The 66034-nt window shown below is 43.6% G+C and overlaps 2 long non-coding RNA genes across 2 annotated transcripts; both read right to left on the bottom strand.

Annotated features, from left to right (window-relative positions):
• Positions 1 to 5528: 5528 nt before the first annotated feature.
• Positions 5529 to 25897, bottom strand: LOC131383657 (uncharacterized). The gene is made up of 3 exons (XR_009213836.1): positions 25871 to 25897; positions 9904 to 10016; positions 5529 to 5667 (listed from the first exon to the last, which is right to left on the bottom strand). It is a non-coding gene; the product is annotated as an uncharacterized LOC131383657 (long non-coding RNA).
• Positions 25898 to 47448: 21551 nt separating this feature from the next.
• On the bottom strand, positions 47449 to 49347 carry LOC131383658 (uncharacterized). The gene is made up of 3 exons (XR_009213837.1): positions 49318 to 49347; positions 48050 to 48217; positions 47449 to 47527 (listed from the first exon to the last, which is right to left on the bottom strand). It is a non-coding gene; the product is annotated as an uncharacterized LOC131383658 (long non-coding RNA).
• Positions 49348 to 66034: the final 16687 nt, after the last annotated feature.

Below are 66034 nucleotides of genomic sequence, written 5' to 3'. Positions count from 1 at the left end.
TCTGTTAATTCTTTTAGCCTGGTTTGCTGCTAATCATGCAAAATGAATGTAATGGAACAGATTCCATGGGTGCCCACTGCTGCCTCCAAGGCTGGTCTAGCAGATTTTTCTGCTCTTGGAAGCCCTGGAGACTTTGACTCCCCTCCCCCTCCTTTGGAATTCTCATCACGTTGGGTCTTGAGGTCATTCCCTCCCTAACTCCCACAGTCTTCACTTCATTCCTCTCTGTTGCCTCCCCAACACCCCACCAATTCCTAGTTCTTAACCATTTCTAATAAAAACATAAAAAGCAGATTGAACCAAGAAAAGGCTATAACCTGGGGCCTCTATGCATCTTCCCCAGCTCCCATCACTTTCTGGAAATGATCCTCTCTCATCTCTTATCTACCTTTTAAAAACTGTGCCATTCCTGGCTCAGTCATAAGCTAAACAACATTGCTGCTGGAATGCAGCTTACACAGGGATCTGCATTTTCCATCTTGGCTGAACCAACTAAACAAAGTAATTCTATGTCTTAAATATTTGGTGGGGTGTGGGTGGCTGAGAATGGACCTCCTGTCAGTGAACTTGACCACAAAGAGAAAAATATAGTCTTCACTTTTCATATTTATCTGAGTGATGTCCTATTTATCACGGGGTGGGAAGGGAGGAGGAATCTCCAATCCTAAGCACTTTTGGGTTGTTATATTAGCTAGTATGGTAGTAGTAGCACATCAGACAAAAATGTGCTGTCAACTACACTTTCACAAATTAACAAAAAATATTTTTAGAAGCAGTAGTGACAATGTGAAAATATTTAAGCCCAACTAAGCAGCAGGACTTGTATGTTCTCCATTCCAAAATGACTAGGGATGATTTGTTTGACGACCGTTAAAATTGAAATAATGGCTAGTAAAAAGTGGCACCCCCTCCCTCAAATCCACTCCCTAAAGCTGTCCTCCACCCCCGGGAAGAAACTCCTCTTGCCATTGTACATAAATGTACACTAAAATCGACTCAGAGAACTCAGAGCTTTAGGCTTGGGGATCTGACACTAGGGACTCCAGACCCTAGTTATTGAACTACCATCCTCTCAGGTAACAAGGGAAATGTACTAAATGACTATTGGAATCTTTCTGCAACGTTGGACCCACTTTGCGGTTGACATATTGACCATGACATACTACACTGTTAGCTTTCCACCCTAGTTATAAAATTAAAAAGAGAAACCAGGTCACACACAGCCTGAAGCCAGAGGGTGGGTTTGCTTTATAAAATGCACATATTGTAGGACCTAGCTTTGGGGTCTTCTGATGGTTCTGAGAATGTTTGTGATGTGGGAATGAGGTATTTCCCAAATTGCTTCCTTCCTTCTTAGCTCCCCACTGTCACGCAGGCTATATTTACACATTCAGCAGCTAAACATTGGTGTCTGTTTTATTACATAAACAAGGAAAACCTCACATGTCCTTGATGTGCTTTTCTATCAGCCTTAATGAAGGGTTGGGCATTCCCTGTTTGGAAATGTGTTCAATTTAAGGATTTGGTTCACTTGGCCAAAGTGTTTGGGGATAGAGATGTAAATAGTCAATTTGTGCCAATTGTCACAGAGACACACTTCACTGTGATTTTCACATTTCATGTTTTCTTAGGAAATAATTTTTTTTAGTCTGACCCATAGATACATAAGAGTAAGATGTTGGATTATTTTCTAATACGCCTTATTCTCCAAGACAAGTTATAGGAACGTATTATATACTAACTTGTTTTGCATGGATTAGAAAAACAAGACTGTTCAGAGCCTGGGAATATCAACTGTATTAAGAGTTTAGCAACTTCCTGTGGAAATGAATAGTAAAATCTATTGCATTCTCAAAATAGAACACCTGCATTAGGGACAGTGCTACTGACCCAGGAAATGGTACAAGTTTTAAGACTGGGCGGATTGTTTCTGCTAATACGGGACAAAATTGCAAATCCAAGATGGTTGTGCAGAGAGAGCACATGAGAGGGAAATATGTTTCTATATCCTTGGTGCTACTGAAATCTGCTGTATATTTAACTGAGGTGAAAAAGAGGTAGGTTTTTAGTTTCTTTTTTTTTTTTTTTGAGATGGAGTCTCGCTCTGTCGCCCAGCCTGGAGTGTAGTGGTGTAATCTCGGCTCACTGCAACCTCCACCTCCCAGGTTCAGGTGATTCTCCTGCCTCAGCCTCCCGAGTAGCTGGGACTACAGGCACCCGCCACCATGCCCGGCTAATTTTTGTATTTTTAGTAGAGACGGGGTTTCACCATGTTAGCCAGGATGGTCTCGATCTTCTGACCTCATGATCCACCCGCCTTGGCCTCCCAAACTGCTGGGATTACAGGTGTGAGCCACCATGCCCAGCCAAAAAGAGGTAGGTTTTACAGATTGCTTGAAAATGTATAAGAATTGCTTGAACGCAGGAGGTGGAGGTTGCAGTGAGCCAAGATCATGCCACTGCACTCCAGCCTGGGCAACACAGCAAGACAAAAGAAAGAGAGAGAAAGAAAGAAAAGGGCAGGGCAGGGCAGGGAGAGAGAAGAGAGAAGAGGGAGGGGGAGGGAGAAAGAAATGAAAGAAAGAAAGAAAAAAGGAAAGGAAGGAAGGAACAGAAAGAAGGAAAGGAAGGAGAAGGAAGGAAGGAAGGAAAGAAGGAAGGAGGGGACAGAGGGAGGGAGGGAGGGAGAGAGAGAGAGAGAAAATGTATAACTCCAAGAAACTTCACTTCAAAAAACTTCACTCTGTCGCCCAGGCTAGAGGGCAGTGGCATGATCTTGGCTCACTGCAACCTCCCCCTCCTGGGTTCAAGTGATTCTCCTGCCTCAGCCTCCTGAGTAGCTGGGACTACAGGCGAGTATCACCACGCTCGGCTAATTTTTGTATTTTTAGTCCGGGATTTGCCATGTTGCCCAGGCTGGTCTCAAACTCCTGACCTCAAGTGATCCGCCCGCCTCAGCCTCCCAAAGTGCTGGGATTACAGGTGTGAGCCACTATGTCCAGCCCATCCATTAACCATTTATTGTCTATATTAGTCAGGGTCCAGTCAGGAGACAGAAACCACACAAATCATTTGAATGGGGGGATATTTTAATGGAAAGAATTGTTAACTAGTAAAAGGGATTAACTACTAAGAAGGGTGAGGAGATCGCTAAAGAACATTGGAATAGCAGGTGTAAAGAGCAACTACTATCTTCAAAGCTGAGGAGAGTACTCAAGGAAGGAACTCACTTGAAAGAGGATACCCTGTCAAGATGAGATTCAGGCTGCATTCGAGATGTGGCCATGGCCCACTGGATGGTGAAGAATTTCACCAAGGTGGTTCATTCCCACTAGAATGCTGGTGAAACTCTCTGGAAGCAACTTGCTAGGATGCCAGTAAAACTCGCCGAAAGGTGTGCACCAGCAGGTCTCCACAGGGAGCTGCCCAGTGGCCACTGCACCATAGGAGCAAGAAGAAACACAGGAGCAATAAGAAAAGTACAAGAACCGCAAAGAAATGCCCCTTCTTCTGATAGTGTCTCCCCAGCGCCCTCTACTGACAAACGTTACTTCATATCAGCTGGTATAGAAATGTTTTCAGGGTTCCGCTTCACTATAGAAAAACGATGCAAAGAGTAGATTTGGGGCAGAAACGCAATAAACTGGTAACTGTCATAAACATGATTTAGATACTCTGCTAGATACAGAGTATTCAAAGATGAAAAAAGGTGGTCCTTTCTCTGAAAAAGCTTATTATAGTGGTGGAGAAAGTGCTAATTTTTTTGGCTTTATTTCCTTTAAAAAAAAAAATGCTATCTTTCTAAGCCTTCTGAGATTCTCAGTAGAACACTAGGTATGTTCAAGGTACTAACTTTATATATTGTTAAGTCATTCCCTAATTTAAATTAACACAAATCAACATAAGATACAGATACAGAAGAAGATAGCTTTGAAGTCAGACAGCCAGAGTTGGAATCTTGACTCCTCCACTTACTGACTTTGTAACTTTGGGCAAATTACTTAATCTGTCTGTGCCTCCATTTCCTCCTCTGTAAAATGAGGACACAAATAGTATCAACTTCACAGAGTTGTTGGGAAGATTAAATGAGAGGGAGGCATGCAAGTATTTTTAACAAAATATCTAGCATATAAGAATTAAATAAACGTGCCATTATTTTGATAATAAATATCCTATATATTATATAATAAGATAGGACTAAAAATAACCTTTTAGAGCCTCCATTTAGGTTCCGAGTGATCAATTTCGTGAATCCATATTTGAAGAGATCTTGTTCCACAGCAGTGCATATGAAAAAGATGAGAATCTTAGTTGACTCCAAGTTTAATAAGACCCAGATGATGATAATTTCCCTATTGTAGTTTCAGCTTGTCAGTCCACATGTGGACTATGGTATCTTATTCTAGATGCTACATATTAAATAAACTTTTATAAATTTTAAAACAAAATTATGTGGAGAATAACGGATGACTAGTAAAGGGCCAGAAAAACATATACAAAACAAACAAAAAACAACTAAAGAAACGAGATTTGTTAAGAGAAGTTTTTTTTTGTTTGTTTGTTTGTTTGTTTGTTTGTTTGTTTTTTAAGACGGAGACTCGCTCTGTGGCCCAGGCTGGAGTGCAGCGGCGCAATCTCAGCTCACTGCAAACTCCGCCTCCTGGGTTCACGCCATTCTCCTACCTCAGCCTCTCCGAGTAGCTGGGACTACAGGCGCCCGCCACCATGCCCAGCTAATTTTTTGTATTTTTTTTTTTTTAGTAGAGACGGGGTTTCACCGTGGTCTCGATCTCCTGACCTCATGATCTGCCCACCTCGGCCTCCCAAAGTGCTGGGATTACAAGTGTGAGCCACCACGCCCGGCCAAGAGAAGTTTTAAAAGATACCGTAGCTCTCTTCAGCTAGTTCAAAGGTCATATTGTTTTTCTTGCTCTGGTCATCAAAATGAGTATAGGCATTCTACAAAGTTCCAGCCTATCCCCTGTCTGCAATCTATATGGATGATCCTCAATAAAACCTTAACTTTCTTTCTAATCACCTGTCCTAATGTTACTTGGGAGGGGCACTGGTTAAATTACTAGGTTTTTCATTCAATCACTTGTGCATTCTTTCAACAAATATTTCTTAAGACCTAAATATGCACTAGGTCTGGTGGGTGCAAGGGTGTACAGTAAACCTCTTTCCTGGAGCTTACACTCTCATAAAGGGAGACAGATACTGATGAACACATCATTTTTCAAATTTCAATCATTTGCATACTGCTTCCAAAATTTTTGCCATATATACCTATTGTCTGATTATAGTACTTCTAATTCATATAATTTATGTAAGACAGATAGTTTTATCTACTTTAAGGCCCACTGTATGCAAAAATACTCATAAAAGTGTAAGTATTCGTTACTATTAGTACTATATAGATATTTCTTCTAATACACATTAAAATAAACATATAACTTTAACATCATAAAAGGACATCCACATATCATCTCTCCCGTCATACATATACCATACTTTAGGAAGTAATTTACCCAAGGAATCACACAGAGAAATGTGAAACTGCAACTGTCACAGCTTTTTGCAAGGAAGTATCCAGTGTCCTCCGACCATATAAGAAGGGGATTTCACGTCATTTCACTTAAGAGCTTCCCCCAGGAAGTGAGCTGATATCTGAAGGAAGAGTAAGAGTTGACTAGTTAAAGAGATATGGCAAGGCTTGTGAAGAACACTCCAGATAGAGGCAGCAGCATGTGCCAAGGCCCTGTGGCAGAAAGAATGATGCCAGTGAGGCTCAAGTATAGAAAGCAAGGGGTGGCAGGGCATGGTATGAAGGGAGGCCAGCCAGGGAGGTAGAAGCCAGTGATAGAAGAGAGAAGCTGGTGGACTCCATTCTCCACCATCTGCAGACAACCATGTAGAAGCCACATATACGCGATCATCCTCTCTCCCCACACACCTGAATTATAACACTTCCCTAGACCCTCTGCCAAAGGACACAAATAATCAGTATCAGCATGCATGTTTCTGGCCTGGATGCAAATATGAAACTCTGAAATGTATTTTCAGACACGAAACTTTGGAAGCTGAAGTTGTATTTGCTAAATACGTAGATCTTTCATGGAGGCTTTTATTCATTCCATTCAGCAGGTGGAGTAGAGGAAAATGCTTTTTATTCCCAACATATTCCCTTAAACCCAAAAGGAAAAACAAGGTTTGCCAGCATAGCTGAGGTGCAAGTTAGAACAGGGAAGCAATGATTCTGTTCTGTATCTGAGTCTCATTCATAGTGAAAACATGAAGTAATTAGCTTCTTATTGCTGTACTTCCAGAGATTCTGAATTTGATGTTTCTGTCCAAGTTTGGGTAGCTATCTACTATTCAGCCCAAAAACAAATGAAGCAGCTTAAAAAGAATCATACAACCAAAAACCACCTGTTTCACAAGCTACAAAAACAGAAAGACAACTTGGAAACTTTTCAGAGATGGTGCCAGTTTCATGATTCAGGGACAGGAGAAGGGGAATTGGCTGGCTGGAGGCAATGTCTTAATCTGGGTATGAAAATAGACAACATACATATGTTTTTATAGATCTAAGGAGGAAAACTCAACAGCTCACATTACTTTTCAGAAACTAGCTCCTGGCCAGGCGCAGTGGCTCAAGCCTGTAATCCCAGCACTTTGGGAGACCGAAGCGGGCAGATCACGAGGTCAAGAGATCGAGACCATCCTGGCTAACACGGTGAAACCCCGTCTCTCCTAAAAATACAAAAAAAATTAGCCGGGCATGGTGGCGGGCGCCTGTAGTCCCAGCTACTCGGGAGGCTGAGGCAGGAGAATGGAGTGAACCCGGGAGGCGGAACTTGCAGTGAGCTGAGATCGTTTCACTGCACTCTGGCCTGGGCAACAGAGCGAGACTCCGTCTCAAAAAAAAAAAAAAAGGAAAAGAAAAAGAAACTAGCTCCTTAGAGTCCTAAGGTCAAATAGTGATCCCACGGAAAGAACAAAGAAACCAAAGGGAAATAAAGTGAATAGAGACATAATATTTTTGGTATTCCAGGTTCTATAAGAAACATGACTGATTCTTTATAATAACCACTCTGAATTGATCTCATTCCTTTTTCTAAAAGGCATGGGACTGGGTGCCATGCCTCACCATGCGAGCCATGGTGGCTCACATCTGTAATCCCAGCACTTAGGGAGGCCGAGGCACGTGGATCATTTGAGGTCAGGAGTTCGAGACCAGCCTGGCTAACATGGAGAAACCCCATCTCTACTAAAAACACAAAAATTAGCCAGACATGGTGGCACATGCCTGTAATCCCAGCTATTCGGGAGGCTGAGGCACAAGAATCACCTGAACCTAAGAGGCAGAGGTTGCAGTGAGCTGAGATCGTGTCACTGCACTACAGCCTGGGTGACAGAGTGAGACTCTGTCTCAGAAAATCTCAGAAAAAATAAATAAATAAATAAATAAATAAATAAATAAATAAATAAATAAATAAAAAATAAATAAATAAATAAATAAATAAATAAATAAATAAATAAATAAAAGTTTAAAAGTCATGGAGATCTGCCTTCCTGACAACCAAACAATAAAGTAGTTTCTGAATTCCTGGTATGGAAGAAGAGATTGTAATAGACACCAAAGAAACCAGAGAACAAAAAACCGACACTATTGAGAGGTTCACACTCACAACTTGGCTGGAGAATGTGATATACGAACAAATCATTAGAATGTAACAGGAGAGCACTAAGAGGAATATGGACTGGATGCTACCAGAACACAGGTAGGAGGAAAAATTCTTCCCAGGGGAGTTAGGGAAGACTTTCCAGACGTGTAACATTTCAGTTCTATCAGAAGAGACAAGCAGGCACTATGGTTTGTATGTTTGTATGTCCCCAAAATTCATGTGTTGACACTGAATCACCAATGTGATAGTGGTGGGAGGTGGGACCTTTGGGAGGTGATTGGTCAATGGAATTAGTGCCCTTATAAAAGAGGCCTGATGGAACTGCCTTGTCTCTTCCACTGTGAGGACAAAGCCAAAAGGAGCCATGAACCACTTTCTACGAACCAGAAAGTGGGCCCTTGCCAGACACCAAATCTGCCAGTGCCTTGATCTTGAGCTTCCCAACTTCCAGAACTGTGAACAATAAATTTCTGTTGTTTATAAGCTATTCCGTCTGTGGTATTTTTTTTACAGCAGCCCAGACAGACTAAGACAGCAGGTGTCTACCAGGTGGGGAAGTAGGAAAAGGAAGCAGGACCATGGAGTCTCACCTCACTCGTGGATTAGATACCAGAGAGTCACGCATGAAGGGGAGCCACACGTGGTCAAAGTCACCCCCGACAAGCCTGAAGGGAAACACATGTACCATCCTTGGGCAAATCCAACACGGCCGTTCCTTTCTCCCAGATGGAAACAGATCACAGATCACTGCTTCTTCAGCTGAGCACCAGAGGAAGTCACTGACATGTGTTTAGGGGCTACATCCTATGAATACAGTGAATAATTAAGCACCATAATCACCCTTGGCCAAGAAGTGCTCCTGGTATGAGAGGCCCAGAAAACTGGGGTAACAGCAGGCTCCCACCTTACCTCTCACTGCCCTGGGAGCACAAATGCAAGGAGTAGAAGGATGAGCAGATCACCCACACTATTTACTGCAACTTTTTCTTTTCTTTCTCCTGAGTAAGTAAAGTTTCTTTCCTGTGAGTTAATTGTGTGTATGATGTCACTTTCCAGCCAAGTAGAGGGCACAAGCTCTGGAGTCCTCTGATGCCAATACTGTATTTGTGATTTCCCTAAGACATGGTCTCCCTATCTCTAATACAGAGAGAATAGCATAAGGTTCTTCACACAGTTGGCATGAGGATTCAGTGAACTAAGCCATGCAGATTACACAGAAACACTGTGAGGCACAGGGAAAGTGGTCCATGAGTATTTACTATTGCTGCTATTATTATGACTCCAGTCAGAGAAGACAGCACGGGTTTGGGCACAAGTACAAGAACACCAGGTTTAAAGGATGTTGAGCAGCACAACTTGCCAGAGGTGAAGCCTGTAAAGTAGGAAACTTACTTCACAAATCTGGGGAATTTGGGAAGGTTCTTTATTGCAGGACTAAGCTTCCACTCTGCCTTTAGGTAAGAAGGAATCAGTGGAGATTTTAAGCAGGTAAGTCATAACTTGACATTTCGATTAAACTGAGATAGCTCTAGCTGTAGTGTGGAAAAGAAGATGGGAAAGTCAGCCAGGAGGCTCCTGCAGGAGCTTGGTATTGAGATAAGGAGAAAATAAATTGGCCGGGCGCAGTGACTCACACCTGTAATCCCAGCACTTTGGGAGGCCGAGGCAGGAGGATCACTTGAGGCCAGGAATTTGAGACCAGCCTGGCCAACACGGTGAAACCCCATCTCTACTAAAAATACAAAAATTAGCTGGGCGTGGTGGCATATGCCTGTAATCCCAGCTACTCAGGAGGCTGAGGCATGAGAATCACTTGAACCCAGGAGGCAGAGGTTGCAGTGAGCTGAGATCACGCCACTGCACTCCAGCCTGGGAAAAAGAACAAGACCGTCTCAAAAAAAAAAAAAAAAAGAAAGAAAGAAAGAAAATGAATTGACAATGATGATGATGATAATGACGATGATAATAATAGTCTTGGTGTGGGTCCCCCAAAAACAGACCCTGAGACCATGACTTGGGTGCAGGTTGAGAGGAAAGTCCAAGAAGTACATGTTGAGGGAGGAGAAAGACGTGGAAGGGAGAAGGGCCAACAAAAGGCATATCCCTGAGCAGGTCACTGCTGTAGAAAACTGGCCTTAATTCCAATGGGGGCACTCTGAGGAATTATGGAGGAAACACCTAAGAATTGCCCAACAAGGGAAGCTGGGGTACTTACCCATTGACTTCCATCCTTCTCTGGTTGAGGGTTTCTACTAGAGGTGTAAATCCCAGGACTTCTGGGCTGCTCTGCCTCTGGAATGACAAGCTCCTGGAGCACCCGAGGAAGTCCTTGGGGAGAGAAAGAGAGAGAGGCAGGCTTTGAGGTGGGAAGCTTTGAGTTTGATTGGGAACTGTCCTTGAGGGCTGCATGAGAGCTCAGAAGTGGCTGACAGGATATGGGGGGTTGGAGAGGAGGAGGAGGAGGAGGAGGAAGAGGAGGAAGAGTAATTGCAGCAGGCAACCTTTACTGGGTGTTTCCCATGGGCCAGGCATGGTGCTAAGCACTTCATATAAATGCATTATCACAGTCTACCCTTACAACCCTCAGGAGGTGACGATGCTATTTATATCTTCATCTTATAGATGGGGAAACTGAAGCACCAAGAGGACATATGATATACCCAAACTCACACAGCAAGTAAGTGATGACACCCATACTTGAGCTCATGTATTCCGACTCTGGGGTCCACACCTTCCATCACTACTCTATACTGCACCAGAGAGAATGGCAACATGCTGGGAAGAAGGGATGAATCTGAGAACAATTTAGGGTAGTGCTGTCCATAGAATTTTCTATAACGATGGAAATGATATCTGTGCTGTGCAGTATGGTAGTCATTAGCCACACGTGACTCTTGAGCACTTGGAAATGTGAATTGTGTGACAAGAATTAAAATTTGAATTTTATGTAAATTTAATTAATTTAAATTGAAATAGCAATGCATGGCCAGTGGCTACTGTACTGAACAATGAAATTTTAGGAGTTAGACTATCCTGCACTGAAGAAGGTGATGGTGACTTAGAACTTCACCAACATGATGATGTTATACTACATGGTGACATGTGCCACAGTAAGTTACTAAGAGTATTTAAAAATCTGAAATTAGGGTGGGCGTGGTGGCTTGTGCCTGTAATTCCAGCACTTTGGGAGGTGGATTGCTTGAGCCCAGGAGCCCAGGAGTTTGAGACCAGCCTGGGCAATATGGCGAAATCCCCTCTCTACAAAAAAATACAAAAATTAGCCAGGTGTGGTGGCACACACCTATAGTCCCAGCTACTGGGGAAGCTAAGGTAGGAGGATCTGTTGAGCCTGGGAGGTTGAGGCTGCAGTGGGCTGGGATCGCACCACTGCACTCCAGCCTGGGCGACAGAGTGAGATCCTGTCGCAAAACAAAATCTGAAATTAATGAATTTTAAATTTTTTATTTTAAAATATTATCAAATGAATGCAGATCCATAGTTTAAAAAGTCATATGGTAGGCCAGGTGCGGTGGCTCACGCTTGTAATCCCAGCACTTTGGGAGGCCGAGGCGGGCGGATCACAAAGTCAGGAGATCGAGACCACGGTGAAACCCTGTTTCTACTAAAAATACAAAAAATTAGCCGGGTGTGGTGGCGGGTGCCTGTAGTCCCCGCTACTCGGAGAGGCTGAGGCAGGAGAATGGTGTGAGCCCGGGAGGCGGAGCTTCCAGTGAGCCAAGATCGCGCCACTGCACTCCAGCCTGGGAGACAGAGACTCTGTCTCAAAAAAAAAAAAAAAAAAAAAAGTCATATGGTACTATAGGGTTTATAACAAAAAACGGCAGCCTCCCTTCGCATGCACCCACTTCCTGCTCCCCAGAGGCAACTACTTTCATTTCCTCTAGATATTGGATGAGGCCCACCGCGTTACAGAGGAGAATCTGCTTTACTCAAAGTCTAATTAAATGTTAACCTTACATAGAAGATACCTTTACAGAAGTATCTAGAATAATACTTGACCAAATATTGGGGGACTGCAGCCTAGACACATTGACACATAAAATTAATCACTGGACAAATTAATAGTAATTCCCTAATATCATCCTTCAATAAATCCTTAATAATTTTTAAATATCATTTAATGCTAATTTCATATTCACATTTAATTAGACTTTGAGTAAAGCAGATTCTCCTCCGTAACGCGGTGGGCCTCATCCAATCAGCTGAAGGCCTGAATAGGAAAAAGACTGACCTCCCTTGAGGAGGAATGAATTATGCCAGCGGACAGCTTTCACACTCAAACTACAACATCAGCTCTTCCTTTAGGTATGTTTTTCCTTATTTATTTTGATATGAGAGTCTCACACTTTGTCTCCCAGCTGGAGTGCAGTAGCATGATCATGGCTCACTGCAACCTCAAATTCCTGGCCTCAAGGGATCCACCCACCTCAGACTCCTAAGTAGCTGGGATTACAGGTAAGTACTACCATGCTCTTACTTGAGTTTTCAGCGTGCCATCATACCCTGCAGGTACAATGGACTTGCCAGCCTCCATAATCATGCAAGCCAATTCCTTAAAGTAAGTATCTAACTATCTCATACACACAGACACACACACACACACACACACATACACACACCCCCTATTGGTTCTGGTTCTCTGGAAAACTCTAATGTAAGTTGTTAAGCAGTGGGTGTATGAGTGTTTGTTATACTATTCTTTTTACTTCTGTTTTAAAATTCCCAAAGTAGAGAGTCAAATCAAAGAGGAAAATTAAAAAATCATAGCAGTACGTGGGCAGTATTGGGGGTTCATTAGTCAAGTAGATGAGGTTTTTAAAATCCTCAGGAAGCAGGAGGAGGTAGGAAACTAGGTCTTGAGCTGAAGGTAGGCAGGAACCGCAATTGAGACATCTGCTAACCAGGAGTTTTGAAGAACTACACTCTAGTCAGAGAAGGGATGGATAAAAAAAATAGCCTATTCATTGGCCTGAGGATGTGGCTCTCTTCAGCCCTGTGCCATGAAGAAGAAAGTTCTCCAAGACTTTAAAATCATGAGCCTGTCCTCAAGACAATTTGGGCTACAAAGTTATACCTGCTTGGTCTAGGAACCCTTAGCCTTAGAAATTAACATAAGAAAGAGGTCTGTGATATTCCTGGGACACCAGGTGACAGCAAAGAAAAGCCTCTCTGTAGATCTAAAGCCCTAAATCAAGATGCTTGGTGTTTCCATGTTTACTGCACCCCGATCAATAGCTCATAATTCAAAAACTACTTACAAAAAGTTAAAAGAGAGTCAGCAGACATAACATAAGGCACTTCTGAACATGCAAGAGCTTCAGATACTGAACATTCAAGAGCTTCAGGACACTGACTAGATACAGGCCATAAAATAAGCATCTTTAAAATGATCCAATACGTTTTTCAAAAAGGACTTAAAATTGAGAAATAAAAAGGCTATCATAAACACTAGCGATTTAATTCAGAAAGTAACTAAATAAAACTTCAAATGAAAAATGGAGACATTGCAATTAAAAACCCAATAGGCAGAAACTTCCAGAAATGGCAGAGGATTGAAGTGGTTTTGAAATGTTCCCACCGATAACAATGATAAAAACAGGCTTGGGGAAAAAAAAAAAAACAACTTTTTTTTAAGAAGAACTATTTAAAGACCCTGGAGAGAATCCAAAAGCAGATAGAAGCAGGAGACTTTAATCTTAAAAACTGCCACAGGAAGGAATAGGAATTTCAAGTTTATGTCTTTCTCACCCGAGGGTGATGCCCAACCCTCACAGCTAGGGCTGTGAAAAACAGCCATGGAAAACCACAGCCTTACTAGCTAAAGGTTCCACAGATCGGAGTTCAAGGCTGAAAAGTAGCTAGAAGTCTACAGGAAAAGTACTGGCAGCAGAAAAACCACTGAAGAAGTATAAAACTCTGAGTATAAACTCTGTCCAGGTCTCTGGCCAAAAGCTAAACTACACATATGTGGTAAAAGACCCTAAGGAACCTGGTGAAAAAGGAGACAGAAACCAGAGAGAAATCTCCCCTTGAATACAGAGCTATGTGAATGTGTTGCCTTTTAAAAACAAACAAACAAACAGACTTAGTACATTTCCTAACCATGCACAGTGCAGGTGGCAGAAAATTGAATCTTGCAGCCTTGAAATGTCAGAGACAGCCTAAAGTCAGCCAAATAGCTACAAATCAGGGAGAGGGAGCACCTATAAGCAAGAAAGTGCACAAAGAAGGTGACTTCCGTCTCTGCTGAAATCCTTGGCTAACTACCAAATTACACAGAAACAGGGAAAACCTCCAAAGGGGCAGGCAGAAAAGCAGCAATAGGAAGCCATGAGAAGAGAGATAATGGCTGCTGTGTATCACAGGGGGACAAAGTTTGTGGTTGGAGACTAAATTAGTCAGCTGCCTACTAGAACAAAAACTCAATAGTCCTCAGAAGAATACAACAGAATCTAGAGTTGCCATAATGTATTATCTATAAGGCCCAACTTTCTTTCTTTTTTTTTTTTTTTTGAGACAGACGCTCTGTCACCAAGGCTGGAGTGCAGTGGCAGAATCTCAGCTCACTGCAAGCTCCATCTCCTGGGTTCACGCCATTCTCCTGCCTCAGCCTCTCCGAGTAGCTGGGACCACAGGCACCCACCGCCTCGCCCGGCTAATTTTGTTTTTGTATTTTTAGCGGAGACGGGGTTTCACCGTGTTAGCCAGGATGGTCTCGATCTCCTGACCTTGTGATCCGCCCATCTTGGCCTCCCAAAGTGCTGGGATCAAAGGCATGAACCACCGTGCCCGGCCTGAAGGCCCAACTTTCAACCAGAAATTACTATACATGCAAAGAAACATTAAAGTGCACTCTACACTCAGAGAAAAAGGCAGCCAATAGAAACTGATTCTGAGTGGCTCCAGATGTTGCATTTAGCAGACAAAAATCTTTAAACCAGTTATTATAAATATGCTCAAAGAATCAAAGCAAAATGTGGTATACATTGAATGAACAGCTTGGAACTCTCAGTGGAGAAATTAAAACTAAAACACATATAAAATTAAAAAGGGGGAAATTCTAGAGCTGAAAAGTACAAAATCTAACACTTTAAAAGTTCACTAGATGGGCTTAACTGAATATTGGGGATGGCAGAAGGAAGAATCAAGGAACATGAAGATAATGCAACAGAAATGCCACATACAAACAACAGAAAAAATGAAGATTGAAGATAAATGGAGAGAACCTTAGAGACCTGGGGGAGCAATATCCAGATGTTCAGTATACATATGATTGTAATTCCAGAGGAAGAGGAGAGAGGAGGGAGTAGAAAAAATATCTGAAGAAATAATTATTGAAAATTTCCCAAAGGGTCATAAGGAAAGTTTTAGGGTTGATAGAAATGTTCTGTATTTTGAGTGTGGTGGTGATTTCATGGGTATATACATTCATCAAAATGTATCTAATTGTACAATTTAAATAGATATGCTCCTATTAACAATAGCAAAGACATGAAATCAACCTAAATGTCCATCAATGACAAATACATGGTGTATTCCATGGTGTATATGTACCACATGTACTTTTTTATGCAGCCATAAAAAAGAATGAGACCAGTCTTTTGTGGGAACATGGATGGAGCTGGAGGCCATTATCCTCAGCAAACTAACACAGGAATAGAAAGCCAAATACCACATTCTCACTTGTAAGTGGGAGCTAAATGATGAGAACTTATAAATATAAAGGAAGAAACAACAGACACTGAGGTTTACTTGAGGATGGAAGGAAGCAGAGGAACAGAAACGATACTTATTGGATACGAGGCTTAATACCTGGGTGATGAAATAATCTGTACAACAAACCCCCATGACACGAGTTTACCTATGTAATAAACCTTCACAGGTACCCTCGAACCTAAAATAAAAGTTAAAAAAAGAAAACTTGGGAAATTAAAGGAGCAATAAATGTGATGATTTTGAACTTAAAATAAATATTAATATAAATAGGCATGCATTATTGTACATAAATTCAATCTCGATAAAGTTGTTTTAAAAAGTAAATGATGACATAAACTTCCCCCCTCCATTAAAAAAATCCTAATGTGGCCGGGCACTGCGGCTCACGCCTGTAATCCCAGCACTTTGGGAGGCCAAGGCGGGTGTATCACAAGATCAGGAGATCGAGACCATCCTGGCTAACACAGTGAAACCCTGTCTCTACTGAAAATACAAAAAAATTAGCCAGGCTGGTGGTGGGCGCCTGTAGTCCCAGCTACTCAGGAGGCTGAGGCAGGAGAATGGCATGAACCCGGGCAGCGGAGCTTGCAGTAAGCGGAGATGGAGCCACTGCACTACAGCCTGGGTGACACAGCGAGACTCCATCTCAAAAAAAAAAAAAAAAAATCCTAATGTATGGGTTAAATATATTGAACACATCCGAAGAGAATACAGAAAACAGAAAAATAGATTTGCAGAAATTAACCAGAATGCCATGTGGTGAGATAAATGAGCAGGGCAGAGGCATGAAAAATAGAATGAGAGGAGAGTTCCTGTAGGACAGAAGCGTGGAAATGTGGTGAGATGGTATGTGGAGAGATTATCACCGATGATTTTCCAGTTTTGAGGAAAGACAAGAATCCTGAGGTTCAGGAAGGACATGGAGTCCACTTCAGTACAAATAAAACCATATCCACATCTAGGAACACCTTTGTGAGCATGAAGAATGCCACAGAGAATATCTTAAAAATAGCTCGAAGAGCCAGGGGTGGTGGCTGACACCTGTAATCCCAGCACCTTGGGAGGCCAAGGCGGGCGGATCACCTGAGATCGGGAGTTCGAGACCACCCTGACCAACATGGTGACACCCCGTCTCTACTAAAAATACAAAATTAGTGGGGCATGGTGGAGCATGCCTGTAATCCCAGGGAGGCTGAGGCAGGAGAATCGCTGGAACCTAGGAGGCGGAGGTTGCGATGAGCTGAGATCATGCCTTTGCACTCCAGCCTGGGCAACAAGAGTGAAACTCTGTCTCCAAAAAAAAAATAGCTGGAGGAAAGAATGATGTCCTCCACAGTGGCATTTACAGTGGCAGCAGACTTCTCAACACAACGACAGTGGCCAGGAGAGAGCAGAATCTGGTCTTCAAAAAGCTGAGAGAAAATAACCATCAACCCGCCCGGCTGGTGCCTCATAACCAACTGCAGATCCACTTCTGAACTTCTGTTTTGAACCTTCTCATGACCTCTTCATTCTCAGCCATCAAAATAGGTTCAGTCTCTTAGGCTATTAAGGGATTTTATTTAAAGTAAACAGTGTTAATGTGTTCAGGGTGTTAATGACATACTACTGTGGCCTGCCAGTGTTGACCTAAGCCACTTTTATTATAATATTACTAAAATATGCACAAATATATAAAACTAGGTATAAACCTCATATGCTTATAGTTCTTTAAATTATAAAGTTGTTTAATAGTAAACAACTATTAAACCCAAACAAATGTGTAAATATATATGTGATTTATTTATAAATTAAAAACAAAGTTATAGTGCCAATAAAATCCAAAACATTGACATAAATGTGACAGAATGCACCATCCGTTTATCTGTTGATGGACACTTGAGCTGTTTCCACAGACAAAATACCAGATTCTTAGAATCTAGAATCCTGCAATATAGTTTTATGCTTTCTGATTCACTGTGGGAGGCCAGCATAGTGGCTTAGAATGATGGGTCTGGAGTCAGACTGCCTGGGTTTAAATCCCACTGTGTGATTTGGGTAAGTGACTGAACCTCTTAGTTTCTATCTGCTTTCCTGTAAAGTGGATATAGTAAAACACTTACTCATGGGGAAGTTGTGAAGATTCAATGCAACAATACAAGGAAAGCATTTAGCCCTGTGCCCAGGACACACAAAAGGCTTCATAAATTATTATTATCATTGTTGTAGTTACTCCTTTTTAATGATAAACCCATGTTAACCTCTGTTCCATTATTTTGAAAGGCTAATCAACTTAATGAGACCCCAAAATATAATACCAAAAGATTATTCAAGGAAAAAATCCTAATGAACTTAGGACCTACAGAGCTAGCTCTGTGTTCACCTTCACCTGCAATGAATAAGGTATCAACCACCAGGCTTTTTTGAGTTTGGAATGCCTTAGTGTGGGCCACTGATGACTTAGTTTTCACACTGTCTTCTCTTCAGTCTACCTTGCGATGGGGTAGTATTAGCCTTCCCTTGGTCCCTGTGTGAGCATCAACTTCCATGCAAACTTGGGAACTGAAAGTGTGGTCAACACTCCCTGAGTGATCATCCAGGTGATCCAGAATAGGTTTACAGTCCTTTCATCCTTTCAAAAGAAAACAGAAACACACATAGACACACTAGACACACACACACGTACACACTTACTCCCCCCCCCGCCGCCACACACACACCCCTTCTGGAACTCTCTGACACTTAACAATGTGTACGTGGACTCTGGTTCTCTCTCTCTCTCTTTCTCTGTTAGATTTAACAACTTCCTGGAAAGAAGGGTTTTAAGCCAAAAGAATCTCTTGGGGTGAGAATATTAGGCTTGGCGGAAGGCTACGGCAGGGGACTGGTAAAGGGGAGGGTTTGTTACACTCTAGGGTCAAAAGAATGCTTATGCACATAAAAAAAACCAACAAAACTCTGCTATATATCCAGTCAACAAAGAGGGCAAGCCCAGCTGTACAGAACGATAACCTTATACTTTTTAGTCTCTATGGGGTGGCAATTCATGATAAGAAAGGCTAGACTGAACTCCTATCTTTACAATGTTTATCAGGGGAAATTTAATAGGCCAACTAGCAACATTGGAAGAGAAACTGCACTACTTAAAAATACCATTGCTTTTTAATGACTTTAGCCCCTACTGTATACAAATGAAGCTACTTAAATATAAATTATAGCTATCACTTAATTAAAGAAAGTCTATTAAGTTCTTTGTCACAAAGGTGCATCCTTGAAGGTAATCATAATCTATTTCTCAAACATTTTACAGTTCAGATTGGCCCTACTACCAATCGTTCTAAATGAGTGCGGAATTAGCTGAGCTCTGAGTCTGGGTAGGTTCAGACACATCTTACAAATAAAAACAGATCCTGCAGAGTGTGAAAGCTTCTTCCCACATGGTACTTTTGGCCCCTATCTCCTTAAGTCTTCTCCTAATGGCCTGGCAAACCCTGTGGAGAAATGAAGCAAGGGCCAAAGTCGATCACATGAGATGCTATCAAAGACTACTTCCAGACCCAAGCAAACGATTACACCACGACCTGAGCCAGGGCACAAACAGAGGCTGGCTCCCCCGATGGGCCATGGGCCACTTCCACGAGTCCCCTTTTCCCATAACCAAATTCTGACTACCGTCTTCATCCTCTCAGGACACAAGAGACATTAATGGCAAAAAAAAATGGGTAGAATTCCTAAAATTCTTTAAGCTTATGAAATACAAAGAACAATTACTAGATTCATACAACGTATCAGATTCTTAGAACTAAAATCTTCCTTCCCCTGCCAATTTAAATTAAAAAGTAAGGGTGGCAAAAGAATGAAAAGCAGGTAAGCCCAGGAAGCTGAGGTTGCAGTGAGCCAAGATCACATCACTGCACTACAGCGTGGGTGACAGAGCCAGACCCTGTCTCAAAAAAAAAAAAAAAAAAGTCCAGGCACAGTGGCTCACACCTGTAATCCCAGCATTTTGGGAAGCCAAGCTGGGTGGATCACTTGAGCCCAGGAATTCAAGGCCAGCCTAGGCAATGTGGTGAAAAGCCATCTCTAAAAAAAAAATGCCAAAAAAAAAATTAGCCAGGTATGGTGGTGTGTGCCTGTGCTCTGGAGGCTAAGGTGGAAGAATCGCTTGAGCTGGGAAGGTTGAGGCTGCAGTGAACTGAGATCATGTCACTGCACTCTAGCTGGGGCGACACAGTGACATCCTATCTCAAAAAAAAAAATTAAAAGCAGAGACACAAACAAATACTTGTATGCCAATGTGAATAGCAACATTATTCACAATAACCAAACAGTATAAATAACCCAAGTTCCCCCTACATGAGTGGATAAAGAAAATGTGTTAGGCCGGGCGCGGTAGCTCACACCTGTAATCCCAGCACTTCGGGAGGCCAAGGCGGGCGGATCATGATGAGGTCAGGAGATCGAGACCATCGTGGCCAACACGGTGAAACCCAGTCTCTACTAAAAATACACAAAAAATTAGCCGGACGAGGTGGCAGGCGCCTGTAATCCCAGCTACTCGGGAGGCTGAGGCAGGAGAATGGCATGAACCTGGGAGGCAGAGGTTGCAGTGAGCCAAGATCGCAAGATCGCGCCACTGCACTCCAGCCTGGGTGACAGAGCAAGACTCCATCTCAAAAAAAAAAAGAAAAGAAAAGAAAGAAAAAGAAAATGTGTTACATACATGTAATGGAATAGTACTCAGCCATGAAAAGGAATGAAGCATTGATACGTGCTACAACATGGATGAAGCTTAAAAACGCTATGCTAAGTGAAAAAACCCAGATATGAAAGGCCGAGTATTGTATGATTCCATTTATATGAGAATATCTAGAATAGGCAAATTCACAGAGATAAAAAGTAGATCAGAATTGCCAGGAGCTGGGGGAAATGGAGAGTTATTGCTTAATGGTTACACAGTTTCTTTGTGGGGTGATGGCAACGTTTTGGAAACAGATAGTAGTGATGGTTGCACAACAGTGTGAATGTAATTAACACCAGGTACTGATTTGTACGTTTCAAGATAGCTAAAGGGGAAAATTATATATGTTTCAACACAATTTAAAAAAAAATAAAGGACTTGAATCACTGGAAACAACACAAACGTCCTTCAACAAGTGAATGAATAAACAAATGGTGGTACATCCATATGTTGAAATAAAATGGAACCAACTATTGATATACACAACAACTTGGATTGATCCCAAAGGCATTTTGGTGAGTCAAAGAAGCCCATCTCAAAAAGGTGACATGCTGTAGGATTCCATGTATATGACATTCTCAAGAAGACAAAACTACAGGGATAGAGAACTGATGAGTGGTTGGCAGGGGTTAGGGGTCAGGGAAGCGTATGCTTATAAAGAGACAGCACAAGGGAGCTTAGTCGGGGTGGGTGATGGAACTGTTCTGAACCCTGATTATGGTGGTGGTTACAAGAATCTATACAAATGTTAAAATTCATAGAATGAGTCACCAAATTTTTTAAAAATCAAGTTATTGTTTTTTTTGAGATGGAGTCTTGCTCTGTCACCGAGGCTGGAGTGCAGTGGCGCGACCTCAGCTCACCACAACCTCCACCTCCTGGGTCCGAGCAATTCTCCTGACTCGAAGTAGCTGGGATTATAGGTGCGTGCCACCACGCCAGACTAATTTTTGTATTTTTAGTAGAGATGGGGTTTCACCATGTTGGCCAGGCTGGTCATGAACTCCTGATCTCAGGTGATCTGCCCACCTCAGCCTCCCAAAGTGCTGGGATTAGAGGCGTGAGCCACTGTGCCCGGCCAAGTTATTTTTTAAAAGTGGGGTAGAAGGAGAAATGGCACCAATTGCTATCACTGCCCTTACAACTCTGATTTCCTGTTTCTTTTCTCTTTTTTCTATTTTTATTTTAGAATTAAGGGGTACATGTACAGACATATTACAAAGGTGTATCGCATGATGCTGACATTTGGAGTACAAATGAATCCATCACCCAGATATTGAGTATAGTATCTGTGGGTTTCTTAATCTCTTAAAATTGTCCAAAGATCAGTCTGGGGGGAAATACAACTTGTAAAATTACAATAAAGGGTTTATATTTCTATTCCTAGAAGAGATTCTTTCCCTGCACCTCATCCACCCACATATAGTCACACTGTCTTTTCAGCCTTGATGTCTTTCCTGGACAAAACTTCTTTCACTTGAGAAAAAGAAACGTGGCTGTGTCCCAGTGATAATGTCCACGGAGTCCTGGAAAATACTGGAACACACATCTATCACGGCACAATGAGGGCAGTGCTCAGAACCCTGCCGCTCAGGTGCAACACTGGCATGTTCTCAAAGTACAGGTCTCCTAGGTTATTTAATAAGGATAGCCCCTGAAAACCTTCTGGTTTCATGACTGTGAGTACCTGGAAGTACCCAGTTCCACAACAGCCCATACAGGCTCCATCTAACAAACACACACAAAAAACTGTGGGAGACCCTGGATCCAGCCCAGTGGTCTGCAGGAGAAAAATGCCGAGAGAAAGCTCCCAGCTATCTCATATTTCGGTGATAATTCATGCTGAACTGGCAGCTCTGGCCTTTGGAAGCCTCTGGAAGCCCCTGGAACATTATTTATGGCAGCTACAGACAGCTACAGGCCCTGGATGTGAGATGGACAAACCTGGGAGAAAGCAGAGGACTGACTGCCCTGTTTTATCTCACCATAGGCTTCCTCATCTCTCCTGTCTGGGTAGGGGTGTCACCCAGTGAAGGAGTATTTTACAAGCAAGCCATTCATCAGGACTCCTAATTAAAAAGCTGGAAAGCCTAACACTGGAGTTGGTTTTGCCATTTTCCAACACCTCATTAACCTCATCACTGATCGTCTGTTGAGGGCAGGATGCTCAGGAATTACTACATAGGATCTATCCTTAATGGTCAAGCAGAAAGAGAAACAGCAACCCTGCTTAAAAAAAAAAAATACTTCCCCCAATCCCCCAGATCATGAACAAAACAGGAAGGATGTGAAAAGGGGAGGAAGATCTGCTTAAACTTTACTAAATTTAGGAATATGCACTTTTACCCAGAGGAAAATAGAGGAGGAATATTAAGTAACCCATTTTTCATAGGCCTTTCTGGTAAAGGGGAAGATGTTTTCTCAACTTCTCTCTGAAACAGACAGCTAAGAATAAATAGCTAGGGTTTGACCCATACTGTGGACCAAAAGTTGTACATTTTGTGAATTTTGAACTTAGCCCAAGTATTCCTTTTTTTACTCAACTGCAAAACTAAACTTATGTTTTAAATACATAAATAAACCTCAGGGATGGAGTTCAAACTGCAACCATGTCCATTTATTTTCCATGACTGGTGAACTGAAACACAACAATATTCACACAAAGAAACCGATATTTCTATGTTTTTGACTCTGGTATCATGGAAATGAGAGGAAGAAACTAGGTTGTATTCAAGCAACCATGACTTTTACTCTATCTCATTCCTAGTGAAAAATTGGTAATACTTGAAGGAGATAGCCCCAAGTGGCGGGACAAGACCCAAAACTGGACCTGAATCTGTGATGCTCTCACTGACCCACCAGTATCAGCCTGTCTTCCTTTGTTGGTTCCCTACAAGAAGGAACAGAGCCCATTTTTTCCATCAAAATAAGAAATCAAGAAACCAAACAATGGATTTTTTTTTTTTTTTTTTTTTGAGACGGAATCTCACTCTGTCGCCCAGGCTGGAGTGCAGTGGCGTGATCTCGGCTCACTGAAAGCTCTGCCTCCCAGATTCACGCCATTCTCCTGCCTCAGCCTACCAAGTAGCTGGGACTACAGGCACCCCCACTGAGAGGTGACAGCGTGCTGGCAGTCCTCACAGCCCTCGCTCACTCTCGGCGCCTCCTCTGCCTGGGCTCCCACTTTGGCGGCACTTAAGGAGCCCTTCAGCCCACCGCTGCACTGTAGGAGCCCCTTTCTGGGCTGGCCAAGGTGGGAGCCGGCTCCCTCAGCTTGCAGGGAGGTGCGGAGGGAGAGGCGCCAGCGGGAACCGGGGCTGCGCTCGGCGCTTGTGGGCCAGCTGGAGTTCCAGGTGGGTGTGAGCTTGGCGGGCCCTGCCCTCGGAGCAGCCAGCCGGCCCTGCCAGCCCCAGGTAATGAGGGGCTTAGCACCCAGGCCAGCAGCTGCAGAGGGTGTACTGGGTCCCCCAGCAGTGCCAGCCCATCCTCACTGTGCTCGATTTCTCACCGGGCCTTAGCTGCCTTCCCATGGGGCAGGGCTCGGGACCTGCAGCCCACCATGCCTGAGCCTTCCACCCCCTCCATGGGCTCCTGTGCAGCCAGAGCCTCCCCAACGAGCGCCACCCCCGCTCCACGGCGCCCAGTCCCATCGACCACCCAAGGGCTGAGGAGTGCGAGCGCACGGCGCGGGACTGGCAGGCAGCTCCACCTGCAGCCCTGGTGCAGGATCCACTGGGTGAAGCCAGCTGGGCTCCTGAGCCTGGTGGAGACGTGGAGAACCTTTATGTCTAGCTCAGGGATTGTAAATACACCAATTGGCACCCTGTGTCTAGCTCAGGGTTTGTGAATGCATCAATGGACACTCTGTATCTAGGTACTCTGGTGGGACGTGGATAACCTTTATGTCTAGCTCAGGCATTGTAAATACACCAATGGGCACTCAATATCTAGCTCAGGGATTGTAAATACACCAATCAGCACCCTGTGTCTAGCTCAGGATTTGTGAGTGCACCAATCAACACTCTGTATCTAGCTGCTCTGGTGGGGCCTTGGAGAACCTTTGTGTCCATACTCTGTATCTAACTAATCTGGTGGGGAGGTGGAGAACCTTTGTCTCTAGCTCAGGGATTGTAAATGCACCAATCAGCGCCCTGTCAAAACAGACCACTGGGCTCTACCAATCAGCAGGACGTGGGTGGGGCCAGATAAGAGAATAAAAGCAGGCTGCCTGAGCCAGCAGTGGCAACCCGCTCGGATCCCCTTCCACACTGTGGAAGCTTTGTTCTTTCGCTCTTTGCAATAAATCTTGCTACTGCTCACTCTTTGGGTCCACACTGCTTTTATGAGCTGTAACACTCACCGCGAAGGTCTGCAGCTTCACTCCTGAAGCCAGCGAGACCACGAGCCCCCCAGGAGGAACGAACAACTTCAGACACGCCACCTTTAGAGCTGTAACACTCACCACAAAGGTCTGCAGCTTCACTCCTGAGCCAGCAAGACCATGAACCCACCAGAAGGAAGAAACTCCGAACACATCTGAACATCAGAAGGAATGAACAACTCCAGACGTGCCACCTTAAGAGCTGTAACACTCACCGCAAGGGTCCGCGGCTTCATTCTTGAAGTCAGTGAGACCAAGAACCCATCAATTCCGGACACACCACCACGCCCGGCTAATTTTTTGTATTTTTTAGTAGAGACGGGGTTTCACTGTGTTAGCCAGGATGGTCTCGATCTCCTGACCTTGTGATCCGCCCTCCTCGGCCCCCCAAAGTGCTGGGATTACAGGCATGAGCCACTGTGCCCGGCCAATGGATTCTAACTCTTATCTTTTTTTGGCCTACAGTAAGTTAGCAGGGCTATGACATTGCTACCCAGTCACTTGGATCTTTTCCAAAAAGTTGCAACAGATACCTCTGCAATCAGAATGGAATGGCAGACACAAGTCCAGATATTTTATCTCACCCAGTTAGAAATTAATGGTTCATGTGGACAGATCACTAGACAAGCAGGAACATGAATGTATCTGCAAATGTTGACATCCTAGACAAAAAATACTGAAAACCAGTGGTTTGTGAAACACAGAGGGCACCCATATGAGCCACAGGCTGTCTCCTCAGACCCACAGCTCCTCTCACCTTTTACAATCCTTTTTGGCTGGCTTTTCCTCCTCTTCTTTCATATAAGGGTCTATTCTTGGCTTCTTCCACTCTCCTTGGGGAGCTACAGCTGTTCTCATCCCTTCAAGGAGAGCCTGTTTCCTGTTGGCTCTCAATCTATGTCTGCAGCTTCTTTTCTTTTGGAGCTACAGGTCAGTATGTTTAACTGCCCGCTGGCCATTGACATGTGGATAATCCACAAACACCCTGAGACTCATCTGCTTTCCCTTCCTCAGTCCCAAATCTATTCTTTCTGTATTTGTTCCTGAAAATTCTGAGCTCCATAGCAAACATCATTCCAAAACATTTCCTTTGACGCTCTCTCGGTCTCAAAATGAGCGTATTTCCAGCAAGGAAGCTAGAGGTGATGATGTTGTATAAATTTGCCTGCTGGCCCCTGAGGCTGGGGAGATAGGTATAGGCAGGTGAGGCTGGAGTGATGCAGAGCCATTTCCAGAAGACAGGAACTGATTGTGTGAAAGTTGGGGAGGCTGATCAAACAATGCACTATGGGCTCTGAGAGCTTTCAATACGTACGCTTGCTATAATTGTTTATAAAGACCTACCTCATTGTTTACAACGTGAAGAAAGTTAGGAAAGTATGCAGAGTTTGCTTAGGTCTTCAGGATCTCAGGACATACGAAGCTCCCTTTAGCAAAGGCATTATGTTGTTAAATCAAACTCAAAGTCTTCTAAAGAAAGACAGCACAATCTTCTGGAAGGAATGAATGACTGGCAGTGTCAGACGCTTGTCCCCTGACTTTCTGCTCTCTGCTTTAAGGTCCTTCAGCTGTGTCTGACCCTGTCTCTAGCTGAAGCATTGACAAAATTCCCTTTCTCTGTTTCTGCTTCTAATGTCTCAGACCAGCTGGTAATTTTATACAGAACATTATAAAACAAACAAGCAAACAAAAATAAAGCACAGGTATTTCCTCACATAGTTCTAGGACTTAAAAATCTAGACATAATTTAATCACCAATCTCTTTTTTTTTTTTTCTGCAAGCCAAATTTTTTATTTGTTCATTTCTTCTCCTCCCTCCTCTCCCTTCCCCTCCTCCACCTTCTTTTTCTTTTTCTTTTTTTAGACAGGGTGGCTGGAGTGCAATGATGCAAACACAGCTCACTGCAGCCTCAACCTCCTGGACTCAAGTGGTCCTCCCACCTCAGCTTCCCAAAGTGCTGGGATTACAGGCATGAGCCACCACCCCCAGCTTGTTCGTTCATTTCTGCATTTGAAGTACTCTTCAATAACATCCTCCACCTGACATTCTTTGCCACAGTTCTTAACTATGACACAACACAACCGACCACTGTACAGGGTCTTCCCTCTCTGTCAATTTCACAGGGCCACCTACCTGTCCCCTTGGCTTCTTCTGTCATCACCCTCCCTTAACTCTGTTGACCTGGAGTTCAGCACAAAGGGCCTCCCCTGATTTGACAGAGGTGGGCTCATCATGCAGGCTCACAGAGATGGGCTTGACTCTCATCTAAGGCTCTGGCAGCTTTGTAAATCCTTATGCTGGGCCATCATGGATGAGGGCGGTCAGCACTTCTTGTAAAGCAGTGTTAACGTCCAGGACACTTCCTGCAGCAGTGGCTTCCTGGGCCTTGGCGGTGGGTCACGACTGAAGCCAAATCAAGGCCACACCTGAGCCTTCACATGACTCAGCAGCAGCAGCAGGGAACGAGCAATCACCAACCTCTATCTTTTTATAAACGGGGAGACTAAGGTCCCGAGAGAGTAAGTGATGGGCCCAAGGACACAAAACTATTTTGTGGCAGAGGCTGAACCTGAACTTGGTGACTTCACAGCCTATGTCCTTTTCATTCTCTCAAGCAGCCACTCAAACAAGGTCTTGGCTGCCTACCTCCACCCTGAGGGGTACCCCCACTTGTCTCCCTACTACACAATCTCCCACCACCGCCTTGTTTCCTTGGCTCCTCATTTATCCAAATATCTTGCTGTATTCAAGGTCAAACCCCAGCTCCTCTAACAAACCAGACCCTTTTTGTTTTTTTGAGATGGAGTTTCGCTCTTGTCTCCCAGGCTGGAGTGCAATGGCGTGACCTCGGCTCACTGCAACCTCCGCCTCCCAGGTTCAAGCGATTCTCCTGCCTCAGCCTCCCGAGTAGCTGGGATTACAGGTGCCCACCACCATACGCAGCTAATTTTTATATTTTTAGTAGAGACGGAGTTTCACAGTGTTGGCCAGGTTAGTCTCGAACTCCTGACCTCAAGTGATCCACCTGCCTCAGCCTCCCAAAGTGCTGGAATTACAAGCGTGAGCCACTGCTCCTGGCGCAGATCCTTTTTCTTTGTAAACCTTCCACTCAGTTCCAGTTTCCCATCTAAGCAACATACCTGGTTTACAGTGAGGTTATCTGGTAATGGGGACTGACATCCTCAGGTCTCTGTAAATGACCATGGCTCAAGTAACTTTTCCAGCCCCTTGGAAATCTATGGTGACTCTCCCAAACAACATAGGGAAGTGGGCTCTCCAAATGTTGAACAGTCCACTTTCAATGTACTAATGCCTTAATCATATAATAACAATAGATGTATATGTGTATACACAGACACAAGCTCACACAATACAAATTAGTGCCTATGTGTTGATGATGGTTGTTCTTGCTGTAATGTTTAGCCCAAAACACCAGCAATAAAGGCCCTTGAAGATCATGGGAGTTTACCTCGCATGATGCAGTAGACTCCGTCCCAGGCTGGAAGTCATTATAATGTGTTCTTTGTCCTGATTTTGCGAGCCAGAACTCCTAGAGCCCGATCTGCATGCCAGCTCAGGATAGCTGGGGAATCAGCCTAGATCAGCAGGAATTTTATTTGGCTGAGGCCCCCAAAACCTCATAAAATAGTGGTTTTCAAGCATCTTTGGCCATCTCTAATGGGTGGAGATGATGGACAGTCTCCCATTTGTAAAAGATAAATGGTTGAGGAGGACATTATATGATGTGTAAGATTCTTTTTCTAGAAGTTTATATATGGATCTAAAATTTCCTGGGTTTGCCTTACAGAGGGTGTTTAAGGCAAAACCCAACTTTTTTTCTTGAACTCCTGCTTCTGGGCACTTACCAGGGAACATGAAATTGTCTCCTTTCCCCATTCCACTCTCAGGCAAGGTCAGAATTTGATTTTAAAGATCTGAGCACCCTATCCCTCTCACCAACCTCTCTCCTTCCCTTCCCTCTCCCTCACCCCTTCTCTTAGAAGTAAACTACATTTTAGCGGGGCGTGGTGGCTCACACCTGTAATCCCAGCACTCTGGGAGGCAGAGGCGGGTGGATCATGAGGTCAGGAGATCGAGACCATCCTGGCTAACATGGTGAAACCCCATCTCTACTAAAAATACAAAAAATTAGCCAGGCATGGTGGCATGCACCTGTAGTCCCAGCTACTCGGGAGGCTGAGGCAGGAGAATTGCTTCAACCCGGGCAGCGGAGGTTGCAGTGAGCCGAGATCACACCACTGCACTTCAGCCTGGGTGACAGAGCAAGACTCCATCACAAAAAAAAAAAAAAAAAGTAAACTACATTTTTTAGTTTAGGGGGGTTTCATTGGATCATCCCAGAGGGAAGGATGGAGGCCACTGTCTTGTGCCAAAAAAGCAGAAGCAGCCAGATTTGAGAGGGTGGCTGCAATAGAAGGTCAGGGTTTTGGAGTTCCCGTGTACAGTGTTTGGATGTCTGCACCCTATTGGCACACCATACACCGAACAGGAACGGTGAACAGCTGCTAAGCCACAAAACATTGAGAGTAGTGCCAGGGGCTTCTACACCCTCCCTGGACCTATAAAAAAGCTCTTTGAAGGACATCTCTGGGCCTCTTGGGGCAGTAGTGCCCAACAGATGGCCAAGAAAAACCACTGGGAAATTGGGCCGGGCACGGTGGCTCACGCTTGTAATCCCAGCATTTTGGGAGGCCGAGGTGGGTGGATCACGAGGTCAGGAGATCGAGACCACGGTGAAACCCCGTCTCTACTAAAAATACAAAAAATTAGCCGGGCGTGGTGGTGGGCGCCTGTAGTCCCAGCTACTCGGAGAAGCTGAGGCAGGAGAATGGCATGAACCCGGGAGGCGGAGCTTGCAGTGAGCCGAGATTGTGCCACTGCACTCCAGCCTGGGCGACAGAGCAAGACTCTGTCTCAAAAAAAAAAAAAAAAACCACCGGGAAATAAATACCCAAAGTACTTCCCAACTCAATTTATGTGGCCAGTATTACCCTGATACCAAAACCAGACAAAGACATTAAAAGAAAACTACAAACCAATATCCTTTATGAACACAGATGCAAAAATCCCTACCAAAACATTAGCAAATTTATTCTAGAAATAAAGAAAAAGGATAGTCGTGATATATTCACATAACAGAAAACTACTCAGCAATAAAGAGGAACCAACTATTGATCCCCATAACAACATGGATGAAATTCATGGCCAGGCACGGTGGCTCACACCTGTAATCCCAGCACTTTGGGAGGTCAGGGCGGGTGGATCACTTGAGGTCAGGAGCTCAAGACCAGCCCAGTCAACTTAGTGAAGCCCTGTCTCTGCCAAAATATAAAAAGTAGCAAGGAGTGGTGGCAGACACCTGTAATCCCAGCTACTCTGGAGGCTGAGGCAGGAGAATCACTTGAACCTGGGAGGCAGAGGTTGCAGTGAGTCAAGATCACACCACTGCACTCCAGCCTGGGCAACAGAGTGAGACTCCTCTCAAAAAAAAAAAAAAAAATTACACGGAGTAAAAGAAATCAGACAAAAAACTATGTGTGTATAGACACAGACATATAGATATATATGACTCCATTTATATCAAAATGTAGAAAAGACAAATCAAATGACAGCAGTTCAGTGATTGCTGGGGGGTAACGATAGGGAGAAATGGGCAGTGAGGACTGACAGGGAGGGGGCCCAAGGAAACTTTCGGGGGTAATGGAAATGTACATCTTGATCATGGTGGTTGTCCTGGATATATAACTTTTTCTTGTTTTTTTTTTTTTTTTTTTGAGACGGAGTCTCCCTCTGTCGTCGCCCATGCTGGAGTGCAGTGATGAGATCTTGGCTCACTACAATGTCTGCCTCCCGGGTTCAAGCAATTCTCCTGCCTCAGCCTCCCGAGTAGCTGGGATTAACAGGCATGTGCCACCACACCCAGCTAATTTTTGTATTTTTAGTAGAGATGGGGTTTCATCAACTTGGTTAGGCTGGTCTCGAACTCCTGACCTCGTGATCAACCCGCCTTGGCCTCCCTAAGTGCTGGGATTACAGGCGTGAGCCACCGCACCTGGCCTGGATGTATAACTTTTTCAAATCACATCATTATGTAACTTTAAATGGGTGCATTTTATGGTGCTAGACTACAGCTCAATAAAATTGATTTTATTTATTTATTTATTTTTTTGAGACAGAGTCTCACTCTGTCACCCAGGCTGGAGTGCAGTGGCACAATATTGGCTCACTGCAACCTCCGCCTCCTGGGTTCAAGCGATTCTCCTGCCTCAGCCTCCTGAGTAGCTGGGATTACAGGCACCCACCACCACACCTGGCTAATTTTTTGTATTTTTAGTAGAGACAAGGTTTAGTAGAGACACATGTTAGCCAGAATGTTCTTGATCTCCTGACCTCGTGATCCACCCACCTCGGCCTCCCAGAGTGCTGGGATTACAGGTGTGAGCCACCGTGCCTGGCCAAAATTGATTTTTTTATAAAAAGTCTGAAACCAAGCTTGTCTAATGGGGGCCCTAATCCTTAAAAGGCCACAGTATTCAGTGGAGTTGGCCCAATGGGCTCCAATCACCCAGATGGAAACTTATTTCCTACACCAAGGATTCTTGGCAAGTTGTCAGAGAGGAGTCTTGGGAAAGGGGGTAATGGTGAGAACAGCAGAAAACAATTAACCCAAACTATGAGAATCCTGAATACCCTGTAACTAACCAGAAGAGACAATGCATCAAAAATCCATGTGCCTGATGGCCCTAGATGGCCTCCAAGGGCTCAGGCATCAAGGCTTACAAGGGTTAAGATCCTTTCTTCAGGTTCTAACAGCCTGTTGTTTTTCTTGGCAAGGCTTTCTCATGACAAGCCATGAAGAGCTAAGCACGGCTCCCAGAAGACAGCCAGCAAAGAAATGGGGGCCTCAGTCCTGCAGCCACAAGGAACTGAATTCTGCCAACAGGCTGAATGAGCTTGGAAGTGGATTCTTCCTCTGAGCCTCCAGAAAAGGAACTTGGTCCTGCCAACACCTTGATTTTGGTCTGTGAGGCCCAGAACAGACAAGCCAGCTGAAAGTCAGACTTATGACAGGCCAAGTCCTCAGTTTCTACCAAAAGAACTCCACATTTGCTAATGTGGAGGAAAAGACTGACATTGGTCATTTGATATTACTAGAGTTCTCTTCACTTTTCAAATTCACTTGACATGGACTTGTCACTTATAACGATAAAAGAGCATTTATAGGAGGTCATCTCAATAGATACTTTAAAATAAAAATAATATTGTCTTGTGATTGCATTCAGTATTTAGATTTGCAAGCCAATGGCTCCAAAGAGTTAATGTGCCTCCTTAAATATTTAGCTTCTTACCAAGCAGCACCTTGAGCACTGAGGAGAGAGGAGTGTAAAGCACTGTAAAATTTGAGCTGTGAGTTATCACTGAAGGAAAACATTCCTAGGCCTCTCAGTATAAGTTTTTTTTCTAATAAACTACAACCTGAGAAGAGACAGATCAGGCACCAGGATTTAAAAAGAAGTTGCCCATCAAAACAGTGCAAAGTAGACACGTTTTCATTTATTTTCTTTGGAACATTCTTGTTGGCAGCTGCATCCATTTGGTTAATGGAATATTCTTGACTCATGAAACAGGCTCATTACGGAAACAGACTCAGACCAAGAGTGTGGTAGGATGTGGAGCCACCCTTGCTCTCCCATGGCACATTCTCTTAAAAGTGGTGCCTTTCCATGACTCTCAGAGATAGCATGTGGTCATGATGGGTGTTAGAATCAGAAAGACCTTAAAGGAAGCAGCATGAAAACAAGACTGTGTGAGAAGTAACAGTCAGTGTTGGCCACCTCCAGGCTGACCACTTTTACACCAGGGCCTGGCATGAACTCTGCACACCTCGCCTGCCCTGAGACTGTTTATTCCAAGAGCTACCAGAGCTCATCCTTCAGGACGGTTAACTACAGGACTTCACGACAAGGCTCTAAATCTGGGTCTCTCTCCCCTGAAATGAGAACTAGACACTTCTCCATGTATTCCCAAGAATAACTTTCAATGAGAATTAGAATTTCTTAGGGATGTGCATTTTAACAAAGAACTTTTGGTTCCAGGAAAACCAAATTCCATAACCATGACTCTAACTGCAACAAAAAACAAACCCAAACTTCTACCAGGGCCCACTTATTTCTATCAATATTTAATACCATGTAACTCTAGTATAACCTAGAGTCTGATAATCCTTGAAAAATTGTTCATATTGAACTTGACCTATTAATATGTTGAGAAAAAAAAAGTCTTTAGTCAAGCATTGACTTTTTTTGTTTGTTTGTTTGTTTGACAGAGTTTCACTCTTGTCGCCCAGGCTGCCAGGCTGGAGTGCAATGGCGTGATCTCAGCTCACCACAACCTCTGCCTCCCGGGTTCAAGCGATTCTCCTGCTTCAGCCTCTCGAGTAGCTGGGATTACAGGCATGCGCCACCGCGCCCGGCTAATTTTTTGTCTTTTTAGTAGAGACGAGGTTCACCATGGTGGTCAGGCTTGTCTCAAACTCCCGACCGCGGGTGATCTGCCTGCCTCAGCATCCCAAAGTGCTGGGATTACTGGCGTGAGCCACCGTACCCAGCCAAGCATTGACTTTTTCTATAAATTTTTCACATCAATGACTGACAGTTGTGCAGCATTTCAAGAAGTTTAATACCTGCATCTTTTTAGAAAACTGTAATCATAATTTGTTATTTATAGGTCATCTCTCTTCTCCTCTGACTAGTCTTCCCAGCCCTCCTTGGCCATGCCCTCTATCGTGATCCCTACTCCACCCCAAAGTGGCAAAGAGCTTAAAAGCTCTGCTAGGATCAGTCAACCCTGCAGGCTAAATGAAGCCTTAAGGAGGAGATCAGGCACAGCCCTCTGGCCCCTCCCCTGACATTTGCACAAAGAACAGTTTTAGATTCTTTAGTTCCACCACATCCAAGATTTTCCCCCAAACTTCACATATTATGGTCAGTAAAATTAAATTTGCAACTTGAAGTAGGAGGAATAAAGTCAGTTGAAAAGTGATAAGAAATTAGGTTTTCCAAAACTAATCAGCTTCCAGATATATGAACACAAACTCTGCTCAAGAGAAAACAAAACAATCTTTTTTCCTTCCCACATGTAAGTTTCACCAATAATATCATAAACAACAACAAAAAAGACTAGGCATCCATGGGAAGAGAGGAAGAACCCTATAGGCTTTGCCCTTGCCCTGTTTTGTTTATTCTACCCCAGAAAGAGGGGCATTAAGTCCCATAAACTCCTGGACTCTAGGGGCTAAATTCTTTTTTTTAATTGTACTTTAAGTTAAATAAACAAACTTTCTGAAGTACTGCCATTTGTTGGAGAAGAATGTAAATCTGGACTTAATGGGCCTCAGATGTCCTTCGGGGCTGTCTGAACTTGACCATGAATGGACAAGTCTGAAGCCCCTGAAAGTATTAGTGTACAACGGTGGATCAGTTTAACTGAAGACTTTCTTCTTCATTTAGCGATGCATTCTCCTCCCCTCCCTGCATACACCTGGAACTCGAAGGGGTAACTGTAGGGCTATGGACCATATCCCTTGAAGGGGTAACCATAGGGCTATCCAACATGGTCCAAGGAGGGGTGTTCCTGATGAAGGTTGACCAGGAGAGCTTCTGATGTCCTGGAGTGCCCAACAGAAATGAGAAGCAAGAGTCGGCCGTCCCCAGGCTTACCACAAATACATCCAAGTTTCCCCAGGACATTCTACTTTGCCCATAAATCCCCATTCCATTGTTGGGGCTCAGAAAACAAGATCCCAAAATGAAGGCCCAAGAAACAGCCTCAGAAGCAAAAGTATTTCTCTGACCTTCCCTGCCCTACTGTCTCTCAGTCCCATTATCCCTGGGGTAAGGCATGGAAACTAGGATCCCTCTTTCCCAAGGTGGGTCATAAAAACCAGAACCCCTTTTCCCCAAAGCCAGCCATAAAACCTAAAAATATTAGGCTAACTTTTACTCTGCCTTTCTGTGTCAAAAACTGGCCATTAAAAAGAAATGTTCTGGCCTGGTGCAGTGGCTCACACCTGTAATTCCAGCACGTTGGGAGGCTGAGGCAGGTGGAGGCTTGAGGTCAGGAGTTTGAGACTAGCCTGGCCAACATGGCGAAACCCCGTCTCTACTGAAAATACAAAAATTAGCTGGGCATGGTGGCATACATCTATAATCCCAGCTACTCCGGAGGCTGAGTCAGGACAATTGTTTGAACCCAGGAGGCAGAGGTTGCAGTGAGCTGAGATTGCAGGAGGTGGACTTCATGACCGGATTGTCCACTGCACTCATCTGGCAAAGAGAGACTCACTCTTAAAAAAAAAAAAAAAAAAAGGTGCAGGCCAAAAGACCCACATTCCAGAAAAGGTCCTGCTTCACACCCAGAAGGAAGGAACACACGTTCAGAGAGGCCCAGAACAATCTAGACAGACAGGCCTGGCTGGGGTTCCCCACTTAGTCTATTAGCATTACAGCATACCTGTTTTGTCCAGTTATATTTCTACCCAACTGCCTATACTTTGTTGAATCTAACCATAAAAATAGATAATTTCCCTTGTGTGACTGTATCTTCATTCTGAAGGCTCTTGTATATATGTGTTAAGTATATTTGTATGTCTTTTCTCCAATGAACCTGCTTTTCACAAGGTGATTTTTCAGTGAGACTTTGGAAGGCCAACGAGAACTTTCCCTTGGTCCTCACATTATCCTCCTTGGACAAGTTCCATTTGTGAATGGAGTCATCTAAAAGGGTCTCCTCCAAAGGCAGAGTACACTCTCAGAGAGGAAACTACCTTCACCTCTCTCAGCTTTAGTTCTCTCATCTAAGACATGGGGATGAAATTAGTATCCGTGCCACAGAGTTGTTTAGAGGGTTTATTATTTAGAAAACACAGTTCAGGCCAGGCGTGGTGGCTCACACCTGTAATCCCAACACTTTGGGAGGCAAAGATGGGCGGATCACCTGAAATCAGGAGTTTGAGACCAGCCTGACCAACATGGAGAAACCCCGTCTCTACTAAAAAAAATACAAAATCAGCCGGGCATGGTAGTGCATGCCTGTAGTCCCAGCTACTCGGGAGGCTGAGGCAGGAGAATCGCTTGAACCCAGGAGGCGGAGGTTGCAGTGAGCCAAGGTTGCGCCATTGCACTCCAGCCTGGGCAACAAGAGCGAAGCTCCGTCTCAAAAAAAAAGACAGTTCATTTCCTTTGACTAATGCTCTCTGCTCTTTTCTGTGGGCTCATAAGTCTTTGGAACAGAAAAAATTTGGGCTGGGGGAAGTAGCGTGGATTTTTTGGCTTCTACTCAAGAGTCCAGGACTCACTTCTTAAGACTGTTAAGGTCATGAAAAACGGGAAAACTAGGCAACTCTCAGAACAGAGGAGCCTGGGGATACATGACAGCTAATTGCAATGTGGTACCCTGGATTGCATCCTAGAGTTTAGTTCATAGTAATGTACCAAGGTCTCTTGGCTTCTTAGTTTTGACAAATATACCATGGCAATGTAAAATGTTAACAATGGGGGAAACTGAGTCAGCAGTATATGAAAATTCTCTGTACCCTCTTCGTACTATTTCTTTGACTCTAAAATTATGCCAAAATATGAAGCAAAAAATGCAAATATGAGGCTGATTGTGGTGGCTCACGCTTGTAATCCCAGCACTTTGGGAGGCCAAGGTGGGTGGATCACGAGGTCAAAAGATCGAGACCATCCTGGCCAACATGGTGAAACCCGTCTCTACTAAAAATACGAAAAAATTAGCTGGGTGTGGTGGCGGGTGCCTGTAATTCCAGCTACTAGGGAGGCTGGGGCAGAAGAATTGTTTGAACCCAGGAGGCAGAGGTTTGCTGACATTGCATCACTACAGTCCACGTGGTGACAGAGTGAGACTCCGTCTCAAAAAAAAAAAAAATTGTAAATATGAAAAAATAAAGTCTATGATGATGCCACAGCATAAAAACCTAATAGCAATAGATACTTAGCAAGTGTTTATAATAGGCTAGGCTCTGAGCCACACACTGGCCTACCATTAGATATTGAGACCTCTCAACAACTCTATGGCATGGGCACTAATTACATCTCCATGTCTTACATGAGGGAACTGAAGCCTAGAGAGGCTGGGTAGGGCCCAAGGTCATAGAGCTGGTAAGGAGGCTGAGGCCGAATTCAGACCTAGAGAGAGTAACTCCAAAGATTGTTTCTCACTTGCCACCACCCTAGCTCCTACCATTCTACCATTTCTCCCTTTACAAGATGGAGGAAATACATTCTTGAAAGTTAACTCAAAGAGACAAAATAACATCGAATGAAGCAGGAGAACTCTCAGGGCACTTACTTCGAAAAAGGAAGACTGATGGGCTCTGTTTTTCCTCCCTCCTCTACCTTACAGGTTATCGCAATTTGTACTCATTGTACAAATGATACAAGTACATACAAATAATAAAAGTAATAATTGAAAAGTGAAACTGCAGAGAAGGCTCTAGAATGAAAATCAAATCCCTTCTGGTACACCCAACCTCTCGTTCTAATGTTCAGAGTATGGAGAGGTAAGTTTAAGGTCCATAAAAATCAGAGTTTGTGCCTAGACAGAATGTAGATTTGTCCATCAAATCCTGGACTATGAGAACCCCGATAGTACTGAGAACTTTATAGGAGTAATTTTAGAAGGAAACAAAAGCCACACTTAGCAGGAAGTAAACTCCTGAAACTTACTACCTGGGGAGTTGACAGGAACATAAAAAGGTAAAAGGGCTCAGGAAGGTTTAGGGTGAACCCTTGGCTGATGGTCCTTAACAGTTGAGGGAAGCTGGAGAAGTTTAACCAGTATCCCAGTGTTTTTCCTTTTCCTATTTATTTATTTATTGAGACCGGTTCTCACTTTGTCATTCAGACTGCAGTGCAGTGGCATGATCATAGCTCACTGCAGCCTCGACCTCCTGGGCTCAAGAGATCCTCCCACCTCAGCCTCCCAAGTAGCTGGGACTACAGGCATATGCCCCCACACCCAGCTAATTATTTTTTATTTTGTAGAGACAAGGTCTTGCTTGCTATGTTGCCCAGGCTGATCTCAAACTCCTGGCCTCAAGTGATCCTCCCATCTCAGCCTCCCAAAGTGCTGGGATTACAGATATGAGCCACCACACCTGGCCCTAGTGTTTTAAAATTAACACAAGACAGATCAGCCATGATCTCCCTGGAGTCAGTATAGTTCAGTGAAGAAACAGTGAAGTTGCATATTAGTTAGAAATGTGTTTCGGCTGCTATAACAGAAAACCTAATAAACAAGAACAGAGCTCCTATAAAGACTTTTATTCTTAACAAGAAGTCTGGAAATGCATGATCTGAAGATTCATTCAACAACTCAACAATTTTGTGAAGGCTGCAGGTCTTTCCATTCATTCTTCGGCTTAACCATACCTGGCATAAAGGGTTTTGTGTTTATACTTTTCAATTCATGAGTACAAGATAGCTGCCACTGCTCCAGGTGTCAGTGTCCCAAGCAGGAGAGGCAGGCAGGGAGACAAAAGCCTTCTCTTCACAAGGGCCTACTGATCTGAGAAGGAAATCCAGCCCAGTAGCACCCAGTAGATTTCTCCTTAGGTCTCAATGGCCGGACTAGATTTGGTCCCTGTTATGGTCTAAATGGTGTCCCCCATAAATTTATCGACTCCAATCTCTAGTATCTCAGAATGTGAATCCGTTTGGAGATAGAGCCATTAAAAAGGTTAAAATGGAGCCGGTAGGGTGGGCCCTAATCCAATCTCACTTGCATCCTTGTAAGAAGAGGAAATTTGGGGCCAGGCATGGCAGCACATGCGTGTAATCCCAGCATTCTGGGAGGCTGAAGCAGGTGGCTCACTTGAGGTCAGGAGTTCGAGACCAGCCTGTCCAACATGGTGAAACCCCATCTCTACTAAAAATACAAAAATTAGCCAGGCGTGGTGGCAGGCACCTATAATCCCAGCTACTTGAGAGGCTGAGGCAGGAAAATCACTTAAACTCAGGAGGCAGAGGTTATAGTCAGCTGAGATCATGCCACTGCACTCCAGCCTGGGTGACAAGAGTGAAACTCTGTCTTTAAAAAAAAAAAAAAAAAAAAGAGGAAATTTGGACACACAGAGAGACACCAGGGACATGCACGCACAGAGGAAAGATCATGTGAGCACGTAGCAAGAAAACAGCCATTTGCAAGCCAGAAAGAGAGCCTCATGAGAAACCAACCCTGCTGACACCTTGATCTTGGACTTCTAGACTCCAGAACCCAGAAAATAAATTTCTGTTGCTTAAGCCACTCAACCTAGCTGCAAAAGAGAGTCTATAAAAGGGAGATTTAGGAAGGGAATTCAGTGGCATCCTTGCCTCAGGCTGGGCACTCTCACCTCATACAAAATCAGTTTTCTTAGCCAGGAAAGGGTTGGGGGAGTAGCTACTGGGTAGGCAACTAAAAATGTCCACCACAACTCTTGAGTTGAGAAAGCTGCATGCAATTCTACCTCTGCTACTTGGTAATAATACCTGTGGGTAAGACATGGACTTTTTTTTTTTTTTGAAATGGAGTCTCGCTCTGTGCCCAGGCTGGAGTGCAGTGGCACAATCTTGGCTCACTGCAAGCTCCGCCTTCCATGTTCACGCCATTCTCCTGCCTCAGCCTCCCGAGTAGCCAGGACTACAGGAGCCCGCCACCACACCCAGCTAATTTTTTGTATTTGTAGTAGAGACGGGGTTTCACCGTGTTAGCCAGGATGGTGTCGATCTCCTGACCTCGTGATCCGCCCACCTCGGCCTCCCAAAGTGCTGGGATTACAGGCGTGAGCCACCACACCTGGCGACATGGAGTTTTCATTCAGTAAAATGGGTATGATAAGCAACATACAGGAATAACTAACAAGTTAGTTTCCTTCCTATCTCCCGACTCTGAAATTCTAAATCTGAGGGGTCTGTACCCAAAAAGGACTTTGCTTCTTTCACAAATGAAAATAAACAGGAATATTCACACAGAGTATGCATTTCTAAAATGCATGTACCTTACAATACTTTCCGATGTTCTATTCCAACTTTCAAATATTCAACAGCGTATTTCCTGAAATAATCAACTAAACAAATCTGAATCTCCTTTCTTTACATTTTCAAAGCCCTAGGAACCCACACTAAACACACATACACACACACACACACACACACACGCGCGCGCAGCCAGACCCCTCCAGAAAATAAAGGTCTGACATTTTTCTGTTTGATTATATACTTCCTGAGGGCAAAAATTAAACATGGTCATTCCTGTGATCCCATAGACCACTTTACACAGTAGCAATGAGGGCTTGCTTAACGAATGAGGGGAAAACAGCCACTAAGAATCCATCTTATGGGCCACTCATTTCACAAAGACTAGTCAAATATTAGCAATGAACCTGTTTTTTCTGGAAGATAGGTCTCAGCATCTTTAAAGATGCTAAGGATCAAATTGTTTTCTTCTCTAAAGAGCTTCACATATTGGGAAAGTTATCATTATGAAACAATAAGTGTTTTCCTTATATGAAGACATTTTATTTTTTAAAACTGCCAAGAAAAGACACATTAGTTAATGAACAGCATGAGAATACCTGATAAGAGAGGTGGGAAATAATGTCTGACCTGTATTATATGATTTATTTTCCCCTCAACATTTTAAAGATTTAAATGTGAAAAATACAAAGGAAAACATGGGTTATTTTTCAAAAATGCTTAGTTTATGGGTAGGCTTCATTTCTCTTTCTTTTCTCTTTTTCTTTCTTCCTTCCTTTCTTAAGTTGAGGTCTCAGTCTGTTGCCTAGGCTGGAGTGCGGTGGCACAATCACAGCTCACCACAGCCTCAAATTCCTGGGCTCAAGCAATCCTCCCACCTCAGCCTCCCAAGTAGCTGGGATCATAGGTGCATAACACCATGCCTGGCTAAATTTTTAAATTTTATTTTTGTGGAGATGAGGTCTCACTATGTTACCCAGGCTAGTCTTGAACTCCTGGACTCAAATAGTACTCCCACCTCAGCCTCCCAAAGTGCTGGGATTACAGGTCCATGAACTACCATACTTGGCTTATGGACGGGTTTCTAAGCATGTCCAGAAGCAAAAAACGAAAGAATTGATAAATTCACTATTAAATAATTTTTAAAATATTATTTGGGAAAAATATATCATAAGCCTAAATGACAAATGATAAAGTTGGGAACTACTGATAAAATCTATGATAGAAAAGCGTTGTTTTCCTATTTAGATGAAGAGATCTTCAAATCAATAAGATGCAGATAAATAATAGAAAAATGGTCAAATTTTCATGAGCTGAGAATCACAGAAAATAATCAGACATTATTTGGGAATAAGGTTAGAAGCCCACCCTCAAATAGTTAAATAATGATAAAATTTCTTTTAGGACTGTTGAAAGTTAAAAAGTTTGATTGTATGTGTGTTTGTGATGGTACGTGCAACCACACACTTTTACTGGAGTTTTCACTGGCACGAACTTTTTTTTTTTTTTTTTTTTTTGAGACAGAGTTTTGCTGTTGTTACCCAGGCTGGAGTGCAATGGCCCGATCTTGGCTCACTGCAACCTCCACCTCTCGGGTTCAGGCGATTCTCCTGCCTTAGCCTCCTGGTGTAACAATTTTTTTAATGAGTAAAGCTAGATTTATTGAAATGGAAAATATCCAAAATGTGCTAAATAAAAAATAGCAAGTTGTAGAACAAGATGTCCAATATGCTCCCATTTGTGTAAAACAAAGAAAAAACATATATATACTTTTATATGCTTGCATGTGTATGGAACACTTCTGGAAGGATACTCAAAATACTGTTAACTGTGGTTCCGTCTGGAAACGATCTGTTTGAAATTTTTACTGTGATTGCATATTTCTTTAGTAATAAAAAAATACACAGTTAAGATATAAAAAGCCCCATGATGCTTCCCTGGAAATTCTTCAAATGGGGAAAATTAAGCTAAAAGCGTTAGGGCTTATCACTTCCTCCTAACAGTTGGCTTTTGGAGAGACAGGGAAATGGTCCTAAGGAAAAGAGTTCCTTCAGGATGGAATATTTGGAATTGCCCCATTTGGGTGGGGAAGGGGAGTGGGCTGAGGACCCAGGCAGGGCTCCTGCTCTCCAGCCCAGGAGGGAGAGCAAAGAGCAACAGATCAGGGAGTTCTCTCTCCCTGACTTCAGGAGCCAAATCAGCTCCGGAGGGAAGGGGAAAGGGGGTGGGTGAGGGAAGGCCCCCAGGGCAAGACATCAAACAGGACGGAGGCATCTCTGACCCTCGGGTCACAGGCCCGCGCGCTCCGGGAGCCCACCCGGGGCGCCGGCGCTGGAAGCCAATTCCGAGTGATTTAGGAAATCGCCCAGCCTGGGGGCTGGGGCGGGCAGGAAAGGAGCGATTAAGGGCGAGAAGGAGAAGTGAGGCTTCCTCGGGAATGAGCACATTTGGAAGCCAGGCAGGAAGCGGGCAGGAAGCTGCTGTCATAAAACAATCTGACAATTACGTGTCAGTGTAGGAGAAGGGCCCTGGAAATTATGGGGCTGCCGCGCCGCACTCCCGAGCCCTCCCCCGGTGATTTCCTCGGGGCTGCAAAGAGCTGCGGGAGGAAATTATATTTGGGGCCAGGTGTTTGTTCCAGCACATTTGGGTTCAACTTGGGACTGAGAATTTTACGCTCACATGCTGAGGGAAACAATTCCCTGGTGCCTTTGTAAACCACGGCGGATGCACTGCTTCCAGCTGGACTGGGCTTTGGTACTGTGATTAGCATAGCTGGGATTTACCAAGCGCTTCCTCTAGCCACGTGCTTCACCTGCAACTCACAGCAAGGGGCCTGGATAGGTTCACTGACTTGCCACAGACAATCACTAGGGGTGGCAGAGCAAGAATTTGAACCCAGGCATTGTCTCCAGAGCCCCACACTCAAATCCAACTTGAAAACATATTTCACAAACTTTTCATAAGAGCAACCAGAACCATTACTTTATACGTGTATCTGGAGGAAAGGGTTCCTAAGCAGACTGCTACCCACACATAGGCTGCCTTCTCCTTGTCATTCATTGATTCATTCACTTGTTCCTTCGTATCTATTAAGTACCTATGGTGTGGCCAGCCAAGTTAGGTACTATAAAATTATAAGACACGTTCTGACTTCTAAAGAAGCCTTAGGCCTTCTTGAGGCCTTATGCCTGCAGTGGTGGCTCATGCCTGTGACCCCAGCACTTTGGAAGGATAAGGTGGACGGATTACTTGAGTCTAGGAGTTTGGGCAACATAGCAAGACCCTGTCTCTACAAAACAATAACAACAACAACAAAAATAGCTGGACATAGTGCCTGTAGTCTCAGCTACTTGGGAGACTGAAGCAGGAGGATCACTTGAACCTGGGAGGTTGAGACTTCAGTGAGCCATGACTGCCCCACCGCACTCCAGCCTGGGCGATAGAGTGAGATCTTGTCTCAAAAAAAAAACAAAGAAAACTAGAGGACACATTTTACAGGTTTTACAGGCTTGGATTCCAAACATATTTGCAGTCTTATCCTGGGCCTTGACATGATTCTTTTAAGCCCACTTGGATTTTCCTGGAGCAGACATGCTCCCTCAAACCCTCCAGACCAGGGGCATTTCCCAGTGCACACCTTTGGCAGACTCCTGGTAGACCCTGATCCTCCCTCTAACTCCCTCCCCCCATTCAGAGGGCATCCTTTGGGAAGCTGGGGCCTATAAGACAATCTGAAGTTCCCCCCAGGGGCACCTGAGAGGAGTCCAGCAGAGCAATGAAGTGTCCTGACTCCACCAACCACTAGCTGGATGACCTTGAGCAAGTTGTTTCACCTTTCTGAGCCTCCTCTGTAAGGTGAGGTTGTCGTGAGGATTAAATAGAAAAACATGCTGGGCTTTGAGCCCACTGCCTGGAACATAGTAAGTATTCAGTAAGTCTTGGCTGTGTCCCTGGAGGTCAGTGTTCTGTGCTCTGTTAGGAATAAGCCAACCCAGCTCTCAACACCTCTTCTATTAACAAACTCTTCCAAAGACACTGGAAATGCTATACTTCCCTCCTAGCTCAATTCTGTGATGTCTCAAGTCACGTTAATTTTTAGGCAATGAACTATACCTGGAAACATGATCATTTCCTTAGTCACTGAATTCCTGAACGTTCATCTATTACTTGTGAATGCTAAGCAGAACAATATTCACAGTGGACAGGAACAAAGTCTTTAGAGCTAGACTTCCAAGCTCAGGTTCCATCTCTGTAACTTGGGCAAGTTACTGAATAGCTTTGAACTTTAATTTTCTCATCTGTAAAAACTGGGATAATAAAGCTCTTATCCTATCAGGTAACTGTGAGCATCAGCTGAAAGAAGGGTAAATGATCATGTGCTTGGCTTCAGGTAAAAACTCACTAAGTGACAGCTATTACTATTATTTTTCATTATTGTTACACTGAAAATTGAACAAGCAAAACAGACACAATCTTTGACTTATGGGATCAAATGAACAATAGCCATGGTCATCAGTATGTAGCATGTAGATGGAGTTCAATGAAGTATTAGGGTAAATGTTCAGATGAAGCAGAAACCAGAACGCTAAGTAGAAAGGAGAAGGTATCGCTAAAATGTCTTCATTTTCTGCAAATGTCATTGAGAAAAACAAATGACTGGTGAAGAAAAGACAAGAGGGTAGAAGGTGGTGGTAGGAGAGTCCTAAAGGTTTTAATTTTGCAGTTTTCTGTTAAATTGTTCAATAAAAGAAACTTCCAGTATATCTCTTTCCAGAGACTTCGCGAGCTGAGGCTCTACCCTCCTCCTTTGGACAACTCCTTTCTCAGCGTCTGCCATTTCATGAAGAGGCTGCCAGGTAGCACACATCACCTCACCGCTATACGATTTCTACCATATGCGGAGTTCCTCTAGCATGTTGGGAATTGTTTAAATAGTATTTTATAAACATTTAGTCATTCATTCTTCATATTCTTTATCTATACTGACTCCAAGCTTTTATTTCATTTTATATTCCCATCCTTGCCCTGCACACGGTGAGTACTCAAATAAGTTCCTTCTCCCTAACCAGTCTTACTTAGAATCTCCAATCTGACTCATTTGGACTTGTAAATGGTCCAGTGTGGCATTCAAATAAAAAAAATAGAAGGGGCCAGGAGGGGGCAGTGATGGGGCAGAGCTGGCCAGAGAAAAGGAGATGCCTGTTATTATCCCAGATGATTTCAGGACAAATAGAGATCGTTTGCATTTAGCCCAGGAGAGGGTGCTACCTACTTCTAAGACAGCCTCTCCAAGAAAGACCAGCAGCAAGGCCTCTGCCACCTGAAGTGAGGCTGGGGCTCAGGCTCCCCCGCAGCCCTTTCGCCAGTGCAGAGGAAATGCCCGACTCCCTTACCCCTCCTTTGATACAAAGACCTCTTCTTCTAAAATAGCAGGCAGGTGTCAAGGGAGCGTGAAAATATCAGCAGAGCAGATGCAAAAAGTACACAGATGTACAGATTCAGGACAAAGATTTTCATCTTGTTTTAAGCATTTATCCAAGCAGCTTGCTGGATATTGGAGATAAAGAAAAAAAAAAAAAAAAAACTCCATCATCACCACTACTACTGCTGCATATACTCTGAGACTGCTTTTAAAAGATTCGGAGAAGAGAGGGGAAGTGTCAAGTGTCAAGTATAGGGTTGGGTGGTCTCAGAGATCATAGTACATTGATGAGCCCTAAATGTGGACCTTCTTCCAGTCTTTACATAAGCTATCTTTTTATTACCTATATTCTATTTAGAATATAATTCTATTTTCAAAGTCATTTTGTATTTGTGGTGAAATAACCTCTCTGTAGCCTGGGATCTAGAAGACCAGGTTGTATACTCCTGGTGGCATTCCCTATTCTTCCTCTCCAATGATTTTCAGCTAGTTCCATCATTTCTTGAGAGCTTAATATGCCTATATCTTTTTTTTTTTTGACAGCGTCACGCTCTGTTGCCCAGGCTGGAGTGCAGTGGTGCAATCACAGCTCACTGCAGCCTTGACCTCCTGTTTGCCTATATCTTGAATTCTTGAATAAGAATAATCACTAGCATCTTTTCAGCAATAAGACAGAACTTTTGCCCATAATGCACTTTAAACAAAAGAAAGCATTATACTGAAGCAGATCACTCACCGGCTTCTCATTTGTCTTTTGAAAAGTCAGACATCATTCTTTCTCTGAACAGAAACCCAGATAACAAAAGTAATAAGTGAATAAGAAATAAAGTTAAATCCCAGCACTTTGGGAGGCCGAGGCGGGCGGATCACGAGGTCAGGAGATCGAGACAACGGTGAAACCCCGTCTCTACTAAAAATACAAAAAAAAATTAGCCGGGCGTGGTGGCGGGCGCCTGTAGTCCCAGCTACTCAGAGAGGCTGAGGCAGGAGAATGGCGTGAACCCAGGAGGCGGAGCTTGCAGTGAGCCGAGATTGCGCCACTGCACTCCGGCCTGGGCGACAGAGCGAGACTCCGTCTCAAAAATAAATAAATAAATAAATAAATAAAGTTAATGTCCAATTGTGATTTCCATCTGAGTTTAAAAAGCAGCTTTGGCACAGTTGCTGGGAACGTAACTGCAGGGAGCACTACTTAGATACTTAACATACGATTTAACCTAGCAACTCCAATTCTATGAATCATGTCTACCAATGTATTGGTACACAGATAGATGTGCAAAGGAATCTGTTGCAGCAATCTTTGTCCAGACTTCCAGAGCAAGACTCTGGAAACAAATGTCTATTAACAGGAAATTGGTGAAATAAATTATGGTACATCTACTGTACAATGGAATTCTATGCAGTCAGATAGAAGTCGATGTATACATATGCTGTTTTGGAAAGATGTTTATAACTATGATTAAATGTAAAAGCAAAGTATATTACAGTGTGTGCAGTACAATCCCATTTATGTTTATATATATGTGTGTATGTGTGTGTTTTTTAAAAGGAAGGGCTCTACATACATGGAAAATATCTAGAAGGATATCCTGAAAGCTTTTAACATCATGACTTTTAGATAAGGGGTCATGGGATATGGGGCACGTTTTACTGTACATTTCTGTATTGTTTGAATAATTTACATGTGTTACGTCCTTGGTAAAGTCAGCCTCAAGAAATGGTAGGTACTTCTCTCATCTGCCTTTAGAAACCATGTTGGCTTTGGCCGGGCGTGGTGGCTCACGCCTGTTATCCCAGCACTTTGGGAGGCTGAGATGGGTGGATCACGAGGTTAGGAGATCGAGACCATCCTGGCTAACACGGTGAAACCCGGTCTCTCCTAAAAATACAAAAAAAATTATCTTGGTGTGGTGGCGGGTGCCTGTAGTCCCAGCTACTCGGGAGGCTGAGGCAGAAGAATTGTGTGAACCCGGGAGGCAGAGCTTGTAGTGAGCTGAGATCGCGCCACTGCCCTCCAGCCTGGGCGACAGAGCGAGACTCCATCTCAAAAAAAAAGAAAGAAAAAAGAAACCATGTTTGCTTTATTCACCTATATCTAGAGTCCAAGTGATAGAAATACAAAAGCAGAGGACAGTGGTGTGTGCCAGCACAAGTCCCTGTGGCTGAGGGGACATGTGAACTCAAGTCCCATTAGACATGAAACCATTATTTTCACTTTTTGGTATTCAGGTATTAACTGATGCTCGCTGCATTAAGCTTTTAGAATGATCTTGATGATATATTACCATCTCTTGGAGTAAAGATTCCATGACTCGGCAGGAATGAGCACATTGTTCTCAGCAGCTGAGAATGATACTGTGGAGCCTGTCGCTAAGCACTCTAACTGGAGGAATATTTAGCTAGTTGAATTGAGATTAGGTTCAGCTGTGAGGAATAGAAACCCTCCAATAAATAAATTTATTCTCTATCATATAAGAAGCCTTGACGACAGTCAGTGCATGGTGGGCTGTTCCTTCTGTCTTGTTTCATCATCCATGGATTCAACCAAGATGGCAGTATTTGCATTTCAGACAGCAGGACAAAGGCAGGCATGAAGAAGAAAGGGAAAGTGTGTATACACAATGCCTCTTAAGTGGGTTTCTAGGAGCTGCCCCTAGACACTTTAATCTACTCACATTGGCCAGAACTCAGTCTTATGGCCTACCTAGCTGCAAGGGAATTTGGGAAATGTAGTCTTAATGCCAAGTAGCTATATGCCCAGCTTAAAATTGGGGCTTTAATGTTATTACCATAGAAGAAGAGAAGGGTAGATACTGGGAGATGACTAGTGGTTTTCTGCAACACTGATATAACCCACTTTTTTCCCCTCTAATCTACTTTCCAAAGATAAATGTGTTTAGCATTCCATCATGTCAGCCAACGGCATAGCTAAGTTATCATGCTTTGTCATATACTCACCCCTATGAACTTAGGGAAATATTTGGAGAAAAGATTTGCTACAACATAGAGAGGATGATGAGACATCCTGGGATTTCGGTCACCTGTGTTTCTCCCATCTCTGCCACCAGCTCCAGAATCTTGAACATAATGGATGGGATATGCTAGCTAGCTTTTGGAGACAGGAACCATGTCATTCCTACAATGGTTCCATAATAAACGTCAATGGAATACAGTAGAACTGGCCTGTGATGTAATTTAGAGACAGCTTCCTGTGAATGAGACAATATGTACAGGAATAGAATGTTATTTGTGCTGTGGGAAAGGCCCATGGGGCTTCAGATTTAGGTTCAAGGAAAAAGGAATCCACCAGCTGATTATACTAGATCCCAGGGGACTAAGGATAGTAAACAGTCATAAAGGAATTGGGGCTTCAGAAATTCCCAAGGTTAGGAAGGACTAAATCCTGTTTTGGAGCAGACAGTGGCAGACTCCCTGGACGTTCTTGCCTGACATCAATCTTCAGAGTCTCGGGACTGGTGGTCCATTAGGCCTCTGCAAAGAAGGGACCTGAAGCCTCCCTGCCCCAGCCTTACCTGTCATTTACTGCCAGACTCTCCTAGACACAGGATGGTTATTCACTAGGAACACAAATGAGGGTTCTTTTATGTTTCCTAGCCTGCAGGCCCATTAGTTAGCAGTAAAAAGCCAAATGTTTAAATCCTAAAGTGAAACCTCCATGCTGTGGTATTCTGTCTTGTTAAAAACAAGTAACTTTATGGTTCTTTGATCAATAAATAGCATAAGGGTATAGAGATAAAGGAAAAGAACATTAGCATGAAGACAACAGACTAAATAAGGCCCCTGAATTACTCAGAGGGGTGGAATCTCAACCCTGGTAGATTTCCCTGGTAACTAGGAGAATTGTTCCAGACTTGAGGACTGTGATCATGTTGTACGTTTGGCATCTGTGTCACTTGACACTGGCCCCATGTTTGGCCCCATCCTCTTGGGCCCTTGGCTTGTCAGGGCTCAGTGGTCACTATGCCAGTGAAGGTCTCAAGCTAGGACTTCACCCTCCTACGTGCGACTGCCTACTTGGCCTCTCCCTACAGGCCCAACAAAGCTTCTCAAACCTATACCCAAAGTCAACCCTTGAGTTCTCCTCAAGCCTGCTTTTCCATCTCGCTAAATGGCCAGGAAATCGTTCTGCAAAGTACTCAGCCCGACAGCCTCAAAACTATCCCTGGCTCCCACTCTCATGTCCCACTTTCAAATCATGAGCAAATCTCACTGGCCCTGCCTTCAAAGCATATTCAAAATCTGACCATCTCTCATCACTTCCACTAGTCTGGGTTGCCATCCCTCTCACCTGGATTACTACAAAGCCTCCTACTTGGTCTCGTTCCTCCCCTCTTGCCAAGCCACCCATCCCATTCTTTTTGCCACACAGCAGCCAGAGGAAGCCTTTTAGAACCTAAGCCACGTCATAGTGCCCATTGGTTCTAGACCCTCAAGGGGCCTCCCCATGTCACACAGAGTAGGAGCCACAGTCTGACCAGGCCCCCAAGCCCTCTGTGACTTGCCGCAGCTCTCCCATGGCACCTCCTACACCCCCTCCTGTGGCTCACTCTGCTCCAGCCTCCCTGCTGCTCCACAAAGGAGGTAAGCATGTGTCCGGCTTTAAGCTGTGCACATGACGCTACCCAGGCAGCATTTCCGCCAGCTATCAGCAAGCTTAGCTTCCTAAGCTCTCATTTCTGATAAGGATGGCCCCTTATCAGAAACCTTCCCTGACCACCCCTTTAAAATCCAGCTTTACTTTTCTTCATAGTACTTATCCCCACTTGACAAAATATATATTTATGTTTTACTGACTGTCTCTCTCCACTGGAATGTAAGTTCCATGGATACAGGACTTTTCCTTCTGAGAACAGTGCTGGGTACAGAGAAGACACATATTTTTTACATGAATAATGTGGGCACATTGTCCAATTAACGTGTACCATAAGGCAAGACAAACAGTAACAACTGTAACAAAAATCCCAGTCACCTGTATGAATATGTGTAATGTCTTTTTTCATTACTAACCTTTCAAAAAAAATAAGGAAAGAGAAGGAAATTTTTGTCTGTTGGATGAAGAGGGGAGAAAATCATTTACTTAGAACCATCTTTCAGGCACTCTTCTAGGTCTGGAGGTAGAGAGTCAAGATAGATAAGCTCCCTGTTTTGTGGGGCTTATGTTAGAGAGGAAATAAAGAGGGAGAGGTGGACACTGAAGAAGCTGGGAATCACACCATCAGTAAACAAACAAATGAACAAACAAGATAATTTCAAATAGTTGTGAATAATATACATGTTCAAGAAAACTTACTGGAAATTACCAATAAAAATATACTTGTTTTATGCATGGGACTTATCAGTCTCTTTTTCCCATTCCACCCCCAAAATCCTGCACTTTCAATAAAATATATAAATATTCATAATTGATATTTATTAAAACAAGCTGCTTATGTTAGAGCAACTACTTTGTAACTTCTATTAAATGATGAGCTGTGCTTTGTTGAAGACAGTATCTCTTGTACATGGATGGATTTAACAACTGATATTGTCCTTTGTCGTGTGCCCAGAAGGTACCCATTAGAAGTTAGATTTTTCACAGGTCTTCAAAAATGAATGTCTGGAATTCTTTCCAACCTAACCTTGAATCTTTGTGGATATTTCAGTACACTGCTGAAAAGTTACATGCTTTTATTTTAGTAGAGTTGGTGAAAATTCCATATGGATTCCTCCATTCACAAAACTGAATGAAAACACAGAACTCCTTAAAATAAAAATAGACACACTGGGAATCACCAGGGAAATGTTACTTATTCTCTGAGCATTCAGCTTCTGCTATCCCTAGTGGTGGGAACCCAAGCTGTCATTCCAATTTCCTATAAACTTGGCAGGACTCTGTGTCCATTTGGAATTGTAATAGCCCGGATCTCAGTTCAGGGAGGAAGGAAGGAGTCATTGCATTCCACTGAAAAGTCCTCCAGCAGAATCCCAAGAAGCCAAAGCCTAAATGTCAGTGTTCTCCCAAAGGAAAGACATGGTTCCATCCGACGAGTTTACCTGGTATAACGCTCTGTAGCCAATTCTGGCAAGCCCTCTTGGCTGGTCTTTTTTTGGTAATGTTGCTTATTGCAGAAAATTCTGGTTCCTGCATTAGGTGTTTTGTTTTTTCAATTATGAACAGATTTTTCATACTAAATGCCCTAGACATTTCAGACTGGAAGTTCCAGGCTGTGTATATTCTTGCTGTTCATTCTCCACTCCTGCATGCTTCCTGATTTAGAATGTGGGAGCTGCAAGAAAGGCCAACCAAGTCGCCCTCCCAGCTCTCATCACCTGTGGTCACAGTCAGACAAAGGAGTTGAATCCTGTTAAAGTGGGGGTCGGGCTGGGGGGTGGTGGGGGGCACGGAGTGTAGCCCTCAGGCAAAGACAGAGTGGGAGGCAGGGGATGCCTCTAAATGGCCCAGGTGAGAGGTGTGCTGTGGGGAGTGGAAAACTCTAAGGCTTGCGGAATCCTGATCAAGCCCTGAGTCTATGGCTCCTCCTTCCTTCTTCCCCCATTTTTGGTTCCAAATAGGTGATTTTCTTGCAAACAGATTCCACAAGCAAGTCATCTCCTCTTCCTTGCGGGACAGCAACTGTGAGGAGAGGGAGGAAGAAACACACACCTCTTCTGAACCCCCGGGATCGTGGTAAGGTCTTTGTGAGCCTTGGTGAGCCGCAGCCTCTTCATTCCACAGCATGCAGCATAACTACAGAAGGATTTAAAAATTTTGCTTGTAAAATTATTTGGCTCCAAGGAGTTGATGTTGAAACAATTCCTCAGAAATGAGAAAATCTAGCATACAGATTGTTTCCAAATGAAATAAAGCTTTTAATGAATACTAAACTTAAGAACTGATGGAGTTGATATAATTGGTTAGCTATTATAGGCATTTAATCCACTAAATTTGGGGGTGGGGGTGGTTCTTTCATTTGTTGGAAAACATATTTACATTTTGCTGTCTAAGGCCGGGCCCAGTGGCTCACGCCTATAATCCCAGCACTTTGGGAGGCCGAGGCAGTTGAATTGCTTGAGGTCAGGAGTTCAAGACCAGCCTGGCCAACATGGCGAAATCTCATCTCTACTAAAATACAAAAAAATCAGCTGGGCGTGATGGCAGGTGCCTGTAATCCCAGCTACTCAGGAGGCTGAGGCAGGAGAATCGCTTGAACCTGGGAGGCAGAGGTTGTAGTGAACTGACATCGTGCCACTGCACTCTAGCCTGGACGACAGAGCAAAACTGTCTCAAAAAAATAAATAAATAAATAAAAATAAATATATTTTGCTGTCTATATAGATGCATATCATATATAGGATTTTATATATACTATCTATGTAACATTTTTTCAGGGCTAAATATTGCTATAGGCCCTCAAAAACCTGTTGGCCCTGAGCCCTGTGCCTGCAGAACCTAACAGACACAGTAGATTGTGAAGTAAATGTGCCTCTCTAAAACAAAGAAAAAAATAATGTAAAAAGTTCTTGCAACCCCAGGCTAGTGAATGGATTAACATGACTAGGAGGCCAGTTCTGTCAAGGCTCCCTTGCCAACCCCAAGTCTCCAAGAGAAGCCCTGGATTTTTACACCCACTCCTCTCCAGCCTTGCTGTAGGAAGCAGTCATCCCACCAGAGAGGTTTCTATTTCAGACCCACTCTCAGTCCCTTGGGAGTCTCCTCCAGGCTATCCTTCCTAAACCACTTGAATCTCATTTCTCCCGCAGCTGATTTTTTTTTTTTTTTTTTTCAAGATGTTAGCAATTCCTGTGGAACCATCTGGATGTTATTAAGAAAGTGTCCCGGGTCCTCTGAGGCAGCTGGCTGTGGCCTCTTGCCTTGTTTCCTGTGTCCTGGATGTCTAACTTGACTTTCATAAGAAATTTGGAATATTAGCTTAAAAAAAGAAACAGTCAATATTTTTCAGGCGTTGAGCTCTTGCAGTTTAATTTCCCCGGCTGGGACTTTGCATTTCGAGTTCCCATCTTTGGCCCCTGCTCTGGGAAGGATGAAGCACGTCTGTTTTAAAAACAGAAAGCAGCAGTGGTCGGGGTGAACCAGAAATCCAGTCTTCCCCACCCTCCCTAGTCAGCCTCACAAAAACGTCCTTATGTCGCTGCTGCTGCTGCTCAGCCACTTCCATGCCCCCAGCCCCTGCTCCCAAGTGAGACTCTGAATCTCTGTCCAAACGTACATGCTAGTTAGTTCAGCTCTATAGGGCACTCTCCTAGCCTCCTTGAGGCAAAAATAACAGAACAAATATCGAATAACAGATAAATGGCTGAACAGATGGCAATGATTCCATGGTTAAGAGGGGTAACTGTGAATAGGTGGGACAATAGGAGACACCAATTTACCCGCTTCCTAACCACTAGCCAGGAGCACCTGGGGCCTGAACAGAGACGCTCCCATGGATTCATTTTACTACTTAGAGCCTGCAGATGGGGTTGGGGCACTGGCTTGCCTCACTTCCCATTTATTACCCAAACTCAACAGCCAAGCTTTGGGTTTTTAGCCCTGACCATTTGCTTTCCCCACTAAAGGGGCCCATGCCCACCTCTTCTTCTTTGTTGTTCTTAGACCTTCACCCACCCCGGCCCGACCAACTTGCATCTCATCACCCTTTCAATTTCACTAATAAAGTTAACACTAGTTCTTCGGAAGATTTTAAGACCCCCCAATGCTATTAAATCAGACAACGTGATTAAGGACACCCACTATACCTAGGAAGCGCAAGCACAGAATGACTTTTCCAGAAGACAAACAGCCTAACTTTCTGTCTCTGATGCTGGTAGAACCAAGAGAAAATTTTGAAGGGAAGCATACAATTCACTCTCCATTGAGGATTCACTCAGAAAGGAGGTAGAGATACGCCTTAATATTCTTAATATCCCTGTCACAATCCACAGCAATCTACAACCTCCTATCTGGTTTGCCACAGACACTCAGTAACTGGTCCCACCAACCCCCACTTTTTATTTTGAAAAGCTTAAGCTACAAAAAAACTAAAAGAATAATACAATGAACTCCTATATGCATTTTACCTAAATCACCAACTGCAGTTCAACTTTGAGCAACATGGGGGTTAAGACCCCCACACAGCCGAAAAAGGAGTATAACTTTTGTCTCCCCCAGAACTTAACTACTAAGAGCCTACTGTGGGCTGGAAGTCTTACCAATCACATAAACAGTTGATTAACACATGTTTTGTAGGTTAAATGTATTATATGTGGTATTTTTACAATAAAGTAAGCTAGAAAATAGAAAATGTTATTAAGAAAATCATAAAGAAGAGAAAATATATTTACTATTCATTAAGTGGAAAAGGATCATCACAAAGGTCATCATAAAGGTCTTCACATTTAGTAGGCAGAGGAGGAAGAGGAGGAGGGAAGAAGAGGAAAAGCAGGAGGGAGGGGAGGAGGGAAGGGGAAAGCAGGGAGGGAAGGAGGGGAGGGGGAAGCAAGGAGGGGAGAGAGGGAAGCAGGGAAGGGAGGGGAAGCAGGGAAGGGGGGGAAGCAGGAAGGGGAGGGGGGAGGAGGGAGGGGAGGAGGGAAGAGAGGAGGGAAGGGAGGAGGGGGGAGGAGGAGGGGAGGAGGGGGGAGGAGGAGGGGAGGAGGGGGGAGGAGGGGGGGAGGAGGGGAAAAGAGGGGTTGTCTTGCTGTCCCAGGGATGTCAGAAGTGGAAGTAAATTCCAAGCATAACTGGACCATAGCAGTTCAAACACCTGTTATATACAAGGTTCAACTGTATTACAATATTACCACATTTTCTTTCTCCCAATAATTTTTTCTGATACATTTGAAAGTGAAGCACAATGATCCCTAAATATTTCCTAATAGGTATAACATACAAGACATTTAACATTGAAAAAAATATTACCTAATAGACAGCTCATTCAAATTTCCCCAATTGTCCCAATGTCCGTTATAGGGTTTTTTTTGTTTGTTTTTTTTGAGACAGAGTCTCACTCTGTCGCCAGGCTGGAGTGCAGTTGTGCGACTTCAGCTCACTGCAACCTCTGCCTCCTGGGTTCAAGTGATTCTCCTGCCTCAGCCTCCCAAGTAGCTGGGACTACAGGCGCACACCACCACGCCTGGCTAATGTTTGTATTTTTAGTAGAGACAGGGTTTCACCATGTTGGCCAGGATGGTCTGGATCTCTTGGCCTCGTGATCCATGCGTCTCGGCCTCCCAAAGTGCTGGGATTACAGGTGTGAGCCACCACACCCGGCCCATTATAGCCTTTTAAACTTTCTGCCTCTGATTTTAAAATTTGAGATATTTTTATAAAATTGAGATATAACTCACATATAAAATTCACCCTTTTCAAGGGTACAACTCAGGTTTTTAGAATAGTCGCAGGTTACACAACTATCACCACTCTCTAATTCTAGAACATTTTCATCCACCTAGAAAAAAATCCTGTACCCATTAGCAGTCATTCCCTATTCTTCACCTCCCTGCAGCACCTGACAAACACTAATCTGTCTCTGTGGATTTGCCTATTATGGAAATTTCATAGAAATGGACTCACACAATATGTGTCCGTGTCTGGCTTCTTTCCCTTAGCATAATGTTTTCAGGGTTCATCTATATTTTATCTATTTGATAGTTGGTAGACATTTAAATTCTCCTATAACTTGTTTTTAAAAGCCAGGATCCAATTAAGGACTATACACTGCATTTAGTTGCCAATCACTAGTTTCCTTTAATCCAGATGCTATAACATTAATTCTAGAATGTTAATCTAGATTTAGATCCTAGAACATTCTTCCCATTTTACAACAGTAAAAGTTTTGAAGAGCACCAGTCAGATGTTTTGAAGGATGTCTTTCTGGATTTGTCTGATTGTTTCTTATTATTTGACTCAGATTAGACAATTTTGGCAACACTACTGCGTGGGTGAGGATGCATACTTCCTGTTGCATTACATCAGAAGACACGTCATGTCAGTCTGTCCGATGACAGGTGATGCTAAATTTGGTTATTGGGTTAGATGGTATTTACCAGATCTCCCTATCAGAAAGATACACTTTTCTCTTTGTATAATATTAAAATAAGTGAAATTAAGTAATATTTAAGACCACGTGAATATCTTGTTTCCCAACAACCTTTAACCAATGGTTTTAGCACCCAGTGATGATTGTTGCCTGAATCCCTTATTATAATGGTGTTACAAAATAGTAATTTTCTGGCTTTTCTGAGTCTATAATTCCTTCTATATACAGACATGGGCATTTTGTAAAAAAAAAAAAAAAAAAAAAAAAGCTTTCCCTGCTCCGTCCCATCTTTTTTTTTTTTTTTTTTAGGCAGTGTCTCGCTCTGTTGCCCAGTCTGGAGTGCAGTGGCGTGATCTTGGCTCACTGCAAGCTCCACCTCCCGGTTCATGCCATTCTCCTGCCTCAGCCTCCCAAGTAGCTGGGACTACAGGCACCCGCCACCATGCCCAGCTAATTTTTTGTATTTTTAGTAGAGACAGGGTTTCACCGTGTTAGTGAGGATGGTCTCAATCTCCTGGCCTCGTGATCTGCCTTCCTCGGCCTCCCAAAGTGCTGGGATTACAGGCTTGAGCCACCATCTTTTTAATCACCACTGCGAACTCATAGATTTTTTTTTAACTCAATGCATTATAATCAACATCATTTGTCCCAAATTTGGGAAATGGGATCCACTTTGAGTTAGCTCATCTGTCTTTTTTGATGTGTTCCCATCAGTCTTTAAGTATTTCTTTATGTGTCTAAAGATGGGAAAAAAACAAAGGACAGAGTGTCTTACTCTCTTACCCAGTCAAACACTTCGCTTCTGACACCAGATGTGTGGAGGTGGCTTTTCCCTATACGCCAAGCAATTCTCCAGCAGACACCTGGATATTCTGGGTATCCTCGAACTCAATTCAATTCTGACACACTCTGCCTGGAGAGATGGCCAGATCCCACAGGTTAAGGGTTCAGTCCCACAAGACTGCCCCCTACTTCAGATGCCAGTCACAAACCCCAGGCTGGGACCTGTACTTCTGAGCAATCAGCTATAAATTGGGGTTCCCACAACCCCCTTCTTGGGTCCAATTAATTTGCAAGAGTACCTCACAGAACTCAAAAAAACAAGTTACTTCCATTTACCTATTTATTACAAAGTATTTTTAAAGGATATAAATGAATAGCCAGAAGAAAAGAGACATAAGGTGAGGTTTGGAAGGATCCCAAATGTAGCAGCTTCCCTCCTTGTGGAGCTGGGGTGCACAACCCTGCCAGCACTTGAATGCATTCTTGTTAAGCAACCTGGAAGCTCCAGGAACCCAGTCTTATTTGGGCTTTTATGGAGGCTTCATTACACAGGCATGATTGATCAAACCACTGGCCACTGGTGACCAACCTTCAGCCCCTCTTCCGTCCCCAAAGGTGGAGGAGGTGGGAGACCTGAACCCTATAATTACATGGTTGATTCCCCTGGCAACCAGCCCCCATGCCGTGGATATCTAGGGACTTTCCAAAAATCACATCATTAAAATAAGTTCACTGTAGTCGAAAGAGGCTCGTTATGTATAACCGAAGACACATCTTTCACCTTTCACCTGTTTCAGAAACTCAAGACAAAGGGCCAAATATTTTAACAAAAGGTATACCAATTGCTCTCATCACTTAGGAAATTACAAGGGTTTTAGAAGCCATGAGTCAGGAACTGTGCATGAAAACAAAAATATATACATAAACGTATATAGTCATGTGACACATAGTGACTTTTAGTCAGCAATGGACCACATATACAAAGATGGTCTTATAAGATTGTAATGGAACTGCTCTATACAGGCAAACCACTTTTAAAAGTCTTTTACATTTTTACTGTACCTTTTCTATGTTTAGATATATTTAGATATGCAAATATCTGATGTTACAATTTCCTACAGTATTCCTACAGTATTCAGTACAGTACATGCTGTACAGGTTTGTAGCCTAGGAGTAAAAGTCTATCTCTATACTATATAGCCTAGGTGTGCAGTAGGCTACACCATTTAGGTTTGTGTAAGTACATTCCATGAGGTTTGCACAATGACAAAATCACCTAGAGATGCATTTCTCAAAATGTATCCCACTTGTTAAGTAATGCATGACTGAATATATATTTATTTCACAATATCACAGTGGCACAATAAGATGTTTGTTTGGGATGGGGTCTCCCTCTGTCACCCGGCTGGAGTGCAGTGGTGTGTTCTTGGCTCACTGCAACATCAGCCTCCTGTGCTCAAGAGATCCTCCTACCTCAGCTTCCCAAGTAGCTAGGACTATAGGCACACACCACCACATGGGGCTGATATTTGTAATTTTTATACAGATGGGGTTTCACCATGTTGCTGAGGCTGGTCTTGAACTTCTGGACTCAAGTGATCCACCTGCCTCAGCCTCCCAAAGTGCTGGGACTACAGGTGTGAGACACAGCACTCAGCCACAAAATGTTTCAGACTCACTTTGTACTTTCCCTTCTTCAGACTTTAAATCAATATTTCTCCAAGGAGGCCTAGTTTGGCTTTGTGAGAAATGGTATTTAGATACCAAAATCAGGATACTAGGTGTGCTCATGATATTGGGTTTGATACTGGGTATTCTTACATGTCTTTGCCTGAATGACTTATAGCATTTATTTAAGCCTTCCATGTGTAGCCTCTCTTGTGATACTTATCTGGGTTTCAATTAGTTAGTAACACTTAGTACGTCTTCAATGTGTCCTAAATGTTATAGGTAAAATAGTTGCCATTTTTTTTTTAGTATTTACCAAGTGCTCAAAAAACTCTGTACATGGTATCTGCATGCAGTACTTAGTCTCTGTAACAACTCAGTGATGTAGGCATTATTATTCATCCTTATTTGACAAATGAAATAACTGAAGTACAGAGAGGTGAGTACCCTATTCAAGGTCACAAGGTCACAGCTCGTAAGTGGCAGAGCTGGGACTCAATTCCAGGTCTTTCTGACTTTAAACCTGCTCAACTACTAGGTAATATTGTGCCAAAAACAAACACTGTAAAGGAAATAGAAGTATGCCTTCAAGCTAACTATGCCTGGGTATATTACATCATATTCGTAAAGTGAGTGGGATTATTATGTAATCTAACTTAAGAGGCATAGCCTGGTGGTGTGAGGAGGGCAGAAGGCACATGAATGAGTAAATCCCTTCACTTTTCCAGGCCTCAGCTACCTCATCTGTAAGAGTGGAATGATGATATATCCTATACCTGTATTCCATATAAGGTTACTGTGGGGATCAAATGGTATTACATAAGCAGTAGTCTTGACAGAAATTATAAATTTCTAATACAAGAAGTGGCTCTCAAATCAAACTGAGTATGTAAAATAATTACCTAAGGGGAGGGGTGTGGGCTGAATTTAAAGTGCAGATTATTGGGTCCTACTCTTAGAGATTGTGATTTAGTGGCCTGGTGTGGAGCCCAGGAATCTGATTTTTTTTTTTTTTTTTTTTTTTTTTGACTCGGCTCACTGCAACCTCCACCTCCTGGGTTCAAGCAATTCTCCTGCCTCAGCCTCCAAAAGTAGCTGGGATTACAGGTGTGTGCCACCACACCCGGCTAATTTTGTATTTTTTTAGTAGAGATGGGGTTTCACCATGTTGGTCAGGGTGGTCTGGAACTCCTGACCTCAAATGATCCACCTGCCTCGGCCTCCCAAAATGCTGGGATTACAGGTGTGAGCCACTGCGCCCAGCCCTGATTTTTTAACATACAGTAGTGCCTTGGTATCCATGGGGGATTAGTTCCAGGACCCTAGATACCAAAATCTGAGGATGCTCAAAGTCCCTTGTGTAAAATGGCTTAGTATTTGCATATAACTTAGGCACATCCTCCCATATACATCATCTCTAGATTACTCATAATACTTAACACAATGGTAATGATACATAAATAGTTACACCATTTTTTACTTGTACTTATTATTATTATATATACTTTAATTGTTTTGGGTTTTTTTCCGAATATTTTCTTTTTCTTTTTTTGAGATAGAGTCTCACTCTTTTTGCCCAGGCTAGAGTGCAATGGCATGATCTTGGCTCACAGCAGTCTTCGTCTCCCAGGTTCAAGTGATTCTCCTGCCTCAGTCTCCTGAGTAGCTGGGATTACAGACATGTGCCACTATGCCCAGCTAATTTTTGTATTTTTTAGTAGAGACAGGGTTTCACCATGTTGGCCAGGGTGGTCTCAAACTCCTGACCTCAAGTAATCCGCCCATCTTGGCCTCCCAAAGTGCTGGGATTATAGGCATGAGCCACTGTACCCAGCCCCCAATATTTTCTGTCCACAGTGGGTTGAATCTGCTGATGCAGAAGTGGTGGACACAGAGAACTGACTGTACTTCCGGGGAATTCTGATGCAAGAGGCTCACAGACCACGCTTGGAAAAACTCATGTAGTTGATGCAAAGATGATGAGAAAAGAGATGATAAACCCATGCTTAGAAACCACTTCTACATCTTTTCAGCCCCATTTCTGGCATTTGATTGCTTTTTTTCCCTATTTCTCTCTCCCTCATCTTTTTGCCGACTTTTCTCCTATTTGTCCTTAGTTTCAGCTCAAATGTCACTTCTGTTGCCTGCTCTCATCACATCCTTGGACTCTAGATAGCACACATCGCCCTGATAAGTATGAAACTTCTGTCTGTGATTAGATGCTTCCTGTCTGCTTCTCTTGATGGAGCGTAAGCACCAGAGGGCAGTAACCAGGACCTGTTCAATATGCCTGGTGCCCAGCACAGCACTTAGCACACAGTGAGCCATCAGCAGGTGTCTGCTGGACAAATGAAGGAATAAAAAGTAATACTAACTTTATTACCAGACAAGACTGAACAGCACACAGAATTCATAAATAACAAATACAGAATAAAATTCATTACCAACAAGAATTGGATACCCTACTTCCTGTTCTCATAATCTTTCCCAAGGTCCTTGGAAAGACAGTTTTCACAGAGGAAATTGCACTTTCAATGACAAATTTGGGGACAATTGCTCAGAATAGGCAGGAATTCATAATGAATTTATGGCTCTCTGCTCCAGCCTCTCCTCCCACTTACTTCCCTCCTGGTTTCAGTTGTCATCTTGCACTGAAGCAACAGCGTCCCCTCCTTCCTGGTTCCTGCCAATTTTATCTAAGCAGTTCCAAAACAGGAGAGCTGCTGGCCCAGGGAGGCAGGGTATTCCAGTGGCCATCATTAATTGCGTGTGTTCCCCGAGTTATGTGCATTTTCATCTGCGCATTTATCTCCATCCTAAATGGGGCCCTTAAAGCTCCTTTACAATTTAACCTTGAGCCAAATAAGCATTGAATTTCACAACCAGAGCTTATGCTCATGTATTTATGGCAAGGTGGGAAGTGGGATTGTTTTAAGTATTTGTGTCTCCAAACTGGCCGCTGATTCTGTCTGGAAAAACTGAAATAATGCATATGAAGGGGTGAGAACAGGAACTGTTCTACAAAGGTTTCCAGAACTCTATAGTGACCCTGAAGTTGGGGCCTGGGAACTAAGTTCATGTGACATTATTCCTTCGGGACACAGTTCCCAGTATAACAGGGTAAAGAAGGACAAAACCACCAAGAATGTTCAACACTTCCTTTTTTTTTTTTTTTTTTGAGACGAGCTCTCACTCTGTCACCCAGGCTGGAGTGCAGTGGCGTGATCTTGGCTCACTGCAAGCTCTGCCTCCCAGGTTCAAGTGATTCTCCTGCCTCAGCCTCCCAAGTAGCTGGGATTACAGATGCCCACCACCACACCTGGCTAATTTTTGTATTTTTAGTAGAGACGGGGTTTCACCATGTTGGCTGGGCTGGTCTTGAACTCCTGACCTCAGGTGATCCGCCCACCTCGGCCTCTCAAAGTGCCGGGATTACAGGCATGAGCCACCGCGCCCAGCCAACACTTCCATTTTAACAAAGATAATAAAAACATCCTTGTACTGAAATCCGTTCGTCTCAGAAAACATTAAGAGAACTATGCATGATGATTCTTTCAAATCTGGTTGACCTTATTTTCCTGTAAAATTCTCTTTGGTTTTGGCATCAGAACCGAGTTCTGAACTGAGGAGGAAAGTCTAGTGGTGACCCAGCACCAGGATTTGGTCTTCAACACAATAAACAGCTTTGTCAAAGGCAGAACGATGCGCGGCCCACTGGGTTCAAGTCCATGCCTATTGCTTACTACCTGAATGATATAGAACATGATACTTCCTCTCTGTGCCTCGGTTTCCTCAATTGTGAGATGGGGATAATAATACATACTGGAGATGACGGTAGACACTTCATAAGATTGTTGTGAGGTCTAGTGGAAAATGTGTGTAAAGAACTTAGCACAAGGCCTGGCATGGAGTGAGTGTTAGTGACTATTATTTCAAGGTCTGGATTCAGAGAGGTCTCTCAGCTTTAAGACACGCACTTGTATGATAAGGCCCGGCTGAGCCCATGTAATAAATGTATCTGCTGGATAGCTGTCCTTGTAAGTGTAAGTAACTTCTGGGTGTTTCCAAGTCTGGGACATTGCTTACCTCGTTAAGTCCTACTTTTCAGAGAAGCTGCTGCCCGACATTCCTGGCCTTCCCTGAAGATGGAGTGAAGGTATATGATCAGTCTTCTCTAATCAGAGAGACTTACCTTCACAAGAGTAACATGCATAATCCATTTTCTGGCAAGGGTAATGGCCTGACGCGTGGTGCTTGGGGGCAGCCATTGGGAGGCTCAGAAGTCCAGAGCCCACGTCACAGTGAGAGCTGCAGAGGTGGACCCAAGTGTGTGTATGTGTGCGTGTGTGTGCGTGTGTGTGTGCGTGTGTGTGCGTGTGTGTGTGTTTGCACTGTGTGTGTGTGAGAGAGAGAGAGTACACTGTGTGTGTGTCTAAGAATTCAGTAAATGAAATAGGGATGTGATTTCAAATCAGTTGGGGAAGACAGTTTAGTCAACAAGCAGTCTAAATATATCTGGCAAATCATTTAGGGGAAAACTTAGATTCTTACTTCTTATAATACACTAAGACAAATTCCAAATGGATTAGGGTTTAAATGTAAATCGATGACATGAAATCATATATGAAGCTATCAGAAAAGTATATAGGGAAATAGTAATATGATCTTGGATGGGAGTGGTTTTTCTACATGTATTAGGATGTCCCAGTAGAGCCTGAACTGGGACTCAGAGTTTGGCTCTGTTTGGAACTGGGCAGGCTAGTACAGCCAGTGTGGGTTGGGAGCAAATATATATTTTGGGATTTTATTTGTCTGCAGGTAAACAGGCCTTCAGGAGGTGAGGTGGCAGGAAGGAGTTAATGGTAGATATTGACTGAAATGGACACAGGTTATGGTAAGAGGCTTCTGGCCCCAGGGACCAGATCCGAGTGCCCATGAAGTAGGGACAGTTCTGTTAGGAACATAGTGTGGCCCTAGCACAATGAGTATGGAAGGAACCATTTGGGCACCCAGAAGGCCTTCTGGGCCTGAAAGCACAAGGACTCAAGGCTTTCGTGGAGGTCTCCAAGGTAACGGAAGTAGTACGGAGGCAAAGCCTGCCACGCATGAGGAATCAGGAGCAGAAGTTGTGGCCGGCCACCTCACCTGCTAGATGCCTCCTTGTTTATATAAGGCTGGTTCTACAGATAATCAGTAGATTAAGAAATGACTCAGAGGGCAGATTCTGGCAAGACCGTGGTGGTGATATAGTCTTTGAATCTCTTTGAATCCTCACACTGAAACAGAAAACCAAAAAAGCATGGAAGCATTTACAGCAAAACTAGGTATTACAGATTAAATAATGGTGGCAAATCCTCTGCAGCTCCTTACATCAAAAGCTGGAGTCTCTCCTTCCACTCTTTGTGTCTGGACTTGCTTTCAACAATGGAATGTAGCGGAAGTGACACTGGCTGACTCCGCAGCCTTGGTCTTGTTGAACAACCTGACTCACCTCCCTAATGATGAGACACCTCCATGAGTTCATAGTTTGTTTTTTTAAGTCAGTTTTTGATGATGACAGGGAATCAATTCATTATCTTAAAAATTTGATGTATAGGCCAGACATGGTGGCTCATGCCTGTAATCCCAGCACTTTGAGAGGTTGAAGCAGGTGGATCATGACGTCAGGAGTTCGAGACCAGCCTGGCCAACATGGTGAAACCCCATCTCTACTAAAAATACAAAAAATTAGCCAAGCGTGGTGGCAGGCGCCTGTAATCCCAGCTACTCGGGAGGCTGAGGCAGGAGAATCACTTCAACCTGGGAGGCGGAGGTTGCAGTGAGCTGAGATCGTGCCATTGCACTCTAGCCTGGGCGACAGTGCCAGACTCTGTCTCCAAAAAAAAAAAAAAAAAAACTTGATGAATAAGGAGAAAGCATTTATTCTGCCTTTCCTATATGAACTGTGCCACTGTGTAAGCAAATATTAGATGAGGCACAGCACCTCTTTATAATAAAAGTATTCCAGTGAATGTATGAGAAAAAAGAATTAGAATCATCAGTAGCCTATAACCCCAATAAATTAAGACTGAGGCGGCCAGGCACGGTGGCTCACACCTGTAATCCCAGCACTTTGGGAGGCTGAGGCGGGCGGATCATGAGGTCAGGAGATTGAGACCATCCTGGCTAACACGGTGAACCCTTGTCTCTACTAAAAATACAAAAAAATTAGCCGGGCGTGGTAGTGGGTGCCTGTAGTCCCAGCTACTCGGGAGGCTGAGGCAGGAGTATGGCATGAACCCGGGAGACGGAGCTGGCAATGAGCTGAGATCGCGCCACTGCGCTCTAGCCTGGGCTACAGAGCGAGACTCCGTCTCAAAAAAAACAAAAAAAAACCAAAAAAAAGGCTGAGGCAATGTGCACCAACAGCTACTAACATTACAAAAAAAAAGAGACAAGCAGACTTGATGTGTCAGCTGATGAAGAAATGCAGTACCATTTATAGTCTTGCCCAAGGGATCGGCCATAAGTCTGATCAAGCCTCTGAATCAGTTGCCAATTTGCAGGAAATAAAGAGGACATAGGCAAACACGCTGAAGTGCACCATGGGATCAAAATGGACCAATTCCAGACCGTGCGCAACTCTACGGGTTGGGTACCTCTAATTTTTCAACAGATAAATTCTTTTTTTTTTGAGACGCTGTTTTGCTCTTGTTGCCCAGGCTGGAGTGCAGAGGGGCAATCTCAGCTCACTGCAGCCTCCGCCTCTGGGGTTAAAGCAATTCTCCTGCCTCAGCCTCACGAGTAGCTGGGATTACAGGTGCCCGCCACCATGCTCAGCTAATTTTTTGTATTTTTAGTAGAGACGGGGTTTCACCATGTTGGCCAGGCTGGTCTCTAACTCTTGGCCTCGGGTGATCCCCTTGCCTCGGCCTCTCGAAGTGCTGGGATTATAGGCGTGAGCCACTTCCTGGCCTCAACAGATAAATTCTAAGGAAAAGAAAAGAATGGTGAGAAATCTGTTAAAGAATCTGTTAAAAAAATTGTTTTAAGAGGGAAAGACCAAGCTGTAGTATATAGGAATACACATTTGGGTGATAAAACTATTTTCTAAACTATGAGGAAGTGATTAAAGTCTGGCCAGCAGGAACTTTCTGGGGGAAGGAAGGAGTAGGATTGGACGGAGCCCAGGGTGGACCTTCTGGAGGAGGCAGCTCAGTTATGTTTGTGGACCTGGGAAGGGTTTGCCTTAGAATAATTCATTAAACTATATATTTGTTTTGTAAGATTTTCTGTTTCTGGCTTTTTGTTTGTTTACAATACAAAGGGTTTTACAAAGAAATAATTCCGAAAAGCAGGAAGTGAGAAAGTGAAACAATTATAGCTAGAGAGGTCTTCTCATACTGTTCATGGTTAGAGAAGCTGAAATAATAAGGTAAATTCTGCTAGAGGGGCAGACAATACGGGCAGTTTACCTAGAGTGATTTTTCATAAGGGTAATCATCTTTTTGGGGAGGAAACCAATTAGAAGGGCATTAAGTAGTTGAACAGATGTGCAGA

The sequence above is a fragment of the Hylobates moloch genome, unplaced genomic scaffold (assembly GCF_009828535.3).
Source record: "Hylobates moloch isolate HMO894 unplaced genomic scaffold, HMol_V3 SCAFFOLD_6, whole genome shotgun sequence".
NCBI lineage: Eukaryota > Metazoa > Chordata > Mammalia > Primates > Hylobatidae > Hylobates > Hylobates moloch.
This window is presented reverse-complemented; position numbering and strand designations above follow the sequence as displayed.